Here is a 71,596-nt window from a genome sequence, read left to right on the forward strand (position 1 = left end):
TGCCCTCGCTAGCACGTGGCACAGGTAGCAATCCCGAGATTACTACCCTGGAGGTCCTGCTTCTCAGCTTCCTTCCTAACTCCAGAAATCTCTCTTCAGGACCTCCTCTCTTGCCCTATCTACGTCATTGGTACCAACATGTACCAAGACAACTGGCTGCTCACCCTCCCTCTTCAGAATATTCTGGACCCGATCCGAGACATCCCATACCCTGGACCTGGGAGGCAACACACCATGCGGGTATCTCTATCAGGCTCACAGAATCTCCTGTCCATTCCCCTGACAATGGAATCCCCTACGACTACCGCATTCCTCTCTCCCTCCTTCTCTCCTGCACAACAGCGCCAGGCTCAGTGCCAGAGACCCGGTCACCGTGGGTGTCCCCTGTCAGGTCATCCCCCTCAACAGCATCTAGAACAAGATATTTGTTGCTGGTGAGGACAGCCACAGGTGTGCTCTCCACTATCCGGGCATTTCCCCTCCCTCTCTTGACAGTGACCCAGTTTTCTGACCCCTGTAGCCTAGGGCTGACTACCTCCCTGTAGCTCCTGACTATCACCCCTTCACTTTACCTGATAAGCAGTAGGACATTATACATCAATAAAAATATTTTAAAAATGAAAAAAAAACATGAGATTAATTCTCTTGAGGGCACACACAGTAAATCTAAGAAACACAATTGAATCAATGAAACATCGCATCCAATGCACACAGATAGGGTCCAGCAACAACCCCTATGGGTCGAAACTGGCCATAGGCTTCCAAACACAAAAGCAACAGCCCACTATCACTCTCAGCCTCCTATTACCAAGCTCACTTTGTAATTAATGTACCAACTTGCCTTGGATCCCAGCAGTTTAAACTTTTGGACATGCCTTCCACATCCTACTGAGGTGTAGAGAGCTCGAATGGTCATGTGGGTGTATGAGGTCACTGGACCAGATCCTGCACAACATGGTCGCCTCCCATCTATGCTGTATTCCTGTATCGTTAATATTAAATCCCTGTTTCTGGTTCTCCTCAAATTCTAACAACTTCCTCTCCCTTAAACCCGAGACACATCCATATACTGGGAATCTTGGGCAACACACACTCCATGCTGGAGGAACTCAGCAGTTCAGGCGGCAGGCAGCCAAATCGTTGACTATTATTCTCCTGCAGAGATGCTATCTGACATGCTGAGTTCTTCCAGCACTTTGTGTGTGCTGTTGCTCCCTTAAACCTTTCCATTTTCTCTTTCCCTTAAATCCCTGTTCTCCACTGAGTCCCACCTCAAAGCCGTTCCTCATAAAACCAATGCCACCTTGAAATCTTCTTCTGCCTTTCCGGATTTCTGGCAGAATGACAGCAGAGCCCCTCAGATTCCCTGTTGTTAATTTCACACCCTCAGTGTGAGCCAGTGTTTCTGAGTTGATCATTCCAGATGGAGAGTGGTGAGTATTTGGACACTGGGCACAGGGTCACATGAAGTTCACAAGGATGATTCCAGGAATGGAAGTGTTATTATACGAGGAACGTTTGATGGGTATGGGTCTGTACTCGCTGGAATTCAAGAAGGATGAGGGGGGATCTCGTTGAAACCTTTCGAATGTTGAAAGGCCTAGACAGAGTAGATGTGGAAAGAAAGCTTCCCATGGTGGGAGAGTCTAGGACAAGGGGGCACAGCCTCAGGATAGAGGGGTGCTCTTACAAAACAGAGATTTGGAGAAATTTCTTAGCCAAAGGGTGGTGAATTTGTGGAATTTGTTGCCACATGCAGCTGTGGAGGCCAGATCGTTGGATATATTTAAGGCAGAGATTGATACGTTCTTGATTGGACATGTCATCAAAGATTACGGGGAGAAGTCTGGGAACTGGGGTTGAGAAGGAGAGAAAAAACAACCACCATCATTGAATGGTGGAGCAGGCTTGATGGGCCAGGTGGCCTAATTCTGCTCCTATGTCTTATGGTCTTACAGTCTTATTCATTTGTAAGGGGTTTCTTCTTTTCTGTTATTACTAAGGCTAATAAAATGGCTTCTTTGTTATGTTAAAAATAAAATGGCTTCTCTGTGATGTTAACTGCTGAGACAGTGGTTCTCTCTCTAGCAGCTTGTTTGGGTTATAATTACTGATAACAAGAATTGTATTCATTTGCTAACCAATTGGGATAGATGTTATTCTTTCTTGTGTGTCTGTAAGCTATCGTTTTCGCGGGCTTTGGGCAGAAGGTGGATGGGGACAGAGAGAGGAGACGTGGTGATTTAAGCTGGGCCACAGAATGGACCCTGAGTGGGAGTCCGAGGCCCAGGGACTTCGGCGAGGAAAGGAGACACGGACAGACTCCAGTAGAGCGTTTGGTCGATCACCGAGGGTGGTCCTGTTCATGGGTCAGCAGAGTTCGCAGGACATCAACTGGAGGAAGGGGGACTTGGTTCTCTAAGAGCTCCACCAATGTGTGCACAAACTGGTTAATAATAATGCAAAGATGAGGAAATCTACAGATGCTGGAAATTCAAGCAACACACACAAGAAATGCTGCCTGGCCTGCTCCGTTCACCAGCATTTTTTGTGCGTGTTGGTTAATAATAATAGCGCCTTTTTCTTTTTCTTTTTTTAAAACTATTAAACAGTTGTTATTTTGTTCTTTTACTATCTACATAGTCAAAGTAAGAGTTACGAAGTGTGATCATTTAATCACAGATTGTGTACTGCCTGTTATTTGGCGTGGTGGGGTACATCACAAAGCATCCACAAAAACTTCATTCAACCAACACACATCAAAGTTGCTGGTCAGTGCAGCAGGCCAGGCAGCATCTCTAGGAAGAGGTACAGTCGATGTTTTGGGCCCGTTTTGAGGCGTACCAGGGGGCTACACATTTATTTATGAACTGCTGTATGAGTCGAGGGTAAATAGATCAATAATCTACAGGGGACATGTTCCCACAAAATCTGTTCCCCTGCAGAAAGCTAGTGACAACTGTTAAACCAATATTCAATACCTACAAAGCACAGCAGGAAAGAGGGGCCAAGTTTTTGTCCTGTAGACCTCAGCCCAACGGTGGGACACGGAGGACCCCAGTATCACCCACCAGTCCATATTCAATCCCCCCTGAGAGTCTGTGCCGTTCAGCAAGAAGAAGGATCAGCGTAGACTGTAGGACACTGTCCAGGAGCTCTGTCCTCAGCCCATCCACGATGGGGTCTGGCACGGTACATTACTGCTTCACAGTCAGTGGGGTGAGTCTGCAAACTACTTCCGGACCAACAAACTACAACAGAAATCCAAGTTGTCAGTCCACAATGGGTGAGTTAAGGGAAACAGAGACAGGACACATTGTGTCAGGGAGTCAGAGATTGGGACACCCAGAGACAGGACCCAGGAAAAGGGAGATACAGACCAGGACCCAGGGACAGGGGAATACAGACCAGGACCCAGGGACAGGAAATACAGACCAGGACACAGACAGGGTAATACAGACCAGGACACAGGGACAGGGGAATACAGACCAGGACCCGGGGACAAGAAATAGAGACCAGGACACAGAGACAGGGTAATACAGACCAGGACCCAGGGACAGGGAAATACAGACCAGGACACAGAGACAGGGTAATACAGACCAGGACACAGGGACAGAGAGATACAGATCAGGACCCAGAGACAGGACCCATAGACAAGGAATACAGACCAGGACACAGACAGGGAGTTACAGAGCAGGGAACAGAGACAGGACACAGGCAGGGAAATACAGACCAGGACATAGAGACAAGGAAAAACAGACCAGGCCACAGACAGGGAAATACAGACCAGGGTCCAGTTAGGGAGCTACAGACCAGGATGGAGTTAGGACATGGAAGCAGGGAGATACGGAGACAAGGACTCTGGAGAGGGGAGACATTGAGAATGGGCACATCGACACATGACACATGCACACAAAAGACCTGGAGATGCAAATGACCAAGTTATCAGAAGATTCAGGCCAATAAGAAAGACAATGAGGGAACATTCAGAAATGTTAATGGGAGACGAGAGAGTTTAACGAAAGGAGGCACAGTTCCGAATATTGTCAGAGACCGGTTGCTTTGAACCTGAACTGTTTGAAGTTTGATGGACAGGCGATACCCCAGCAGGGGGATAAAAGGAACAGGTTCGCTAAGGCAACACACACACACGACACCACGAGACAACGAGACCCTGGAAGTGCGGTGTGCCCCCACAAGTTGGTGAGAGTTTTGGAGGTCTGGTCGCGGGACCAAACATAGACGCACAGGGTGAGACGGTACGATCAGCGGGAACCTGGTGTGTGTGTCCGCCCTTGCCTGGGTGCCGGGTTCACTGCAGAAGAACAATTGTATCCGGAACGGAGGGGTCACAGTCGGTGACCTCAGAAGACATTAAAAAGGGCTCGCGCCGAAAGCTAACTGCAAGGAATATCAAAGGTCTGTTGAATCCGATTTGAATATCAGCATTCACTCTCTCTCTCTCTCTCCCCAATGGCACGACGGCGATTACTGCAAACTGAAACTGAACTGAACTCTGTGTCACTTGTGACTGATCATCTTACCCCTAGACTGCGATAGAGCTTCATTGATCCTATTATCCTAGTTCTGTGTACATGTGTGTTTTATCATTGCTAACCTGTTGCATTTATATCCTTACTATTAGAGTACTGTGTTGCTTATTTCTTTAATAAAACTTTCTTAGTTCCAGTAATCCAGACTCCAACTAAGTGGTCCATTTCTGCTGGTTTGGCAACCCAGTTACAGGGTACGTAACATAAGTGGGGTTCTCGTCCGCGATTTTGAACGCTAAATTTGGGATGGAGTAAATTAATTGGGTTAAAATTCCCGAAAGAAAGAAAAGACAAACAGCAGAAATGGAGATTGAGGAATTTCTAAAGGCGCCGACCTTGGAGGCATTAGAGGATGCCAGGAAAGTAGAATTGGCAGCTGTGGCCAAACGGTTGAATCTTTTTAAGGGGTAGTCGACAATGAGGAGAGAGGAGATGCACAGAGCTATCATTGAGCATTGTGTCTAAAGGTGTGTTTCCCCAAGGGGAGCTGGAGGTGATGTCTATTGAAAAACCAGCTGGAGACGCAGTACAGGTGCAGCTTGAAAAATTGAGACTCGAGCACGAGTTCTGGGTAAGACAGCTAGAACACGAAGAGAAAGAGAAACAGTTAGAATGACAATGAGAAGAGAGAGAGAGGCAGTTGGAGCGAGAAGAAAGGCAGAGGGAAAGGGAATTCGAGCCGGAGAGGTTAAAGATAAGGGCAGAGCAGGGGCCCATGCCGAACCAAGATGGAGGGTTCAGGGCAACCCAGGAGATTAGGCTGGTTCCCCCATTTGACGAGACCGATGTTGATCGGTACTTTCTCCATTTTGAAAAAGTTGCTGTAAGTCAGGAGTGGCCGAGGGATAAGTGGGCTGTTTTGCTTCAGAATGTACTTAAAGGAAAAGCCCAACAAGCTTACTCGGCTTTGTCCGCAGAAGATGCCCAGAGGTATGAGGTGGTGAAAGAGGCCATACTCAGGATTTATGAGTTGGTCCCGGAGGCATACCAGCAGAGATTCTAGAATGCGAGGAAGCCATGGGACCGCACGTATTTAGAGTTTGCCCGTGAGATGCAGACATATTGTGAGCATTGGTGCGCCTCGAAGGGGGTAAATGGGGATTATGACAGACTGCTACAGCTGATCCTGATTGAGCAGTTTAAAGGTTGTGTCCCTGAAGGTATGAGACCCTACCTAGATGAGAAAGAGGCAGCCACTTTAGCCACAACTGCTAAGTTAGCGGATGAGTACGTGTTGACACATAAAACGAAGTTTGCCCCGAGTAAAGGCTACCAGAAGGGTAGTCAGGACGGCGGGGAGAGTCCGCCAGAATAGTCAGAAAGTAAGCCAGGGACTAGTGAGAAGGATAAGGTAGGCCGGGAGCAGTCTGGTAGGAAGTCTCCTGGGGTCGTATGTTATAATTGTGGGAAAGTCGGACACTTTGCGTCCAGGTGCTTTGCCCCAAAGAAGAAGACGGGAAAGGGAAAGGCGGCAGTTCCGACTGGCTGTATTGAGCTGGTAAGCAAACCGCTAGGAGAGAAGAGGTCTGCCAAAGTTCAGGAAGGGCGCGAGAGGTTTATCTCAGCCGGATTGGTGTCGGTGAAGGAGGGGTTAAACCCAGTTCCAGTACAGATCTGGAGAGACACGGGAGCGTGTCAGTCGTTGATATTAAAGAGTGTGTTAGACTTTAGTTCAGAGACCCAGACTGGGGAGGTCAGGGTCATAAAAGGCATTGGGAAAGGGACTGAAGCAATATACGCCTAAAAAGCGACTTGGTCTCTGGACCAGTCACGATCGGGGTGAGGCCCGAACTACCGATGAAAGACGTGGAAGTCTTACTTGGTAATGACCTCGCCGGCGAGGAGGTGTACCCAGCAGTGAGATTGACAAGTCAGCCTGCCAGCATTGAGGCCTCGCCCATGGACTCACAGGTTCATCCCGTTTGCGCAGTGACTCGGTGTGTGTCCAGAAAGGCTGCCGAAGCTAATATAGATTTAGCGGAAACGTTTTTACCAGCCTTGTATCAGGGGGAGGTAGAAAGTGAAAAGAAGGAGCGTAGTGGAACAGGAGGAAGTGAGGGAGGTGAGGCAGACTTAGCAGTAGCCAGGCAGGAACTTGTACAGGGACAGGAGCGAGACGAGGAGCTGATGGTTTCGGCGGAGACAGCTCTCTCTGAAGCAGAATTAAAAAGGGAGCCAGTGGGCTATTGTGTGGAGGAGGGAGTACTAAGGAAGAAATGGAGACCAAGTACCGTGCCCGGGAATGAGGATTGGGGGGTAGTGCCAAAAATTTATGGGGATGAGATTCTTAATCTGGCCCACAAGATACCCCTCGGTGGACATTTTGGGGGGAGGAAAACAGTCGGCGGAATCATGGAAGAGTTTTACAGGCCACACAGGAGGAAGGATGTTATTGACTATTGTTGACGTGAGTTAACACAGTTAGAGGCTATTAACATGTTAAAAGCTCACCACAATCAGAAAACAGATCTAGCTGGTGATATCATGGAAATTAATGAGGCTAGGGTGCCACCTGATAAGGGGAAAACCCATTTTGAAAAGATAAGTGTGGTGCTGACCAGATGGGAAAACTCTATTGTGTTGACCAACTTTGCTGATGAGTTCTCTCACTTAATCCCCAAACAAAGCGACCCGCTAAGAGAGCTAATTAACCGGCACTCACACGTATGTCTGAATGTCCCGAGGCGATGCAAAGAGCAGGGACATGGGATTGTTGTTACATCAGGTCAGCCTAGTGAGCAACACCCCTATAGGATGATTAATTCAGTGACAAAAGGGCTAAAGAACACAGAAGTGTATATTGGCGATGTAGTGGTCTGGAGTGACACGTGGGAGGAGCACATTGTGGCACTGTTTAAATGGCTGTCTAAAGCCAGCCTGACAGTGAACCTTGCAAAAAGTGAATTCGGCCATGGAAAAATCACTTATCTGGGATTTGTGGTAAGACAGGGGCAGCTGGCTCCGATGCAAGCTAAGGTGAGGGCTATCTCTGAAGTCCCCACCCCAACAGACAAGAGAGCCCTGAGAAGGTTCTTGGAGATGGTGGGGTACTATCGGAAGTTTTGCAAAAAAAAACTTTGCGGATATTACCTACCCTCTTACTAAGCTCTTGCCAAAGAATGCTAAGTTGGTATGGGACGACCCTTGTTATCTTGGTCCGGGACAAAAACCACTGAGAAGTTACACTGATCACAACTCATTAGTGTTTTTGGCCACTATGAAGCTTGCTAAGTTGGAGCCTGGTTTTAGAGGATTATTAAAATAACACATATAAAAGGAACGGAAAATGTGATTGCTGACTGTCTGTCAAGGTGTTGACAACTTAAAGTTCTTTGTATTAGCCAAAGAGCTGATGAGCGTGTATACTTGTGTGTATCTAATAGTGTATTCATGCCAATCCTTTGAAGGGTAGGGGTGTGACCAAGTTATCAGAAGATTGAGGCCAATGGGGGAACATTCAGAAATGTTAATGGGAGACGAGAGAGTTTAACGAAAGGAGACACAGTTCCGAGTATTGTCAGAGACCGGTTGCTTTGAACCTGAACTGTTTGAAGTTTGATGGACAGGCGATACCCCAGCAGAGGGGTAAAAGGAACAGGTTCGCTAAGGCAACACACACACACAACACCACGAGACAACGAGACCCTGGAAGTGCGGTGTGCCCCCACAAGTTGGTGAGAGTTTTGGAGGTCTGTCACGGGACCAACCATAGACGCACAGGGTGAGGCAGTATGATCGGCGGGAACCTGGTGTGTGTGTGTCCGCCCTTGCCTGGGTGCCAGGTTCACCGCAGAAGAATGATTGTATCCGGAACGGAGGGGTCACAGTCGGTGACCTCAGAAGACATTAAAAAGGGCTCGCGCTGAAAGCTAACTGTGAGGAATATCAAAGGTCTGTTGAATCTGATTTGAATATCTCTCTCTCTCTCTCTCCCCAATGGCACGACGGCGATTATTGCGAACTGAAACTGAACTGAACTCTGTGTCACTTGTGACTGATCATTTTACCTCTAGACTGCGATAGAGCTTGATTGATCCTATTATCCTAGTTCTGGGTACATGTGTGTTTTATCATTGCTAACCTGTTGTATTTATATCCTTACTATTAGAGTACTGTGTTACTTATCTCTTTAATAAAACTTTCTTAGTTCCAGTAATCCAGACTCCAACTAAGTGGTCCATTTCTGCTGGTTTGGCAACCCAGTTACGGGGTACGTAACACAGACCAGGGCCCAGTTAGGGAGCTACAGAGCAGGACGGAGTTAGGATATGGAAGCAGGGAGATACAGAGACAAGGACTCTGGAGAGGGGAGACATTGAGACTGGGCACATCGACACATGACACAGGGACACAAAAGACCTGGACATGCAAAGCGACACACAATGATGGAAACTCGGATCACCCAGTCAGCACCAATCAACTGTCAAACAATGATACTAACCTAACATCAGCATGGCCTCATTCTCAGTGCATTCTGAATGAACTCACACACTGCCCATCGACACGAATATTAAATCCATGACTGATCATCAGAAATGCACATACTACTGGGCATAACTGCATGTATAGGGACAGGGTAACCCAGTGACTGGGAGTGTGGGGACAGGGTACCCCAGTGACTGGGAGTGTGGGGACAGGGTATCCCAGTGACTGGGAGTGTGGGGGTGAATGTACCTCAATGACTCGGTGTGTTGGGGATCGTGATTCGCAGTGACAGGGTGTGGAGCTGGTGTCAGTGTACCCCAGTGACTGGGACTGTGTGGGACAGTGAACCCCAGTGACTGGGTATGTGGGGACAATGCACTCAGTGACTGTGTGTGCGTGTGTGTGTGTATATGCGGAGTGGACAATTGCTGTTAGATCTGCCTGACCAGGCCTGGAGATCACTGAGGCAAAGTTTCAGTTGACTCCTCAGTGGTATGTGGGATCTTGCTGTGCCTCCGTGTGTGCGCTGCTGAGTTCCGCAGTGGTGGTTGGAACGATCTCCGGTGACGGGGACCTGTGGTTGATCCTGGGATTCTGCAGATTACATGTAGGCCTTATGTTCAGTCTGCCCCGAGGAGGGTGAGTGACCCGGAGTGGCCTCTTTCCAGGGGTAACGTGTCTGTCATTACCCTGTCATTCCCCTTGGGGGGCTGCCAGACACTGCGATTCTTCTTCATCCACTGAAGATCTGTGTAAATGATGCCCGTCTCCAGTCGGTCTGTGGGACAGAAAGCAGAGGTGACAGGATCTGTACTGAAACCATTTCCACTTTACCCCATCTAACCCCTCTCTCCCACCCCTGTTGTCACCCCCCTGCCCATCCCCTCTCTGTTCCTCCCCCAAATACCAGACTCAACGACAGGGTGTCAGATCCACTCGCCTTCAGTCCCTGAAGTTACTTCCCTTCCCTCAGGTCCTCTCCTCCGTGTGACCGTGAGGAACACAGTGAGAGCAGAGATCAGGAGGGTCCTCACCACGAACAATCTGATCACCAGGGTCACTGAATATGGCACTGCTGTAACAGAGAGGAAAAGAGGTTTCCTGATGAATCCAGTCCTCATGCTCCCAGTGACACAGGATTGATGAATTCACTCCCTCTCTCCTCAGTCGGAGAAAACTCCCTGTCACCTCAACATGGTCCCTCAGTACCCTACAATCACCATCACGAAACTACCCTCCAAACCCCACCTCTCCACTCCGCTCCTCTCCCTTCCAACATCCCTCAGTCCCTCCACCCCATTCCCTCCAATCTCCATCACATCACTGTCCTGCACCCCTCTTCTCCCCTCCAATACCCCTCAGTCCCCTCATCCCCTAGTCACTATCACATCACTGCCCTCCACCACCCTTCTACACTGTGGTGCCCCCACTGGTACACAGAAGAAGAATACAGTTGACAGACATATTTGGAAATGTTTGTGACAGGAATTAAGGAAATGGCAGAGGAATCAAAACTGAAGTTCCCATCTTCTCAAACAAAGGTACAAAAAATCTCCCAGAAATACAAAGACCCTGTGGCCTTAACCAGCGAGGAGAGAAAATCTGTTCTCTAAAGCTGTTATCCTCTGCCTCATCCAGTCCTCAGTCACCCCTCACACATCCTCAGTTCCCTGCAACACAGACTCTGTCCACTGCTGTTAATCATTTCCCTCATCCATTCCCTCGATAACCCCTCTTTCTCAGTGCCTGTGCCAGTGACTGCAACTCCGCTCATGTCCATCCAGTTCTTTCTCACTGACTTCAGGACTGAAGGACGTCCTTTTAGAACTGAGTTGTGGAGAAATTACTTTAGTCAGAGGGTGGTAAATCTGTGGAATTTGTTGCCACGAGCGGCTGTGAAGGCCAAGGGTGTATTTAAGGGAGAGATAGGGAGGTTCTTGATTTACCAGGGCATCAAAGGTGTGCGGTGAAAGCAGGGGAGTGGGGATGACTGGAAGAATTGGATCAGCCCATGATTGAATGGCGGAGCAGGATCGACGGGCTGAATGGCCTACTTCTGCTCCTATATCTTATGGTCTTGTGATTGTTTTGTGTCTGATATTACCCCCGCTTGTCACAACCACAGATTCGGCAGTACAGTAGATACGGCAATCGCACTTGTGAATTTGCACGTGTTGGGTAATTATTATTTAATTGTGATAGTATTTAACTACATTCTTGTCGTCGTAGAGCTTGTCGAGACTTGGACAGAGCATAGCAAAGCTTCGCTGCCGTTTTGCATTCGGCCTTCCCTGAGCCATTGGACTTTCAAAATCACTGACTCTGAAGACTAACGGTATTCGTTTAACGTTTAGATATTCTTTTCAGCCGCAGTGTCGGCTTCGTTTCCCTTTCGAGAGTTTTAGTTAACGACCCTCTTTGGCCTAGCACTTATTGTTTTATTTCCCCTTGTTTGGATGAAAGTCTGAACTATCGACCTGCTTCAGTGTCTCTCACTCCGCACTTGGGCCATATCGGAACCGTGGTGACACTGCTTCCTGACACTGTCACCAGGAACCCCTCTTCCCCATCACCGTGTATCACTGAATGTACCCACTGATACTGACTGAGTTCCTCACGTTTTCCCTTCATCCCTCCTCTCCACAAACTCCCGGAGTCACTAAATGTATGTCCAGTGATGTCATTCAATCTCCCTTACCTAGTTCCTCAGAAACCCCTCTTCCTCAGTCTCCAGTGCCACTGACTGTTTCTCCACTGATGTTAATCCTGTTCCCTCACACTATCCCTCTGCAGCCCCTCTTCCCTCGTGTCTTTGTCCCTGTCTGTATCTCTGATGATGTTGATCCGGCTCCCTGACACTGTCCATTACTGCTCTGTGAGATTTGCCCCGTTCCCCGCAGAACTGAGGCTGAGTCAGTGTCCTGATCCGGCTGCTCCGGGCTTCGTGTCTGCAAACGTCGCAACGATTTTCCCCATTGTGTGATGAACTGAGGCTGAGTTAATGTCCTGATTCAGCTGCTCCAGGCTTCGTGTCTATGGACTCACTGGTTAATCTAACTCTCACATTCTCCCTCTGAAATCACTCACAGCAAGGGTCCTGTATCATAGACCAGATCTCCACAAATATTAGTCCAATTCTGTCAAAAAGAAAACTCTCAGTAAACCTCCTTCCCCAGCACATGTGCCACGGATTGTATTTCCTCTGATTTTAATCCAGCTCCCTCACAATGGCCCTCAGTAACCCCTCTCCTCAAACTCAGCCTCCACCTCCCTGACCACTCAGTGCCTCAGCTATCCGAAATAATCCTTCCCTCCAATCGAATCACTCCCTCCCTCCAGCAACAGTGCACAGTTGATTCAGTGTGGACCTTCTGCAAAATGTACTGCAGTTCCTCACCCAGTCTGTGCTGACAAATATGAGCAGAGGCCTGAGTATAAAATACAAAAAATGAAGGTTGCCGATAAAGTAAATGGTTCTCAACAGTACCCTCTCAAACAGTGTCAGAGTGCTGAATAGATACAAACTGAAGCTCCTCTGTGCTGCCCCATCTCACACTCCTGGGACGGGGAGATAACTAAATCCCAACTTCATCCTCCGACACTCACGATGTGTGTCCAGATTACAGACGTCCCCCAGCCGGACCTGTGCGGTGTCCTCACTGATGGGGTTGCTGGCCTCACACCTGTACACAACATCCTCCATCTCTGCTGTGCAATCACCCTGCATCGTCTTTCCGTCTTTCCAGAAGTGATGACTGCTGATGCCTCCTGTAACTTCTCCTCTCCACCAACTGAATCTGGTGGGGTTGCCAGAGGTCACGGAGCAGGTCATGGTGAGGTTACAAGTCCTGGTGATGTTCTGAACTGTGATGTTTGCTCCTGACACGGGCTCTGAGGGTGTGAGGGAGTGATGAAAGATGAATAAAGGAGATCCTTGTGGACACCTCGATCCCCAACTCCCCCATCCCATCCCCAACACTCCAGAGTGAACTTCAAGCCAATCCCACCTCAATTTTACCCAACGGTTTAACCCTTCCCTCACCAGTCACTTGCTGCTGGAGGAAGTTCCCATGTGCTGTGCCCTGCTTCCCAAACACAACCCACACTAATCTACAAATTCTCCATCATGTCCTGTTTATTGCACTCTATTCCAGGAATTCTCTCCATTTCCATGTTGTTAGTTACTCCTCTGTGTGGTCCCAGCATTCCTTCAAAACCTTAGTGAGCCCCAGCCCTGACCTGCCCTAATCTGATCCAAACAAGACACAGCCCACTCTATTCTGTCAGTCTCTCAATCTCCACTCTGCCTGCCCAGATTACGATGATGTCTTGAGATTCTGAAACCTGAGCCACTTCTTACGTCTCTGTTCTCACACCCTCTCCCACCGAAAGCAAGAATAAGATTCCTCTGGCCCTTTCCTTCTACCCCACTGGTCTCCACCTTCAGTGCATCAACATCTATGCTTCCTGGCCCTTTCAATGAGACTCCATTGAATCATAGAGCATTGCAGTGCCAAAACAAACTCTTCAGTCCATCTAGTCCATTCCTAGTCCCATTGATACACAACTGGTCATCACCTTCCACATCCCTCCCAATACTTATCCAAATTTCTGTTGGACATTGAAATCAAACCTAGTTCCAACACTTCCACCTGCACCTTGTTCCACCATCTGAGTGAAGAAATTCCCCCATCTTCCCCTGTAACTCTGGTCCTCAAGTCCTGATACTCTGCACTCTTTCAATCTTATTGATAACTTTCCTGTACGTAGGTGACCAGAATTGCACAAATACTTCAAATTAGGCCTCTCCAAGGTCTTGTACAATTTCAACATAACATCCCAACTCCTATACTCAATACGTTGATTTATGAAGCTTTTTTATGATGACCCTATCTACCTGTGACACCACTTTCAAGATATTATGGTTTTCCATTCCCAGATCTCTCTATTCTACTACACTCTTCAGTGCCTGACTGCTCATCATTTAAGTCCCACCCTGGTTTAGTTCCCAAAGGTCAAGAGCTTGTACTCGTCTGCATTAAATTTCATTTGTCAATTGTGACTCAGAAGTTCTAGTTGCTGTCACTTTGATTCTCCATCCTGCTCCCACTCTGACACACTGATTCTGATTTCTGACATTGCTCCAGTGGAGGTCATTGAATGGACGAGGGCCCGTCTCCAGCTTCATCTGATGCAGTACGTGAGGCTCTCTCTCCTTTTATAGAGCTGATGTTCAGAACAGTTTCATTGGCTGAAGGGTTTCTTTGACTACTGTCTGATTCTGTTAGTACCTCCAGTTGAACTGTCTTTTTGTGTCTTTCCCACTAGCCGTCAGTCTGTGGTTTTGTATTGCCATGTGCTCTTGTTTGTTTTCATGCCCCATGTGTTCCTGTCCCCGCTCCTGCTCTACTCCAGCCCCTGTATTACTGAGTACTCCGTCTCTCACCTGTTTCTCATTATTACCTGTATTGCTGCCCCCTGTGTCTCATTGTGCTCCACCTATCATCTGCCTCTCTGTTTATTGCTCAGTGTATTTCAATCCTGTGTTTTCACCTGTTCGTTGCTGGATTGTGCCAATGATGGCATCATATTGAGACAATCTTGGAAGAAACAGCCTCCCAATTCAATATTACACCATACTTTGACATGCTAAAGGTCAAAGGTAAATGCAGGATAATTGTACCGTTACAATGTACCAACAATGCTTCCTTGGCCGTACATAGATTTTTCACCTACCTTGTCGTTCACACCCACACTCCAGACACACAGAATGAATGTTCATCAGAATTGTCAGGTTTGCAATCAACTCCAGTCCACAGCTACAGGAAAACTACTGTTCAGAGCTGCATTTTAAATTCAATCTACAATCCACCTTCATGTCTGAAGATGGGTTGTGGTGAGATTAATATTTTTATATTACTTAACTGCACAATGTGCCCTAACAGAGGAGTAATTCAGTGTATTGAACACACAGGATCTCACTCAGCACAGCACAGCATGAAGGCTGAGGAATAAACACCTTGCTGAGCTCAGACCTCAGATTGGGAAATTAACACTCAGTGTCCCGGGAAACAGACTGGATAACTGGGATCCCTGAGCATGACAGACCAGACATTTGACTGGAGATACAGTGTGTAACTGTGACCCACAAATACAGACTGTTCAGGCCAATCACACCAGGTCCATTCTCCCTGTGTGCTGAGCTCCCTCCATCTCAGATACATGAAATTCCCCAATGTTGGTTCGATCCCTTCCGGCTCCTGTCTCAGTCTCTGTGGATGTGGCGTGTGTCACTGACTCAGTCTCACTACACTGGGACCGTGAGCCCAGCTCTGGACACAGGTAGTCAGTGGGGTTCAGTAAACAGGAAAACACACAGAATCTGCCCTCACCCATCCATTAGGGGTGTTTCGGGAACTGGTGAAACCTGGGCCCCTCCGCAGTGTCTCACTCACCGTACACCTCCAGTCGCACTGTTGTTTTACTTTCAGCTCCTGAACTTGCAGCTGTAAACATCACCTGATAATCACCAGAGTCCTCTCTCCGTAGATCATGGATTTCCAGACTGACGTTCCCAGGATGAAAGGTTACCCTGTTCTTGTACTGCTCATTACTGTAGTAGCTGATGTTCCCATTCGAGTACTTCACAATCCTGATTCTGGGCGATACCCAAATCCAATGAACCTCATCGTCCGGTCTGACTGGGATCCCAGAAGGTAAGGAGACTGAGTGTCCCTGAGCTCCGGTCACCGTGGTAGGGGGAGCCTCAATCCCAGCTGAGGAGACAAGACAAGACAGTCCGTAGGTGAGGTCAGTGATAGGAAGAGGAATCAGACCTGAGAAAATCAAAGACACAGGAGGAAGCCAAGCGGCCCATCATGTTGTTCCCAGCCCCATGAGACAGACAGCACAAAGTCAGTGTTGTTTCATGCCAAGACACTTCATCAGGACTCCAGACTCTCTGTACCCGGCACTCAGAAATGAAGTTGCAACCTGCAGCCAGATATCAATGGTCAGGTGGGGGGGTGGGGTGGTCACAGATATTTTCTAGTGTCACGAACTCCGTGACAGGAATAAAGAACTAGCAGAGATGGAAAACACTTTGGCGTCCAGTATTGCTATAAACTAATAATATTTATTAGTAACTACACAATACAGTAATATAAATGTAAATAGATCAAACAGGTTAGCAATGATTATATATATATATAAAAATAAGTATCAGTAAGTGTGGAAATATATGTATGAAAAACCAAGCTTCTTTAAGTCTAGGGGTAAAAAGATACAGTCTTACGATGATGAGTAAAGTTCAGTTCAGTTCAGTTCGTGGTATTCAGTTGAGTAGTGATGGAGAGAGAGAGAGGGAGAGATTTGAATCTTCAGATGAGCTGATGCCGTCGATCTTCTCGTTGTCCTTCGAAATCCTTTCAAAGTCACCGACTGTGACCTTAACAAAGGGGACTGGTTTTCTGTGGTGGAGCTATGCCCCAGGCCAGGGTGGACACATGGACAACTCCCCACCAGTCAACCCCTTTCCTCTTTTCACATGCAGAGCGATGGATCGATCCGCCTGATCGATCCTCCAACACCCACTTTTTCTGCAGGCACAAAAATGCTCATTCAGTGTCCAAACATGTGTCTGAGGTCTGTATCATCTGACCTCCTATTTATCTTCTCGTGCTGAGCATCAATTGTCACTCAAATAATCCCTCCTTCCTCTCTCTGTGAAGAAATGCAAGCAGGCAAAAAGTCCCAGAAGAAGTATCAACAACCTGCCAAAAATCATAACGTCGTGTGTCCATTAAATAACACTGCCTTCGGTCACCATAGCAAATTACGTGCTGCTTGGTGCTGTCTCCAACTCCAGCAGAAATCCAACAGTTAACCAGTTCTTTCTCGTTCCTTAAAGTGACAGTCCCACAGAGAGTCTTTGTCTCTCTCTCTCTTTTACAAACAAGCTATCGGTAGTAAATAACTCTCTCTCTCTCTTTTCAAAAGCACAGTTCATAGGGGTACTTCAGGGTCCCCTCACACTCCCCTTCCTCAGAGGAAAAACAATTGATGAAGATTTTTTTTTGTCTATGTGTAAATTACAGAGTTTGAAACAATACAGGTAAAATCATCAGATAACTGAGCAAAAATGTGTTCGACTTCCAACTTAATATCTGAATAACTAATCAGCTATAATATTGTCAATACCTTTCACATGTTTGATTTTTAAGTCACATTCCTGCAATATCAGATTCCAATTTAACAATCTTCTATTCTTAGCCTTCATCCTAATTAGAAACATCAACAGATGTGTGGTAAACCATATATACATGTTGTAACTGGGTTACCTGTCTGGACACGCTCCTCTGCTGACTGCCCCTGTGGCTCCTCCCACAGACCCCTGAATAAAGGCGATTTCACCATTGCTGCTCCTCCTCAGTCCAGGGGCAGACACTCAGCATGAAGGTCACGTCTTACTGCGAATAAAAGCCTTTCAGCATTTACCCTACTTCCAGTCTTTTGGAATTATTGAAGGTGCATCACCATGTAAACCACAAGTGGTCTCTGGGCAACAGAAAGAGATGGAGGTCTCTGAACATAGACCTCAAAATGTTGTAAAGCCAGAATAAGTGCTAGTAATTCCTTTTCAACAGATGAATATTTTCTCTGGTGTACATTAAAGTTCTTTGAGAAATAAGCTACTGGACGTTCAATGTCATTAACTCCTTCCTGTAACAGTACTGCCCCAGCAGCTTCGTCACTAACGCCTGTTGCTATAGAAAATGGCTTTGAAAAAATCAGGTGCTTTGAGCACAGGATTATAACACAGGATGGTTTCCAGACATTTAAACGCCTACTGGCAAAGGTCATTCCATACAAATCTTTCACATTTCCCCAGGAGTTTTGTTAGGGAGAGAGCAATGTCAGCAAAGTTCTTACAACACTTACAGTAATACCCAACCATTCCTAAAATCCTTCTCAAAGTTTTCCTGTCAGTCAGAACAGGAACCTCAGCAATAGCTTGAACATTGGACTGCACAGAAGCCAGCTGGCCTTGGCCCACCACGTAACCCAGATATGTAACTGTGGCGTGGCCAAACTCACTTTTAGCGAGGTTCACAGTAAGATTGGCCTTGGAAAGTCTGTCAAACAGTTTTTCTACCACTGCAATATGCTCTTCCCAGGTGTCATTCAAGACCACTAAATCATTGATATAAACCCCTGTGCTCTCTTACCCTCCAATCACAGAATTGATCATTCTTTGAAATGTCCCGGCTGCATTTTTCATCTCGAAGTGTAAGACATTGTACTCATACAGTCTAGACGGTGTCACAAATGCTGATATCTCTTTAGCCCTCTCTGTTTAAGGAACACCCCATCATTCTTTTAACAAGTCAATCTTAATAGGTATTCAGCCGTCCCCACTCTGTCAATACAATCATCCATTCTCTTTCCTTGTTCTTTCTTGTTTCTAATTCCTTTTTCAACCAAGTCAGACACTTCAGACTTTAACTGAGCTTTAACACAAGGTTCAGAATCCTGTGAACTCACAGGTACTTCCACAACCTGAACACAGTCAATCGGAACAGCTGCCTCTTCTGGGCTGTCATCACTTGTCCCAGTTTCAAATTCAAGGTCACCCCGAGCCTCACAGCTATTCTCTGGCAAACTCTTTTCTGGAGTAAACTCAACCTCGTGGGTTAAACCAACTTCGTCTGCTTTCTTATCAAACCCCTGCAAGGTAGTGGCATCCTCTGCATCTGGGTATCCTTACCTCATCAGCAACACAACTTTTCAATTCATCACACAAAACAAGCCCTTCCAAGCTGTAAAAATCATCAGCGTCTGACACTAAACCTCTTTGCTGCCACCTCTCCTTTTTAAACTGTCTATGTCTTCCTGCCACGTGATCTTCACATTTGCATTTCTCCCTTTTGAGCTGTCTCTGTCTTCCTGCCTCTTCTCTCTGTCTTGCTGTCTCTCTAGCTTCTTTCTTGAATTGTTTTAATTTCAATTCATGCTCCATTCTTAACTTTTCCAACTGAAGCTGAAGCTCATCCTCAGCAGATTCACCTTCCATGAACAACTCTAACGCCTCCTCATCAAACATTCCCTTATCTACATAATGCTGGGCTATTATCGTCTGCATCTGAGCTTTCCTCATTATAGTGGTCACCTTTAGTTTTAACTTTTGAGCAATTCCCAACAGCACAACCCTTGTAGCATCATCCAACGCTTCTGGGGTTGGTTCCAACATAAACTCCACAACACTAACGTCCATTTCTGTTGTATTTCCACACAACCAAATCAAAAGGGATTTTCCCTCAATCAGTTCATACCAGCCTCCTGAACAATTTGTTCATATCGCGGATGAAGGCCCCAATTCATGTCACGAACCCCGTGATGGGAATAAAGAACCAAACAGAGATGGAAAACACTTTGGAGTCAAGTATTGTTATAAACTAATAATATTTATTAGTAACTACGCCATACAGTAATATAAATGTAAATAGATCAAACAGGTTAGCAATGATTATATATATAAGTAAGTATCAGTATGTGTGGAAATATATTTATGAAAAACCAAGCTTCTTTAAGTCTAGGGGTAAAAAGATACAGTCTTACGATGATGAGTAGAGTTCGGTTCAGTTCAGTTCGTGGTATTGAGTTGAGTAGTGATGGAGAGAGAGAGAGGGAGAGATTTGAATCTTCAGGTGAACTGACGCCGTCAATCTTCTCGTTGTCCTTCGAAATCCTTTCAAAGTCACTGACTGTGACTTTAACAAAGGGGACCAGTTTTCTGTGGCGGAGCTATCTCCCAGGCCAGGGTGGACACATGGACAACTCCCCACCAGTCAACCCCTTTCCTCTTTTCACCGCAAGAGCGATGGATCGATCCGCCTGGTCGATCCTCCAACACCCACTTTTTCTGCAGGCACAACAATGCTCATTCAGTGTCCAAACATGTGTCTGAGGTCTGTATCATCTGACCTCCTATTTTATCTTCCCGTGCTGAGCATCAACTGTCACTCAAATAACTCCTCCTTCCTCTCTCTGTGAAGAAATGCAAGCAGGCAAAAAGTCCTTGAAGAAGTATCAACAACCTGCCAAAAATTATACCATCGTGTGTCCATTAAGTAACGCCCCTCGGTCACCATAGCAACTTATGAGCAACTTCAAAAGCACAGTTCATAGGAGTACTTCAGGGTCCCCTCACACTAGAAAAGTTTGGGGTGAGATACTGGGATACCCTCACTGTGTGTGTGCAGGGGTCAGGAGGTCAACTGATCGGACTCAGGGTGACGAACACTCAGCTGGAATTGTCCCTGGATCTGGCTCTCCTAAAGAGGTGGTTCAGCACAACTTGAGCCGTCTCTGGGAAATGTCTCACAGGCTGCACCTCCCGTCCCCAGGGGGTTCCTTGCACCAGCTGCTCCTGTACACTCTGCACTGTCTGACCTTCACCTGTTGCCTGGACATCCAGTGTCAGGTGGTGAGGGTGGAGTCCCAGTTAGAGTCTGTCTGTGAGGACTCTGCCACTCCTCATCAGACCTTGGAGCAAAGAGGGTGAACAGTCCAATGCTACAATTTCTGTTGTCCGAGAGGGTCAGAATTCCCTGTTTAGATGGATAGAGGTGTCTAGTGAGCTGCTGTCAGCAGCCTGTGCCCCACCAGGGGTGATTGGCTTAAGAAGGGTGTAAGAGAATCTAGCTGGATGTGGTAGTGGAGATGGTGTCTTGCCTGACCTACCGGACCAGGCTTCCTGTTGAATAGTTCACATCTATACATTGTCGTCAATCTCCTTTTGTCCATGTTCTCCCTGTTCCAACTGCTCCCAGTCACCCATTGACCAGATAATCCTGTAGCCAGCTTATCCCCATGGCACTCTGTCAGAGACACCCCAACACCCGCTTTCCCTATAGTTTTTTCTTCCTCTCCACAAACGTCTTAATCTTTGTATTATTACCCAACCCACAAACACATCATAACATGGTTAACGGGATCAGGGAGGAGTGACTCAGAGTCTGGTGTGGCTTTCAGTTCCTGTGGCACTGGCATTAGTACTGGAGAAGGAGAGCACCGTTCCACTGGGACAGACTGTGATCAGACTTCCACTGAATCCAATCACGAGGGAGGTAGACTGAATTTAAATTCGATAAAACTGTGTTGGGAGGAGGACCCCAATGCTGGGAAATCTGGAAGGTTGAAGAGGAGCAACAAGGAAGGGGAAAGAGGTCTCGATAACCAGGAGGAGAACAAACTGAATTTGTCTAAATCTAAACAAACTACTGAAGATCATATGTGTGAGTTCACTCTGCAGGAAAGTGATCATGATGCTTTTGTCATGGTGTCAGTGAAGCACCTTCAATTACTCCAAAAGACTGAGGTTTGGTAAAATACTGAAGGGCTTTTATTCGCTGTACAATACGACCTCCACAGTGAGTGTCTGCCCCCGGACTGAGAGGGAGGGGCAAGGCGAACACCTTTATACAGGACTCTGTGGGAGGAGCCACAGGTGCAGTCAGCAGAGGGGTGTGTCCAGACAGGTAACCGAGTTACAACATATATACATGGTTTACCACATTCACCCCTCCTTTTTTTTAAAAAGAGTCCCGCGAGGTGAAGTGACTGACAATATTTACAAGAAGTATATTTACAGTTCAAGTCTATCAGGTGGTCGAGTCCGTTGCTGTGATCTACGTAGCACCGGCGATGGCAGTTGTGCTGGCTCTGGCCTGACTTCAGGTGCCAGCACATTAGGCGTCGGTAATCCCTCGTGCGTGTGCGTCGCGTCCAGTATGGGAGTGCCGTGTGGTGTCTGTATAGGGCTTGGGGTGCACGGTGTCTCGTAGGTACATACATTGGTGGGTACGGGGTCAATAGTTACCACAGAGTGTTCAGGGTAGGGGCCCGGAGCTCCTGCGGGCGCCAGGTCGCGGATGGAGACCGTGTCCTCCCGCCCATCAGGTAAAACCACGTAGGCATACTGGGGGTTCGCATGAAGTAAGTGAACCCTCTCGACTATCGGGGAGTACTTATTGCTCCTCGCATGTTTCCGGAGCAGCACTGGCCCCGGGGACGTCAGCCAAGATGGTAGGGTGGTTCCAGTGATCAATTTTCACTGGCGTGGTGAGGTGCCCCGTGAGCACCTGTTGGTTGTAGGCGGTGAGAGGTGGCGCCGACCAAGATGGCCGCCCCCATGTCTCGCACGTGGTGGTGGCGTGCAGGGAAGATGGCGGCAGGCAAGATGGCGACCCCCACGTCTCGCATACGGCGCTGCTCGATCCCGCTCGCGGTTTTGACTTACAGACCTTGGCGAAGTAGCCCTTCTTTCCGCAGCTGGAGCAGGTAGCTTGTCGGGCCGGGCAGCGTTTCCGGGGGTGCTTCTCCAGTCCGCAGAAGTAGCACTTCGCGGGCTCACGACTGGCGGCAGCCGAGGTCGATTTGCCGGCAGTTTGTGGGGTCTGCGGCGCCCACGAGGCCATCGGGGGATTGCGTGCCTGGAGAGCCTTGGAGTTATGCAGAGCGGCCTCCAATGTATCAACCAGCTCGATCGCCGAACTTAGGGTAAGATCGGCTTTTTCCAGCAGCTGCTGGCGCACGTACACTGACCTGGTCCCCGTGACGAAGGCGTCTCTCACTAGGAGTTCTGCATGCTGCGCCGCCATCAGCTCCTGGCAATTGCAGGCCCACACGAGTGTCTGTAGGGCCCGGACAAACTCAGCACTCGATTCCCCGGGGTGTTGTTGCCGTGTCGCTAAGCGATGCCGAGCATAGACGCTGTTTATCGGCCGTAGGTATTGTCTTTTGAGTGCGTTTATCGCGCCGTCGTAGTTCAGCTGGTCTCTGATCAGCGAATAGACCCGTGGACTGACCCTGGAGAGTAGAACTCTGCGCTTCGCTACGGGGTCGGTCGCTTTAATCTCCTCTAGATACGCTTCGAAGCAGGCCAGCCAGAGTTTGAAAGCGTTTCCAGCTTCAGGTGTTTGCGGATTGAGGTCTAATTTTTCTGGTCTCAGGGCCTGCTCCATGTTTTAAAACGTACAGCGAATAAAATTGAAGCACCTTCAATTACTCCAAAAGACTGAGGTTTGGTAAAATACTGAAAGGCTTTTATTCGCTGTACAATACGACCTCCACAGTGAGTGCCTGCCCCCGGACTGAGGGGGAGGGGCAAGGCGAACACCTTTATACAGGATTCTGTGGGAGGAGCCACAGGCGCAGTCAGCAGAGGGGTGTGTCCAGACAGGTAACCGAGTTACAACATATATACATGGTTTACCACAGTCAGAACAACAAAGACCTCAACATAATCAAGACAGAAGAACTCGTTGTTGACCCAAGGAAGTGTGTGTGTGTAGACAACCCTGTCCTGATCAAAACAGCTACTGTAGAGATGGTTGACAGATTTGAAGCAGACATCCTTATCAACAGCATAGTCTCCTGGTCTCTCCAACTCACACAGTGACCAAGAAAGCACGTCAACCCAAATTGAATAAAAGTGATCAATACAAAGAGAGTTTAACAATCCCCGTGACCCCAAATGAGACACTGAACACAAAGTGAAAACCCACTTTGTTCAAAGACAAACAATTAGACATGAAAAGTTCACAATCGAAGGAACACTACATACCCGTGAGGTGACACTGAGAAAATACAATCCACATACAAACTGATAAAATCCCTTTCTTCTTTAAAAACAACCCATAGCTCTGACACATACGTCTTACTCAAATTTCCCATTGTGTGGTACATGTTCTTTCTCTCTCTCGCACACACACACACTCAGAGACAGAAACACCACAAACTGACACACAGAAACACACACACACACACACACACACACACACACACACACAGACAATTGCGCATGCTTACACACATGTGCGGACTCACACACGCACAGACGCACACACAAATGCGCACACGTGCACAGACACAGACACAGAGGCACAGACACACTCACATGCAAACACTCACACTCTCTATCACCTATCACCTGTCCAGCTCCTGGCTCCATCCCTCCCCCTCCTGTCTACTCCTATCATTTTGGATCTCCCCCTCCCCCTCCAACTTTCAAATCCCTTACTCACTCTTCCTTCAGTTAGTCCTGACGAAGGGTCTCAGCCTGAAACGTCGACTGCACCTCTTCCTAGAGATGGTGCCTGGCCTGCTGCGTTCACCAGCAACTTTTATGTGTGTTGCTTGAATTTCCAGCATCTGCAGAATTCCTGTTGTTTGTGTTTTTAAACTCACACTCTCTGCTCTGTTGTTCCATTGTGTGATCTGGGTTCACAAACACTTTGCCGAGCTCGTGTCAACATGACGAGCAGGAGCAGGAAGCAGACGTGCTACCATTGAACCAGACAACATGTTCAAATGATCTTGCTGAAACATTTTCTTGCTATTTTCCTTGATCTCCTTAATATCTAGAAATCTATCAATGAAAGAAGAATTTCCAGATCACCGGAGAATCCCAGTGATTTACCACAGTATGCCGGCTGGCTTCGTAATGGCCTGGTATGGGAACACTATGTATTTGAATGGAAAATCCTACAAAATGTACTGAATATGGTCCAGTACATCATGGATAAAACCTTCCCAGCCACTGAAAGCAGCTACATGAAACATTGCCATAATCAAAGATCCTCACCACCCAGGCCATGCTCTTTTCTCACTGCTGTCATCAGGTAGAAGGTACAAGTGCCTCAGGACCTACACGACCAGGTTCAAGAACAGGTTATTTTTTGATATTTATTTATATTTGCATTTTCACAGTTTGCTGTCTATTGACCCTGTTTACAGTTACTGTTCTATAGATTTGCTAAGTATGCCCGCAGAGAAAGAATCTCAGGGTTGTATGAGGTGACATATCTCTACTCTGATAATAAAACTTATTTTGAACTTTTTGAATAGAGGCCTAGTCTATTACCCACACTAGTGACATGTCAGACCCACCACATCAGAAACCAGTCTGGTGAATCTTTGTGATAATTCCCCTTCAGCATCCATTTCTCACCCATTATCACAGATTCCAACATTGTCCCCGCTCCCAGTGTCAGCTGGGGAGATGTGTGGTTCCCAGTTTTCTCTCTCTCCCTCCTTTTTGAAACAGTCTGTAGGATCCATTCCTGAAACTGTAGAGTTTGCCAGGTGATAACCAGAAAGTTGAGTAACTCTACTGACACCTTGTCACAGACTCCGGGATGGAGATCATCAGGCCTGTGTCAATTATCCATTTTCGTGATGTTATTTCATCATTGACGCTGATTAATTTTATTTCTACACTTGCATTCAACACTTGTCTATCCTGTATTTCTGGCAGGTTTTTGTGTGTTCCACAAAGACACACAAAAAGCCATGGTTATTTCCTCTACTGTTCCTTCATTCCCCATTACAAAGACCCACGTCTGTCTGTAAGGGAACTACAGTTTTACCTGCTGCTGTGTTTGTTTCATGTCCTGATTCCGGCTCTCACAGTCTGTTTTTAATATCCTTCAACTTTCCATTTTCGCTTTCTTCAACGATATACCTGTTACCCTTTGCTGTGTTCGTAATCAGTCTCAATCCTCAGACTTATGACTCATTCCACAGGTTAACAACCATTTCTGGCAATGATGTCAGGATTTTCTTTATCATTCTGTCTCACTGCTTGTGTGTCCATTATTGTGATTTGGGCTATTGACAGATCGACAGTCTGTCTGCCGAGAGAGAGTGAAAACCAGCACTTGGGACCAAAAACGAGGATGACTGTTAACAATTTCCACTCTCTTTCTGCATTCCAGTGCCCCTCCACCACTTCCTGCCCCCACCATCCACCATTCCTACAGCGATTCCCCATCAGGATCTTTTCCCATGAAATATCTCCAGACCAGATCCCAGTTCCTGGGTTCTGAGGGGTCTTGGGTCACATGTACTGAATTCCACATCTCTGCCAAACCTTCCTAATCCTGTGAACAACTGATACCTTTTTCTCAAGCTCCGTTTCCAGAATTAGAAGCAGGATGGTTCTATGGCTACAGAAAGAGTCAATCCTCTGTCCCAATACCCACCAGTAACCAAACTTTTCTTGCTCTCCATGTCAAACTCGTGTTTTATGAGAGTGTGACAGGAGAAGCAGCTTCACTGCGTCCAACCTACACTCTCCTTGCGCTGGTAGTGTGGGACCCAGAAATGCCCAAGTCCAGAAAGTAACAGCGAACCTGGAGAGAAGGATGTTAAAGACAAAGACTTGCTCTGAATCAAACTTACAGAGTGAGGCGCAGAGAGTTAGCCAGCAGGAGGTCAGCAGATGCCTGGTGTTCATTGTTCTCACAGAACAGTGTAGACGTTGGTGGGCGGGCTGCACAAAGCTTCCTCTCCTAGTCGGTACGTTGTGAAGAGCAGTTGACAAGAAAGTAGGTGTTGTGCAAAAGGTGAAATACAGAGGTGTGATCACAAGCAGAAAGCCACAGCGCTCGATGTCACGAGCGGACTGACTGATATCAGTATTTCACCCCACACCAAATAAGAACAATAAAATCAGGAGGATTTTTGGTCCCTTGTTCCTGCTCCACAATCAATGAGACTCTGACTGATCTTTTATCTCATCACCACAGTCCTGACCAGAAGAATAGAAAAGCCAACATAAAGTGGTGGATATGGCCCAGTCCATCACAAGAAAAACCCTCCCCACCACTGAGCAGATCTACAAGGAGCACTGCGACAAGAAAGCAACGTGCATTATCAAGGACCCCGACCATCCAGTCCATAATCTCCTTTCATTGCTGCTGTCAGAAAGGAGGTACGGACCTCAGGTTCCACACCACCAGGTTCAGGAACAGTTACACATCAGACTCCTGAACCAGCGTGGATAACATCACACACCGCCACTCTGAATTGATTCCACAACCTATGGACTCACTTTCAAGGATTTCATGTTGTAGAGCATATGAGGAGTATTTGATGGCTCTGGGTCTGTACTCGCTGAAATTTGGAAGAATGAGTGGAAATTTCATTGAAACCTATCGAATGTTGAAAGACCTCGGCAGAGGACGTAAGAGGACACTTCTTATGGTGGAGGGGTGTAGGACCAGAGGACACAGCCTCCAAACAGAGGAACGCCCATTTACCCTGATCCAACACAAACTCTAGTTTATTCTCCGTTTGCCTCTTCCTCTGCCCACCTGACCAAACAATCTTATCTCCCCGAAGCCCGAAGCTTTCCTACAACAACCCAAGGGATTGAATCCAGGCCCTGTGGATTGTCAGTCAGGAGGGGATTAAAAAACTGTAGAACACTGAATGAGCCAGGGACAGGGGAAACAGTAAAAACAAATATATTCTCTGTAGTGGAAGGAATGGAGGCAGCCATTTTATGTGTGTTCTCTGCGGCCACCATTTTGTGAGCTGGCTCCTCCCCGGGGACGGTTTGATCAGAGCAGCAAAAAGTAGATGCAGTGGGGTCGACAATCTGATAAATAAGAGATCATTTCCAAATAAAAAGCTCATTTTGATTTCGTCAGACTGACAGGCTTATCAAAGAAACAGCCTGTGTGACCTGACAAAGACTGAGCTGCATATCTGGATGAACTGAATTGAACAAAGGAAGTGACATGGGGCAAGAGCAATAAATTAATACTGTTTGTGGCCTTGTGCCAGATCCAGGGAGAGGCTGGCACAGGTCAGTCAGATGAAACAGAGCCACTGAAATCGAAACACAACAGTTTAGAAACATAGAAAATAGGTGCAGGAGTAGGCCATTTGGCCCTTCGAGCCTGCACCGCCATTTATTATGATCATGGCTGATCAACCAACTCAGAACCCCGCCCCAGCCTTCCCTCCATACCCCCTGACCCCCGTAGCCACAAGGGCCATATCTAACTCCCTCTTAAATATAGCCAATGAACTGGCCTCAACTGTTTCCTGTGGCAGAGAATTCCACAGATTCACCACTCTCTGTGTGAAGAAGTTTTTCCTAATCTCGGTCCTAAAAGGCTTCCCCTCTATCCTCAAACTGTGACCCCTTGTTCTGGACTTTCCCAACATCGGGAACAATCTTCCTGCATCTAGCCTGTCCAATCCCTTTAGGATCTTATACGTTTCAATCAGATCCCCCCTCAATCTTCTAAATTCCAACGAGTACAAGTCCAGTTCATCCAGTCTTTCTTCATATGAAAGTCTTGCCATCCCAGGAATCAATCTGGTGAACCTTCTCTGTACTCCCTCTATGGCAAGGATGTCTTTCCTCAGATTAGGGGACCAAAACTGCACACAATACTCCAGGTGTGGTCTCACCAAGGCCTTGTACAACTGCAGTAGTACCTCCCTGCTCCTGTACTCAAATCCCCTCGCTATAAATGCCAGCATACCATTCGCCTTTTTCACCGCCTGCTGTACCTGCATGCCCACTTTCAATGACCGGTGTATAATGACACCCAGGTCTCGTTGCACCTCCCCTTTTCCTAATCGGCCACCATTCAGATAATAATCTGTTTTCCTATTTTTGCCACCAAAGTGGATAACTCCACATTAAATTGCATCTGCCATGAATTTGCCCACTCACCCAACCTATCCAAGTCACCCTGCATCCTCTTAGCATCCTCCTCACAGCTAACACTGCCACCCAGCTTCGTGTCATCTGCAAACTTGGAGATGCTGCATTTAATTCCCTCATCCAAGTCATTAATATATATTGTAAACAACTGGGGTCCCAGCACTGAGCCTTGCGGTACCCCACTAGTCACCGCCTGCCATTCTGAAAAGGTCCTGTTTATTCCCACTCTTTGCTTCCTGTCTGCTAACCATCTCTCCACCCACACCAATACCTTAGCCCCAATACCGTGTGCTTTAAGTTTGCACACTAATCTCCTGAGTGGGACCTTGTCAAAAGCCTTCTGAAAATCCAAATATACCACATCCACTGGTTCTCCCCTATCCACTCTACTAGTTACATCCTCAAAAAACTCTATGAGATTCGTCAGACATGATTTTCCTTTCACAAATCCATGCTGACTTTGTCTGATCATTTCACCGCTTTCCAAATGTGCTGTTATCACATCCTTGAAACTGACTCCAGCAGTTTCCCTACCACCAACGTTAGGCCAACCGGTCTATAATTCCCCGGTTTCTCTCTCCCTCCTTTTTTAAAAAGTGGAGTTACATTAGCCACCCTCCAATCCTCAGGAACTAGTCCAGAATCTAACGAGTTTTGAAAAATTATCACTAATGCATCCACTATTTCTTGGGCTACTTCCTTAAGCACCCTGGGATGCAGACCATCTGGCCCTGGGGATTTATCTGCCTTCAATCCCTTCAACTTACCTAACACCACTTCCCTACTAACATGTATTTCGCTCAGTTCCTCCATCTCACTGGACCCTCTGTCCCCTACTATTTCTGGAAGATTATTTATGTCCTCCTTAGTGAAGACAGAACCAAAGTAATTATTCAATTGGTCTGCCATGTCCTCGCTCCCCATAATCAATTCACCTGTTTCTGTCTGCAGGGGACCTACATTTGTCTTTACCAGTCTTTTCCTTTTTACATATCTATAAAAGCATTTACAGTCCGTTTTTATGTTGCCTGCCAGTTTTCTCTCATAATCTTTTTTCCCCTTCCTAATTAAGCCCTTTGTCCTCCTCTGCTGAACTCTGAATTTCTCCCAGTCCTCAGGTGAGCCACTTTCTCTGGCTAATTTGTATGCTTCTTCTTTGGAATTGATACTATCCCTAATTTCTCTTGTCAGCCACGGGTGCACTACCTTCCTTGATTTATTCTTTTGCCAAACTGGGATGAACATTTGTTGCAGTTCATCCATGCAACCTTTAAATGCTTGCCATTGCATATCCACCATCAATCCTTTAAGTGTCATTTGCCAGTCTATCTTAGCTAATTCACATCTCATACCTTCAAAGTTACCCCTCTTTAAGTTCAGAACCTTTGTTTCTGAATTAACTATGTCACTCTCCATCTTAATGAAGAATTCCACCATATTATGGTCACTCTTACCCAAGGGGCCTCTCACGACAAGATTGCTAATTAACCCTTCCTCATTGCTCAAAACCCAGTCCAGAATAGCCTGCTCTCTAGTCGGTTCCTCGACATGTTGGTTCAAAAAACCATCCCGCATACATTCCAAGAAATCCTCTTCCTCAGCACCTTTACCAATTTGGTTCACCCAATCTACATGTAGATTGAAGTCACCCATTATAACTGCTGTTCCTTTATTGCACACATTTCTAATTTCCTGTTTAATACCATCTCCGACCTCACTACTACTGTTAGGTGGCCTGTACACAACTCCCACCAGCGTCTTCTGCCCCTTAGTGTCCACATAGACTCCATCTGTGTGGAGTTTGCATGTTCTCCCAGTGAAGGCTCAGTTTACCCCGGGTGCTCCTATTTCCTCCCAGATTCCAAAGACAGAAGGGTGGTGGGTTAATTGACCACTATAAATTGCCCCCACTGAGAGGGTGAGGGGTAGAATGTGGGGGAGGTGATGGGATGAATGAAATGGAATCTAAAACCGGGTTTAAACTGGGTTTGCTGGAGTTGTGAGACAGCAGAACTTCCTGCTGCCCACCTGTATGTGTTTTCTCTCTCACTCCAGAGACAGCTGGACTCCAGCACCATTTTCTGTTTCACAGCCTCAACCACTTCCTGCCACCATGTTACAACTTTGCAAGACTTTCACCAAGGTCACACACTTCTTGTGTCGCTGAAACCCTTCATTCGTATTCTCTGCCTTGTCGATTAAACTGTTGTGTTTCGATTTCAGTGGCTCTGTTTCATCTGACTCACCTGTGCCAGCCTCTCACTGGATCCGGCACAAGGCCACAAACAGTATTAATTTATTGCTCTTGCCCCATGTCACTTCCTTTGTTCAACCCAGTTCATCCAAATACGCAGCTCAGTCTTCCTCAGGTCACACAGGCTGTTTCTTTGATAAGCCTGTCAGTCTGACAAAATCAAAAACAGCTTTTTATTTGGAAATGATCTCTTATTTATCAGATTGTTGACCCCACTGCATCTACTTTTTGCTGCTCTGATGAAACCGTCCCCGGGGGGGAGCCAGCTCACAAAATGGTGGCCACAGAGACACACATAAGATGGCTGCCTCCATTCCTTCCATTACAAGAATATATTTGTTTTTACTGTTTCCCCTGTCCCTGGCTCATTCAGTGTTCTACAGTTTTTTAATCCCCTCCTGACTGACAATCCACAGGGCCAGCATTCAATTCCTTGCTTTGTTGTACGAAATCTTCAGACTTCGGGGAGATGAGATTGTTTGATCAGGTGGGCAGAGGAAGAGGCAAATGGAGAATAAAATAGAGTTTGTGTCAGATCAGGTAAATTGACGTTCTTCTTCGGAGGAACTATTCCTCTATTCCTCTGTTGGTTTTTGGTCGGGCGCTGGACGCTCGGAGAGATTAGGCTGGGGGCAGGCGCCTGGCACTTGTACTCATGACACGGGTCTATCACTGTATAACAACGAGGTATAGCTCTGCTGGGGACCTGTTTGTCACTATAACAGGGTAGAGGACTTGGCCGGCTCCCCCACCAGACTTCGTCTGGTGAGGAGGGTGTGAGGACACCCAGCAGGACTAAAAAAAAACAAGACCTGACAAAGGGCGGATGAGCTCCTTGTGAGCCAACGGCCATCTTCCGTGGAAGAGATTAAAGCCTCACCACGTATCTACGAATCGTTTGCTACGCACCTAGTTAGAAGAGACATGATGAGCTTGGGCGCTGCACCGTGTGCCTGGACCTGCCCAAGGCCACCGCCTGAGGAAGGGCCGAGCTCGAAGAAGCAGCCGTGGCTGGAGGCCGACACAGCCTCGGGCACAAGTTCGGCAGGGGGGGCGGCGGGCAGTGCCAAGGCGGCCAGCGAGAACAAACTGGAGGAGAGGCTGTACTCGGTGCTGTCGCAAGATGGAAAAAGATGGAGGTGCATAGCTGCCAACCCCAGATTCGAATGGCACCCGCTGACTGACTGACAGATTCGGAGGCTGTGTCCTCTGGTCCTACACCCCTACACCATAAGAAGCGTTCTCTTATGTCCTCCTCTGTCGAGGTCTTTCAACATTGGATAGGTTTCATTGAAATTTACACTCATTCTTCTAAATTTCAGTGAGTACAGACCCAGAGCCATCAAATGCTCCTCATATGCTCTACAACATGAAATCCTTGAAAGTGAGTCCATCGATTGTGGAATCAATTCAGAGTGGCGGTGTGTGAAGTTATCCACGCTGGTTCAGGAGTCTGATGTGTAACTGTTCCTGAACCTGGTGGTGTGGAACCTGAGGTCCGTACCTCCTTTCTGACAGCAGCAATGAAAGGAGATTATGGACTGGATGGTCGGGGTCCTTGATGATGCACGTTGCTTTCTTGTCGCAGTGCTCCTTGTAGATCTGCTCAGTGGTGGGGAGGGTTTTTCTTGTGATGGACTGGGCCATATCCACCACTTTATGTTGGCTTTTCTATTCTTTTGGTCAGGACTGTGGTGATGAGATAAAAGATCAGTCATAGTCTCATTGATTGTGGAGCAGGAACAAGGGGCCAAAAAATCCTCCTGATTTTATTGTTCTTATTTGGTGTGAGGTGAAATACTGACATCAGTCAGTCCGCTCGTGACGTCGAGCGCTGTGGCTTTCTGCTTGTGATCACACCTCTGTATTTCACCTTCTGCACAACACCTACTTTCTTGTCGACTGCTCATCACAACGTACCGACTAGGAGAGGAAGCTTTGTGCAGCCCGCCCACCAACGTCTACACTGCTCTGTGAGAACAATGAACACCAGGCATCTGCTGACCTCCTGCTGGCTAACTCTCTGCGCCTCACTCTGTAAGTTTGATTCAGAGCAAGTCTTTGTCTTTAACATCCTTCTCTCCAGGTTCGCTGTTACTTTCTGGACTTGGGCATTTCTGGGTCCCACACTACAAGGGCAAGGAGCGTGTAGGTTGGACACAGTGAAGCTGCCTCTCCTGTCACACTCTCAAAAAACGCGAGTTTGACATGGAGAGCAAGAAAAGTTTGGTTACGGGTGGGTATTGAGAGAGAGGATTGGCTTTTTCTGTAGCCATAGAACCATCCTGCTTCTAATTCTGGAAATGGAGCTTGAGAAACAGTTATGAGTTGTTCACAGGATTGGGAAGGATTGGCAGAGATGTGGAATTCAGTACATGTGACCCAAGACGCCTCAAAACCCAGAAACTGGGATCTGGTCTGGAGATGTTTCATGGGAAAAGATCCTGATGGGGAATCGCTGTAGGAATGGTGAATGGTGTGGGCAGGAAGTGGGGGAGGGGCACTGGAAAGGAGAAAGAGAGTGGAAATTGTTAAGTCATCTTTGTTTTTGGTTCCAAGTCATGGTTTCCTCTCTCTCGGCAGACGGACTGTCGATCTGTCAATAGCCCAAATCACAATAATGGACATACAAGCAGTGAGACAGAATGATAAAGAAAATCCTGATATCATTGCCCGAAATGGTTGTTAACCAGCAGAATGAGTCATAAACCTGAGGATTGAGATTGATTACGAACACAGCAAAGGGTCACAGATAAATCGTTGAATAAAGCGAAAATGGAAAGTTGGAGGATATTAAGAGCCAACTATGAGAGCCGGAATCAGGACATGAAACAAACACAGCAGCAGGTACAACTGTAGTTCCCTTACAGACAGACGTGGGTCTTTGTAATGGGGAATGAAGGAACAGTAGAGGAAATAACCATGGCTTTTTGTGTGTCTTTGTGGAACACACAAAATCCTGCCAGAAATACAGGATAGACAAGTGTTGAATGCTAGTGTAGAAATAAAATCAATCAGCGTCAATGATGAAATAACATCATGAAAATGGATAATTGACACAGGCCTGATGATCTCCATCCCGGAGTCTGTGACAAGGTGTCAGTAGAGTTACTCAACTTCCTGGTTATCATCTGGCAAACTCTACAGTTTCAGGAATGGTTCCAACAGACTGTTTCAAAAAGGAGGGAGAGAGAGAAAACTGGGAACCACACAACTCTCCAGCTGACACTGGGAGCGGGGACAATGTTGGAATCTGTGATAATGGGTGAGAAATGGAAGCTGAAGGGGAATTATCACAAAGATTCACCAGACTGGTTTCTGATGTGGTGGGTCTGACATGTCACTAGTGTGGGTAATAGACTGGGCCTCTATTCAAAAAGTTCAAAATAAGTTTTATCAGAGTAGAAATATGTCACCTCATACAACCCTGAGATTCTTTTTCTGCAGGCACATTTAGCAAATCTATAGAACAGTAACTGTAAACAGGGTCAATAGACAACAAACTGCGCAAATGCAAATATAAATAAATATCAATAAATAACCTGTTCTTGAACCTGGTGGTGTACATCCTGATCACTTTTATTCAATTTGGGTTGACGTGCTTTCTTGGTCACTGTGTGAGTTGGAGAGACGAGGAGACTATGCTGTTGATAAAGATGTCTGCTTCGAATCTGTCAACCATCTCCACAGTAGCTGTTTTGATCAGGACCGGGTTGTCTACACACATGCACTTCCTTGGGTCAACAACTAGATCTTCTGTCTTGATTATGTTGAGGTCTATGTTGTTCTGACACCATGACAAAAGCATCATGATCACTTTCCTGCAGAGTGAACTCTCACATATGATCTTCAGTAGTTTGTTCAGATTTAGACAAATTCAGTTTGTTCTCCTCCTGGTTATCGAGACCCCTCTCCCCTTCCTTGTTGCTCCTCTTCAACCTTCCAGATTTCCCAGCATTGGGGTCCTCCTCCCAACACAGTTTTATCGAACTTAAACTCAGTCTACCTCCCTCGTGATTGGATTCAGTGGAATTCTGATCACAGTCTGTCCCAGTGGAACAGTGCTCTCCTTCTCCAGTACTAATGCCAGTGTCACAGGAGCTGAAAGCCACACCAGACTCTGAGTCAGTCCTCCCTGATCCCATTAACCGCGTTAGGATCTGTTTGTGGGTTGGGTAACAATACAAAGATCAAGACGTTTGTGGTCATGTTTGCAAATGTAACCCCGGTTGCTCAGTGTCTGGGGAGATTTTACACTCTGCGGCCATTTATTGATAACATCCTGCACCTAATAAAGTGGCCACTCAGGGTATGTTCATGGTCTTCTGCTGCTGTCGCCCATCCACTTCAAGGTTCAAGGTGTTGTGCATCAGAGATGTTCTTCTCCACAGCACTGTTGTAACGTGTGGTTATTTGAGTTACTGTCACCCTCCTGTCAGCTTGAACCACTCTAGCTATTCCCCTCCATCCTCTCTTATAAACAAGGCACGTCTGCACAAAGAAATGCAGCTCATGGATTTTTTTAGTTTTGCTGAACCACCTCTGGAGGAGAGTCAGATCCTGGGGGACCCAGATCCAGGGACAATTCCGGCTGAGTGGTGGTCATTGTGAGTCCGATCAGTCGACCTCCTGACCCCTGCACACTCACAGTGAGGGTATCCCAGTATCTCACCCCAAACTTCCTAGAAAATACCTGTGACCCCCCCCCCCCCCCCACCTGACCATTGATATCCGGCTGCAGGCTGTAACTTCATTTCTGAGGGCCGGGTACAGAGAGTCTGGAGTCCTGATGAAGGGTCTCGGCATGAAACAACACTGACTTTGTGCTGTCTGTCTCATGGGGCTGGGAACAACATGATGGGCCGCTTGGCTTCCTCCTGTGTCTTTGATTTTCCCAGGTCTGATTCCTCTTCCTATCACTGACCTCACCTACGGACTGTCTTGTCTTGTCTCCTCAGCTGGGACTGGGGCTCCCCCTACCACGGTGACCGGAACTCAGGGACACTCAGTCTCCTTACCTTTTGGGAGACCAGTCAGTTCGGACGATGAGGTTTATTGGATTCGGGTATCACCCAGAAATATGATTGTGAAGTACTTGAATGGGAACATCAGCTACTTCAGTAATGAGCAGTACAAGAACAGGATAACCTATCATCCTGGGAATGCCGGTCTGGAAATCCATAATCTACGGAGGGAGGACTCTGGTGATTATGAGGTGATTTGTACAGCAGCAAGTTCAGGAAATGAATATAAAACAACAGTGCGACTGGAGGTGTACGGTGAGTGAGACCGGTCCCTGAAATACCCCTAATGGATGGGTGAGGTCAGATCCTGTATGTTTTTCTGTTTACTGAACCCCACTGACTACCCGTGTCCAGAGCTGGGATCACGGTCCCAGTGTAGTGAGGCTGAGTCAGTGTGAGTTTGGAGGACACACCCGTCACATCCACCGGGACTGAGACAGGAGCCAGAAGGGATCGAACCAACATTGGGGAATCTCATGTATCTGAGACAGAGGGAGCTCAGCACACAGGGAGAATGGACCTGGTGTGAATGGCCTGAACAGTCTGTATCTGTGGGTCGCAGTTACACACTGTATCTCCAGTCAAAGGCCTGGTCTGTCATGCTCAGGGATCCCAGTTATCCAGTCTGTTTCCCGGGACACTGCTTGTTAATTGTCCAGACTGAGGTCTGAGCTCAGCGAGGTGTTTATTCCTCAGCCTTCATGCTGTGCTGTGCTGAGTGAGACCCTGTGTGTTCATTACACTGAATTACTCCTCTGTTAGGGCACATTGTGCAGTTAAGTAATATACAAATATTAATCTCACCACAACCCATCTTCAGACATGAAAGTGGATTGTAGATTGAATTTAAAGTGCAGCTCTGAACAGTAGTTTTCCTGTAGCTGCAGACTGAGTTGATTGCAAACCAGACAATTCTGATTAACATTCATTTTGTGTGTCTGGAGTGTGGGTGTGAATGACAAGATATGTGAAAAATATATGTAAGCCAAGGAAGCATTGTTGGTACATTGTAACTGTACAATTATCCTGCATTTACCTTTGACCTTTAGCATGTCACAGTATTATGTAACATTGGGTCCAGAGGCCGTTTCTTCCAAGATTGTCTCAATATGATGCCTGTTTTTGGTGAATCAGACATTTCTATATCCAGCAGCTTTGGTGTCTCTCCGGTGACTTCACGTTACAACATCCTCCATCCCAGTGTTAATGTTCACCATTTGAAGGAGGAGAACATCAGAACATGGGAAATAGAAAACAGAAGATAAAAAATCATGAACATGGGTTGAAGACAGAGACCTCCTCTGGGATCGAGTAGGGGAAGAAAGGGACTGAGGTTTACAAAATTATGGAGGGGATAGATAGTGTAATTGCAAGCAAGATTTTTCCACTGAAATTGGGTCAGAGTGGAATTAGAGGTCATGGGTTAAGGGTGAAAGGTAAAATGTTTAAGAGGACATCCTTCATGACACGTGCTGAGCATGTTGTATGATCTGCCAGCAGAAGTGATGGATGTGAGTTGGATTTCAAAATTTAAAAGAAATTTGGATAGGTACATGAATGGAATGGTTCTGGTGGCTATGGTTTGGGTGCGGGTTGATGTGACAAGGCAGATTAAGAAATCGGCATGGACTAGATGGGCTGAAGGGCCTGTTCCTGTTCTGTAGTATTCTGGGACTCTATGACTCTCTGAATCAGACAGTAGTCAACAAAACCTTTCAGACAATGAACCTGTTCTGAACATCAGCTCTATAAAGGAGGGAGAGCCACAAGTTCTGCATCAGATCCAGCTGGAGATGGGTCCTTGTCTATACATTGGTCTCACTGGAATAGTGTCAGAAGTCAGAATCAGTGTGTCAGAGTGGGAGCAGGATGGAGAATCAAAGTGACAGCAACTAGAACTTCTGAGTCACAATTGTGCCTGAACTGAGATGTCCCTCAAGGTGGTCAGTGACACTGTGCCTGGTTTCTCAGTGGAGAGGAGGCCACCGTGTGGACACTGAGTGCAGTTCACTGCATTGGGAGTGCTCGTCAATCTCTGTTTCAGCTTTTGGTTTCCTTCATGGAGGGAAGGGAAACTGTGAAAGTTCATATGAAGCCCCCCTCCTCTGGATGTCCAAAAAGTGGAGTGGGATGTGGAGTGGTGGGAGTTGTGGGTTTGGCAGAAGAGCAGAGCGAGGTGTTACTCAGGGAGAAACTGGTCAAAATATGTAAGAAAGAGGGAAGGGAGTGGAATGTAAGTGGATCTTCAAATTTGCTGATGACAGTAGTTGTGGGTATAGTGGACAGTGAAGAAGACTATCAAAGCCTGTAGAAGGATCGGGACCAGCAGGAATAATGAGCCGAAAATTTGCAGGTTGAATTTAATGCAGACAAGTACGAAGCCTTGACTCTTGGGAATTAAACCAGGGTGGGACATAAATGATGAGTGGTTGGGCACTCAGGAGTGTAGTAGAATAGAGATATCTGGGAATACAATTCCATAATTTCTTGAAAGTGGTATCACAGGTAGATAGGATCATAAAAAAAGCTTTTAGCACATTGGCCTTCATAAATCAAAGAACTGAGTCCAGGGGTTGGGATGTTATGCTGAAATTGTATAAGACCTTGGAGAGGCCTAATTTGGAGTATTTGTGCAATTCTGGTCACCTACGTACAGGAAAGGTATCAATTAGGTTGAAAGAGTGCAGAGTATCAGGACTCGAGGACCTGAGTTATAGGGGAAGGTGGGAGAAACTACTTCACTCAGAGGGTCGAACACGATGCAGGTGGAAGTGTTGGAACCAGGTTCGATTTCACTGTCTAACAGAAATTGGGATAAATATTGAAAGGGATGTGGAAGGCGATGTCCAGATGAGTATCAATGGGACTAGGAATGGACTAGATGGACTGAAGGGTTTGTTTTGGCACTGCAATGCTCTATGATTCAATGGAGTCTCATTGAAAGGACCAGGAAGCATAGATGTTGATGCACTGAATAGGGAGACGAGTGGGGTAGAAGGAGACGGCCAGATGAACCTTACTGTTACTTTTGGTTGGAGAGGGTATGAGAACAGAGATGAAAGAAATGACACAGACTTAAGACATCATCATAATCTGGGCAGGCAGCGTGGAGATGGAGAGACTGACAGAATAGACTGGGCTGTGTCTTAGGTTGGACCAGGTTCAGGGCAGGTCAAGGGTGGGGCTCAGTCAGGTTTCAAAGGGAAGCTGGGACCACACACAGGAGTAACTAACGACATGGAAATGGAGAGAATTCCTGGAATAGAGCGCTATAAAGAGGAAATGGAGGAGAGTTTGTAGGTGAGTGTGGGTAGTGCACGTGGGAACTTCCTCCAGCAGCAAGTGACTGGTGAGGGAAGGGTTAAACTGTTGGGTAAAATTGAGGTGGGATTGGCTTGAAGTTCACTCTGGAGTGTTGGGGATGGGATGGAGGAGTTGGGGATCGAGGTGTCCACAAGAATCTCCTTTATTCATCTTTCATCTCTCCCTCACACCCTCAGAGCCCGTGTCAGGAGCAAACATCACAGTTCAGAACATCACTGGGACTTGTAACCTCACCCTGACCTGCTCCGTGACCTCTGGCAACCCCTCCAGATTCAGTTGGAAGAGAGAAGTTACAGGAGACAACAGCAGCCATCACATCTGGAAAGACGGAAAGACGATGCAGGTTGATTGCACAGCAGAGATGGAGGATGTTGTGTACAGGTGTGAGGCCAGAAACTCCATCAGTGAGGACACCGCACAGGTCCGGCTGGGGGACGTCTGTAATCTGGACACATGTCGTGAGTGTCAGAAGATGAAGTTGGGATTTAGTTATCTCCCCGTCCCAGAAGTGTGAGATGGGACAGCACAGAGGAGCTTCAGTTTGTATCTATTCTGCACTCTGACACTGTTTGAGAGGGTACTGTAGAGAACCATTTACTTTATCAGCAACCTTCATTTTTTGTATTTTATACTCAGGCCTCTGCTCATATTTGTCAGCACAGACTGGGTGAGGAACTGCAGTACATTTTGCAGAAGGTCCACACTGAATCAACTGTGCACTGTTGCTGGAGGGAGGGAGTGATTCGATTGGAGGGAAGGATTATTTCGGATAGCTGAGGCACTGAGTCATCAGGGAGGTGGAGGCTGAGTTTGAGGAGAGGGGTTACTGAGGGCCATTGTGAGGGAGCTGGATTAAAATCAGAGGAAATACAATCCGTGGCACATGTGCTGGGGAAGGAGGTATACTGAGAGTTTTCTTTTTGACAGAATTGGACTAATATTTGTGGAGATCTGGTCTATGATACAGGACCCTTGCTGTGAGTGATTTCAGAGGGAGAATGTGAGAGTTAGATTAACCAGTGAGTCCATAGACACGAAGCCTGGAGCAGCTGAATCAGGACATTAACTCAGCCTCAGTTCATCACACAATGGGGAAAATCGTTGCGACGTTTGCAGACACGAAGCCCGGAGCAGCCGGATCAGGACACTGACTCAGCCTCAGTTCTGCGGGGAACGGGGCAAATCTCACAGAGCAGTAATGGACAGTGTCAGGGAGCCGGATCAACATCATCAGAGATACAGACAGGGACAAAGACACGAGGGAAGAGGGGCTGCAGAGGGATAGTGTGAGGGAACAGGATTAACATCAGTGGAGAAACAGTCAGTGGCACTGGAGACTGAGGAAGAGGGGTTTCTGAGGAACTAGGTAAGGGAGATTGAATGACATCACTGGACATACATTTAGTGACTCCGGGAGTTTGTGGAGAGGAGGGATGAAGGGAAAACGTGAGGAACTCAGTCAGTATCAGTGGGTACATTCAGTGATACACGGTGATGGGGAAGAGGGGTTCCTGGTGACAGTGTCAGGAAGCAGTGTCACCACGGTTCCGATATGGCCCAAGTGCGGAGTGAGAGACACTGAAGCAGGTCGATAGTTCAGACTTTCATTCAAACAAGGGGAAATAAAACAATAAGTGCTAGGCCAAAGAGGGTCGTTAACTAAAACTCTCGAAAGGGAAACGAAGCCTACACTGCGGCTGAAAAGAATATCTAAACATTAAACGAATACCGTTAGTCTTCAGAGTCAGTGATTTTGAAAGTCCAATGGCTCAGGGAAGGCCGAATGCAAAACGGCAGCGAAGCTTTGCTATGCTCTGTCCAAGTCTCGACAAGCTCTACGACGACAAGAATGTAGTTAAATACCATCACAATTAAATAATAATTACCCAACACGTGCAAATTCACAAGTGCGATTGCCGTATCTACTGTACTGCCGAATCTGTGGTTGTGACAAGCGGGGGTAATATCAGACACAAAACAATCATAAGACCATAAGATATAGGAGCAGAAGTAGGCCATTCGACCCTTCGATCCCGCTCCACCATTCAATCATGGGCTGATCCAATTCTTCCAGTCATCCCCACTCCCCTGCTTTCACCGCACACCCTTTGGTGCCCTGGTAAATCAAGAACCTCCCTATCTCTCCCTTAAATACACCCTTGGCCTTCACAGCCGCTCGTGGCAACAAATTCCACAGATTTACCACCCTCTGACTAAAGTAATTTCTCCACAACTCAGTTCTAAAATGACGTCCTTCAATCCTGAAGTCAGTGAGAAAGAACTGGATGGACCTGAGCGGAGTTGCAGTCACTGGCACAGGCACTGAGAAAGAGGGGTTATCGAGGGAATGGATGAGGGAAATGATTAACAGCAGTGGACAGAGTCTGTGTTACAGGGAACTGAGGATGTGTGAGGGGTGACTGAGGACTGGATGAGGCAGAGGATAACAGCTTTAGAGAACAGCTTTTCTTTCCTCGCTGGTTAAGGCCACAGGGTCTTTGTATTTCTGGGAGATTTTTTGTACCTTTGTTTGAGAAGATGGGAACTTCAGTTTTGATTCCTCTGCCATTTCCTTAATTCCTGTCACAAACATTTCCAAATATGTCTGTCAACTGTATTCTTCTTCTGTGTACCAGTGGGGGCACCACAGTGTAGAAGGGTGGTGGAGAGCAGTGATGTGATAGTGACTAGGGGATGAGGGGATTGAGGGGTATTGGAGGGGAGGGGAAGGGAGGGGAGAGATGTGATGGTGATTGGAGGGAATGGGGATGGAGAGAGGACTGAGGGGTATTGGAGGGGAGAAGAGGGGTGCAGGACAGTGATGCAATGGTGATTAGAGGGAATGGGGAGCAAGGAGATTGAGAGGTATTAGGGGGAGAGGTGCAGGACAGCGATGTGATGGAGATTGGAGGGAATGGGGACTGAGGGGTCTAGGGGTATTGGAGGGGAGGAGAAGGGAGAGGAGTGATTTGATAGTGATTGGAGGGAATGGGGAATGGAGAGAGGACCGAGGGGTATTGGAGGGGAGCAGTGCAGGACAGTGATGTGATGGAGATTGGAGGGAATGGGGTGGAGGGACTGAGGGATGTTGGAAGGGAGAGGAGCAGGGTGGAGAGGTGGTGTTTGGAGGGGAGTTATGTGATAGTGATTGTAGGGTACTGAGGGACCATGTTGAGATGACAGGGAGTTTTCTCCAACTGAGGAGGGATGGGGTGAATTCGTCAATCCTGTGTCACTGGGAGCATGAGGACTGGATTCATCAGGAAATCTTTTCTCCTCTGTGTTACAGCCCCTAAAACAACAGCAGCGTTAGACTCAGTGATGCTGATGACTGTACTGTCAGCGGTGGGGACCCTCCTGATCTTTGTTGTCACTGTGATCCTCACGGTCACACGGAGGAGAAGACCTGAGGGAAGGGAAGTAACTTCAGGGACTGAAGGTAAGTGGATCTGACACCCTGTCGTTGAGTCTAGCATTTGGGGGAGGGAGAGAGAGGAGGTGGGCAGGGGGGTGACAACAGGGATGGGAGAGAGGGGTTAGATGGGGTAAAGTGGGGAATAGTTTTAGTACAGACCCTGTCACCTCTCCTTTCTGTCCCACAGACCAAGCGGAGACGGGCATCATTTACACAAATCTTCAGAGGATGCAGAAGAATCGCAGTGTCTGGCAGCCCCCCAAGGGGAATGACAGGGTAATGACAGACACATTACCCCTGGAAAGAGGCCACTGTGGGTCACTCACCCTCCTTGGTGCAGACTGAACATAAGGCCTACATGTAATCTGCACAATCCCAGGATCAACCACAGGTCCCCGTCACCGGAGATCGTTCCAACCACCACTGCGGAACTCAGCAGCGCACACACGGAGGCACAGCAAGATCCCACGTACCACTGAGGAGTCAATTGAAACTTTGCCTCAGTGATCTCCAGGTCTGGTCTGGCAGATCTAACAGTAATTGTACACTCCACATACACACACACAGTTACTGAGCACATTGTCCCCACACTCCCAGTCACTGGGCTACACTGACACCAACCCCACACACTGTCACTGCGATACACGGTCACCAACACACCGAGTCATTGAGGTACATTCTCCCCCCCACACCCAGTCACTGGGGTACCCTGTCCCCACACTCCCAGTCACTGGGTTACCCTGTCCCTATACATGCAGTTATGCCCAGTAGTATGTGCATTTCTGATGATCAGTTATGGATTTAATATTCGTGTCGATGGGCAGTGTGTGAGTTCATTCAGAATGCACTGAGAATGAGGCCATGCTGATGCTAGGTTAGTATCATTGTTTGACAGTCGATTGGGTGATCCGAGTTTCCATCATTGTGTGTCGTTTTGCATGTCCAGGTCTTTTGTGTCCATGTGTCACGTTTTGATGTGCCCAATCTCCATGTCTCCCCTCTCCAGAGTCCTTGTCTCTGTATCTCCCTGCTTCCATATCCTAACTCCGCCCTGGTCTGTAGCTCCCTAACTGGGCCCTGGTCTGTATCTCATTGTCTTGATGTTCTGGTCTGTATCTCCCTGCCTCTGTGTCCTGGTCTGTATTTCCCTGTCTCTGTGTCCTGGTCTGTATTTCCATCTCTCTGGGTCCTGCTCTGTACCATCTGTCTATGGTTTCTGTTTCTGTGTCCTGGTCTGTATCTCTCTGTCCCTGTGCCCTGGTCTGTATTACCCTGTCTCTGTGTCCTGGTCTGTATTTCCCTGTCCCTGAGTCCTGGTCTGTATTACCCTGTCTCTGTGTCCTGGTCTCTATTTCCTGTCCCTGGGTCCTGGTCTCTATTTCCTGTCCCTGGGTCCTGGTCTGTATTACCCTGTCTGTGTCCTGGTCTCTATTTCCTGTCCCTCGGTCCTGGTCTGTATTCCCCTGTCCCTGGGTCCTGGTCTGTATTACTCTGTCTGTGTCCTGGTCTGTATTTCCTGTCCCTGGGTCCTGTCTCTGGGTGTCCCAATCTCTGACTCCCTGGCACAGTGTGTCCTGTCTCTGTTTCCCTTAACTCACCCATTGTGGACTGACAACTTGTGTTTCTGTTGTAGTTTGTTGGTCCGGAAGTAGTTTGCAGACTCACCCCACTGACTGCGAGGCAGTAATGTACCGTGCCAGACCCCATCGTGGATGGGCTGAGGACAGAGCCCCTGGACAGTGTCCTACAGTCTACAATGATCCTTCTTCTTGCTGAACAGCACAGACTCTCAGGGGGGACCGAATATGGACTGGTGGGTGGGTGATACTGGGGTCCTCTGAGTCTCACCGTTGGGCTGAGGTCTACAGGACAAAAGCTTGGCCCCTCTTTCCTGCTGTGCTTTGTAGGTATTGAATATTAGTTTAACAGTTGTCACTAGCTTTCTGCAGCGGAACAGATTTTGTGGGAACATGTCCCCTGTAAATCATTGATCTATTTACCCCAACTTCTACTGCATTTCATAAATAAATGAATAAGGCCGTAAGACCATAAGACATAGGAGCAGAATTAGGCCGTCTGGCCCATCGAGCCTGCTCCACCATTCAATCATGGTGGATTTTTTTCTCTCCTTCTCAACCCCAGTTCCCAGACTTCTCCCCGTAATCTTTGATGACATGTCCAATCAAGAACATATCAATCTCTGCCTTAAATATATCCAACGATCTGGCCTCCACAGCTGCCTGTGGCAACAAATTCCACAAATTCACCACCCTTTGGCTAAAGAAATTTCACCAAATCTCTGTTTTGTAAGAGCGCACCTCTATCCTGAGGCTGTGCCCTCTTGTCCTGGACTCTCCCACCATGGGAAACTTTCCTTCCACAAGTACTCTGTCTAGGCCTTTCAACATTCGAAAGGTTTCATATGAGATCCCCCCTCATCCTTCTGAATTCCAGCGAGTACAGACCCATACCCATCAAACATTTCTCATATGATCATCATCATCTTCAGTTGCTGTGCCCAGTTTGAGCTTTGACTGCCATGGCCCACACACTCCTGTTTCGCGTCAAGTGGATCAATTCATTGGTATTCATTTCCAGTTCTCTGGCTGCTGTCTCCATCATCATTTGTCTTTGCCTTCCTCTTGCTTTCTTCCCTTCAATCTTTCCCATAATTACCGTGCATTCTAACTCCTCTTTCCTAATCACATGTCCAATGAAGTTACATTGCCTTTTCATGATCTCATACATTATTTCTCTTTTTGTGTTTGCTCTGTTCATGACATTCTCATTAGATATTCGTTTCGTCCATGATATTCTTTGCATCCTCCTCAAGAACCACATCTCTGCTGCTACAATTCGTTTCCTCATGTTACTAGATATTGTCCAACATTCTGAGCCATATAACATAACTGGATAAACGTAACATTTCAGTACTCTGAGCTGGGTTGTCATGCCTAGTTTAGTGTTGGTCAGTTTACTCTTCATTCTCGTAAAGGTATCTTTTGCCATCCCTATTTTTCTTTTGATGTCCATGTCACACCTGCCATCTGATGTCACCCAGTTTCCTAAGTAGCAAAAGTTCTGTACTTGTTTTATGTCTTCCCCGTTTATTCTCAGTCTGCAGATAGGATTCTCCTTCTTTTTGGATATCACCATACATTCTGTCTTTTTCCAATTGAGAGATAGACCCATTTTTGCACTTTCTTCAACAATTATTTCAATTAAGTTTTGTAGTTCTTCCTTCGTACTTGCAATTAACACAGTGTTATCTGCATATCTGAAATTACTGATGTTTTTACTGCCAACTTTGATTCCCAAGACATTAACAGGAGGAATTCTGCAGATGCTGGAAATTCAAGCCACACACATCAAAGTTGCTGGTGAACGCAGCAGGCCAGGCAGCATCTCTAGGAAGAGGTACAATCGACGTTTCGGGCCGAGACCTTTCGTCAGGACTAACTGAAGGAAGAGCTAGTAAGAGATTTGAAAGTGGGAGGAGGAGGGGGAGATGCAAAATGATAGGAGATGACAGGAGGGGGAGGGATGGAGCCAAGAGCTGGACAGGTGATTGGCAAAAGGGATATGAGAGGATCATGGGACAGGAGGCCCAGGGAGAAGGAAAAGGGGCAGGGGGGGGAAAAATCCAGAGGATGGGCAAGGGATATAGTCAGAGGGACAGAGGGAGAACAAGGAGAGAGAGAGAAAGAATGTGTGTATATAAATAAATAACGGCTGGGGTACGAGTGGGAGGTGGGGCATTAGCAGAAGTTAGAGAAGTCAATGTTCATGCCATCAGGTTGGAGGCTACCCAGACGGAATATAAGGTGTTGTTCCTCCAACCTGAGTGTGGCTTCATCTTTACAGTAGAGGAGGCCGTGGATAGACATATCAGAATGAAAATGGGATGTGGAATTAAAATGTGTGGCCACTGGGAGATCCTGCTTTCTCTGGTGGACAGAGCGTAGGTGTTCAGCAAAACGATCTCCCAGTCTGCGTCGGGTCTCGCCAATATATAGAAGGCCACATCGGGAGCACCGGACGCAGTATATCACCCCAGCTGACTCACAGGTGAAGTGTCGCCTCACCTGGAAGGACTGTTTGGAGCCCTGAATGGTGGTAAGGGAGGAAGTGTAAGGGCATGTGTAGCACTTGTTCCGCTTACAAGGATAAGTGCCGGGAGGGAGATCGGTGGGAAGGGATGGGGGGGACGAATGGACAAGGGAGTCGCGTAGGGAGCGATCCCTGCAGAAAGCAGAGGGGGGGAGGGAAAGATGTGCTTAGTGGTGGGATCCCGTTGGAGGTGGCGGAAGTTACAGAGAATAATATGTTGGACTCAAAGGCTGGTGGGGTGGTAGGTGAGGACCAGGGGAACCCTAATCCTAGTGGGGTGATGGGAGGATGGAGTGAGAGCAGATGAGCCTGAAATGGGGGAGATGCGTTTGAGAGCAGAGTTGATGGTGGAGGAAGGGAAGCCCCTTTCTTTAAAAAAAGAGGGCATCTCCCTCGTCCTGGGATGAAAAGCCTCATCCTGAGAGCAGATGTGGCGGAGACGGAGGAATTGCAAGAAGGGGATGGCATTTTTGCAAGAGACAGGGTGAGAAGAGGAATAGTCCAGATAGCTGTGAGAGTCAGCAGGCTTATAGTAGACATCAGTAGATGAGCTGTCTCCAGAGATAGAGACAGAAAGATCTAGAAAAGGGAGGGAGGTGTTGGAAATGGACCAGGTAAACGAGGGCAGGGTGAAAGTTGGAGGCAAAGTTAATGAAGTTAACGAGCTCAGCATGCGTGCAGGAAGCAGCGCCAATGCAGTCATCGATGTAGCGAAGAAAAAGTGGGGGACAGATACCAGAATAGGTTTGTAACATAGATTGTTCCACAGAGCCAACAAAAAGGCAGGCATAGCTTGGACCCATACGGGTGCCCATAGCTACACCTTTAGTTTGGAGGAAGTGGGAGGAGCCAAAGGAGAAACTATTAAGAGTAAGGACTAATTCCGCTAGACGGAGCAGAGTGGTGGTAGAGGGGAACTGATTAGGTCTGGAATCCAAAAAGTAGCAGAGAGCTTTGAGACCTTCCTGATGGGGGATGGAAGTATATAGGGACTGGACATCCATGGTGAAAATAAAGCGAACTTAAAATCATCGAAAAGTTTAAGAGCGTGAAAAGTGTCACGAACATAGGTAGGAAGGGATTGAACAAGGGGGTATAAAACCGTGTCGAGGTATGCAGAAACGAGTTCGGTGGGGCAGGAGCAAGCTGAGACAATAGGTCTGCCAGGACAGGCAGGTTTGTGGATCTTGGGTAGGAGGTAGAAACGGGAAATGCGAGGTGTGGGAGCTATAAGGTTGGTAGCAGTGGATGGGAGATCCCCTGAGCGGATAAAGTCAGTGATGGTGTGGGAGACAATGGCCTGGTGCTCCTTAGTGGAGTCACAATCGAGGGGTAAATAAGAGGAGGTATCCGTGAGTTGTCACTGTGCCTCGGCAAGGTAGAGGTCGGTACGCCAGACTACAACAGCACCCCACTTATCGGCGGGTTTATTTATTTATATACACACATTCTTTCTCTCTCTCCTTTTTCTCCCTCTGTCCCTCTGACTATACCCCTTGCCCATCCTCTGGGTTTGTTTGTTTTTTCCCCCTCCCCCTTGTCTTTCTCCCTGGGCCTCCTGTCCCCTGATCCTCTCATATCCCTTTTGCCAATCACCTGTCCAGCTCTTGGCTCCATCCCTCCCCCTCCTGTCTTCTCCTATCATTTTGGATCTCCCCCTCCCCCTCCCACTTTCAAATCTCTTACTAACTCTTCCTTCAGTTAGTCCTGATGAAGGGTCTCAGCCCGAAACGTCGACTGTACCTCTTCCTAGAGATGCTGCCTGGCCTGCTGCGTTCACCAGCAACTTTGATGTGTGTGGATTGATTCCCAAGATGTCTCTTATTTTTTGTAATATTGTTTCACTGTACACAAATAAATCAGGGGAGAAAACACACCCTTGTCTAATGCCTCTCTTGATTTTCGTAAACTGACTTACTTCTCCATCTATTCTTACAGCGGCAGTTTGTTCCCAGTACAGATTTATGATTAGGCCGAGGTCTTTCGAATCTAGATCTAGGGCTTTCTGTAATATTTCAAATAACTTATTGTGCTTCACTTTATCAAATGCTTTTATGTAGTCGATAAAACAAACAAATCTGTTTGCACTTGAATAGCTCGTTCTGATAGTATCCTTAACATCAATATTGTCTTTCTTGTACCTTTGTCTTTCACGAAACCACATTGTTCTTTACCTACTTCAGCTTGTATCTTACTTTTAGCTCTTGTCATCAAAATTCTCAGAAGTATCTTGGTGATATGACTCATTGAACTTATAATCCTATGTAGTTCACATTCTATCGCTCCAGGTTTCTTAGGAGGAGTGATAAATACTGATTTTTCCACCTCTTCTGGTATTATTCCAGTCTCATAAATGTCATTGATTAAATCAGTAAGTTTTTCAATTCTATAATCTTCAAGGACAATAATTTGTTCTATTACTAATTCATCAGGACCTGCTGCCTTTCCTTTCTTCATCTTATTTATTGCATTATGAACTTTAGATTTTAAAATACTTGGACCTTCGGTGTTTTTCTTAATTTCTGTTTTTTTGCCTCGATCGTCTTCAAACAATTCCTGAATATATTCAGTCCATCTGTTCATAATCTCATCTTTTTTAGTGAGTGAGTGGGCCAGTGAAGGAGTGGAGCTTTGAGGCTTTGACTCGAGAGATTCTGGCAGTTTTGGCAGTTGGTCTGTGCAATCAAGTCAATCAAGATTTGAATAGATCAGCAGAAAGCCGCTGATTAGACAATCAAGATTTGAATAGCTCAGACTCAGCAGAAAGCAGCTGATTGGGCAGTCGAGGTCAGGTGACCAAACATTTTGAAAAGCTCAAACAGATAAATAGAGGGGTAGCTCAAGTGAAGTGGCTTGTGGAAAGCGGCCAGTGAGTGAGTGGGCCAGTGAAGGAGTGGAGCTTTGAGGCTTTGACTCGAGAGGCTTCGACGAGAAGAGGCCGAGGACAAGCTAGCTCGCAGTTAGTCTTTACAATGCCCCCTGAGATGGTGATGTGCCTCTCATGTGAGAGAGAATAAAATATAAAAGGAAAATAAAAGGCGCCACACTTATCAAAGTTCAATCTCTTCGTGCACAAACAGTTGGAGCTCAGGACCCTCCTTTTTCACCCTGTGACCCCTTGGACCACCTTGACCGGCCGCCTGGGACCAACATCGGTGGTTGACCAGACGCTCCACACGAGTCCGTCTCCGTCTCCTCTCCTCGCCGAACGCCCTCCTCGGGGTCCGACCCCGTTAGCGGACTCACAGCACCTGGTCCATCCTCTGTCTGTCTCTCTCGCCTTTTCCCCCCAAAACCCCGCGCATACAATCTCTTACAGACACCCCACAGGCATAACAATTAACCCAATTGGTTCATTTGTCCTCCTATCAGTAGATAATCCAAAACAAACTGCCAGCGCAAGAACTTTCTCAGCGTTTAACATAACAAAGAAGCATTCCCAAGTATAACATAACAAAGAAGCATTCCCAAGTATAACATAACAAAGAAGCCATTTTAATTAAGCTACACAGTAACAAAAAAGACGAAACCCCCTTACACTCTGCACCCACCAAATAAAGTCATGTCCTCATGATTTCTATATAACTCGCCAACCAGTCCTGCAGACACACAACACACACATACACAGATACACACAGTGACAGAGCTCCCCAAACAGTGGACATTACGCCTGCCCCATGGGCGCTACATAGGCCAACCTATCTGGGAGCTTCTTAACCCTCCGAGACTTCCATACCCCCTCACCTAAACCCTAAAGGCTCAGACACTACTAGGATACCTCGGGCCTGCTTGCCAACTCCTCTCTCACTCAGGCCACCACTACAGCTCGGAGCCCCCTGTCCCGTGTCCGGGGCCCCGCCTCTCTTCCTTCCTGGTCCTGCCGTAACTCAGACTGCCCACAGCTAGCCCTCCCCACTACACCTGACTCAGTGGGAGAAGGGCCAAAGGTCTCTTCCTCAATCACGGGGAAGTTAGCGAAAGGCAGCATGTACCACATGTCCGGCACATCATCCTTCGAATCCGTATTCTTCCTCATTCCCTCGATCGGTAGCTGCTGTTTAAGTTTCTCCAAACTGAAACATTTAGCCGGGGCTACCCCTTCAGCCTCCTGCAGTCGAGACGTCAGCTTCTTTGGGGACTCCTTCAACTCTCGCCACAGCCTCAGCAGTTCTGACTCACGGTTCTTGGCCATCTCAATCTGGGACGCAGTTACCCCACCAGCTTCTTCCACACTGACCTGAAAAGCAGCAGTTAAAGGATGTTCAGCCTCCAGTTTTTTCTTCCTGATGACTTCTTCCAGGTCAACTTTCAGTTTTTCCACTTCACTTAAACTGCCGATAGTCATCTTCAGGTTCCCTTCAAGTGTCCGCCTCCCTTTTCCGAGATCTGTCCTCCATTTCTTCACCTCCTCGGGAGTGTAGTCAAACTTCTGAGGTGTATATATTTCAATGCTAGGAGTATTGCGGGGAAGGCGGATGAGTTGAGGGCGTGGATTGACACGTGGAATTATGATGTTGTAGCAATTAGTGAAACTTGGTTACAGGAGGGGCAGGACTGGCAGCTTAATATTCCAGGGTTCCGATGTTTCAGATGTGATCGAGGCAGAGGAATGAAAGGTGGGGGAGTAGTATTGCTTGTTAGGGAAAATATTACAGCAGTGCTCAGGCAGGACAGATTAGAGGGCTTGTCTACTGAGTCCTTATGGGTGGAGCTGAGAAACAGGAAAGGTATGGCCACATTAGTGGGATTGTATTACAGACCACCCAATAGTCAACGAGACTTGGAAGAGCAAATCTGCAGAGAGATAGCAGGGAACTGCAGGAAACATAAAGTTGTGGTGGTAGGGGATTTTAATTTTCCATATATTGATTGGGACTCCCATACTGTTAGGGGCCTAGATGGTTTAGAGTTTGTAAAATGTGTTCAGGAAAGTTTTCTAAATCAATATATAGAGGGACCAACTAGAGGGGATGCAATATTGGATCTACTGTTAGGAAACGAATCAGGGCAAGTGACAGAAGTCTGTGTAGGGGAGCACTTTGGTTCCAGTGATCATAACACCATTAGTTTCAATTTGATCATGGACAAGGATAGATCTGGTCCTAGGGTTGAGGTTCTGAACTGGAAGAAGGCCAAATTTGAAGAAATGAGAAAGGATCTAAAAAGCGTGGATTGGAACAGGTTGTTCTCTGGCAAAGATGTGATTGGTAGGTGGGAAGCCTTCAAAGGGGAAATTTTGAGAGTGCAGAGTTTGTATGTTCCTGTCAGGATTAAAGGCAAATTAAATAGGAATAAGGAACCTTGGTTCTCAAGGGATATTGCAACTCTGATAAAGAAGAAGAGGGAGTTGTATGAAATGTATAGGAAACAGGGTAAATCAGGTGCCTGAGGAGTATAAGAAGTGCAAGAAAACACTAAAGAAAGAAATCAGGAGGGCTAAAAGAAGACATGAGGTTGCCTTGGCAATCAAAGTGAAGGATAATCCAAAGAGCTTTTACAAGTATATTAAGAGCAAAAGGATTGTAAGGGATAAAATTGGTCCTCTTGAAGATCAGAGTGGTCGGCTTTGTGCGGAACCAAAGGAAATGGGGGAGATCTTAAATAGTTTTTTTGCATCTGTATTTACTAAGGAAGCTGGCATGAAATCTATGGAATTGAGGGAATCAAGTAGTGAGACCATGGAAACTGTACAGATTGAAAAGGAGGAGGTGCTTGCTGTCTTGAGGAAAATTAAAGTGGATAAATCCCTGGGACCTGACAGAGTGTTCCCTCGGACCTTGAAGGAGACTAATGTTGAAATTGCGGGGGCCCTGGCAGAAATATTTAAAATGTCGCTGTCTACGGGTGAAGTGCCGGAGGATTGGAGAGTGGCTCATGTTGTTCCGTTGTTTAAAAAAGGATCGAAAAGTAATCCGGGAAATTATAGGCCGGTGAGTTTAACGTCAGTAGTAGGTAAATTATTGGAAGGAGTACTAAGAGACAGAATCTACAAGCATTTGGATAGACAGGGGCTTATTAGGGAAAGTCAACATGGCTTTGTGCATGGTAGGTCATGTTTGACCAATCTGTTGGAGTTTTTCGAGGAGGTTACCAGGAAAGTGGATGAAGGGAAGGCAGTGGATATTGTCTACATGGACTTCAGTAAGACCTTTGACAAGGTCCCGCATGGGAGGTTAGTTAGGAAAATTCAGTCGCTAGGTATACATGGAGAGGCGGTAAATTGGATTAGACATTGGCTCGATGGAAGAAGCCAGAGAGTGGTGGTAGAGAATTGCTTCTCTGAGTGGAGGCCTGTGACTAGTGGTGTGCCACAGGGATCAGTGCTGGGTCCATTGTTATTTGTCATCTATATAAATGATCTGGATGACAATGTGGTAAATTGGATCAGCAAGTTTGCTGATGATACAAAGATTGGAGGTGTAGTAGACAGTGAGGAAGGTTTTCAGAGCCTGCAGAGGGACTTGGACCAGCTGGAAAAATGGGCTGAAAAATGGCAGATGGAGTTTAATACTGACAAGTGTGAGGTATTGCACGTTGGAAGGACAAACCAACGTAGAACATATAGGGTTAATGGTAAGGCACTGAGGAGTGCAGTGGAACAGAGGGATCTCGGAATACAGATACAAAATTCCCTAAAAGTGTCTTCACAGGCAGATAGGGTCGTAAAGAGAACTTTTGGTACATTGGCCTTTATTAATCGAAGTATTGTGTGTAAGAGCTGGAATGTTATGATGAGGTTGTATAAGGCATTGGTGAGGCCGAATCTGGAGTATTGTGTTCAGTTTTGTTCACCAAATTACAGGAAGGATATAAATAAGGTTGAAAGAGTGCAGAGAAGGTTTACAAGGATGTTGCCAGGACTTGAGAAACTCAGTTACAGAGAAAGGTTGAATAGGTTAGGACTTTATTCCCTGGAGCGTAGAAGAATGAGGGGAGATTTGATAGAGGTATATAAAATTATGATGGGTATAGATAGAGTGAATGCAAGCAGGCTTTTTCCACTGAGACAAGGGGAGAAAAAAACCAGAGGACATGGGCTAAGGGTGAGGGGGGAAAAGTTTAAAGGGAACGTTAGGGGGGGCTTCTTCACACAGAGAGTGGTGGGAGTATGGAATGAGCTGTCAGACGAGGTGGTAAATGCGGGTTCTTTTTTAACATTTAAGAATAAATTGGACAGATACATGGATGGGAGGTGTATGGAGGGATATGGTCTGTGTGCAGGTCAGTGGGACTAGGCAGAAAATGGTTCGGCACAGCCAAGAAGGGCCAAAGGGCCTGTTTCTGTGCTGTAGTTTCTATGGTTTCTATGGTTTCTAAACTCCCTTCCCTGGACTCTCAGTTTTCTGTTGGCCTTAGTCAGAACACTTCCCTGATCTTCCCCAACTTGTAAGTCTTCCAATCTTTTCTGAATCGACGTCTTGGGTTTCCGCTGATCCCTTCGAAGGTGGGTCATTGTTTCTTCTCGCTGGATTAATTCATCAGTACATGACCGCAGTGTCGGCTCGGAATTCCGCTGCTCCTTCTCCACGTTGACGAGCGTGAATTCCAAGTCTGCAATGGTCGCCCCACAAGTGCGGCACTCAGTCTCCGGCCAGCATTTCTGAGCACTCAGTTCAGTGGTGCAAATCCCCTCTCTCCCTTGTGTCTCATTCAGATTGACGACCTGGGTTTCCATCCCCAGGTCCTCCACCGTCTGCTCCAACACCAGGAAGTTCAACTGGTATGTCGGGTCAATTTTCTCACATTGCACCAAACTCCTCTGGCCAAAAACTCCTCCACATTTGACACTTCGCTTCGGTCACCCGGGCTCAGCCACTCGCCTCGCCTCATAGTCCCCCAAGGCGAATCCAAGCTCTAGGCGGTCATCCACATACACCAAAACTCCACACACCTTCACTTCCCCCATGGTCTTCCTCATGCCCCGCGGGAAGGATGCAGGGGCTCGGGATAAGCCCTTGGGCATCTTTTCGGATCAGAATAATCCTAAAGAACTAACAATGGCCATCTTCGGCTCGACAGACGCACTCCTCGGGATCTGGCAACATCCACTCCTCAGATCCAGCACATTAAACCACGTCGCATAATCCACACACATGCTGCCTACGTCTTCCACTGCGCTAGGGTCCAGTTGCCGCAACCCCTCTCTCACTGAGGTGTCTTCAGCGGTCAACTCCCCTCCCTCGTGGTGGTTCGGAGCATCTACTAAGAGGGTCTCATCCTCAGCTACTTTCCCCAAGCCGTACCACCGCCGGGTCTCGTTTAAATTCGATACCGGCTCAAGGCTGCTACGCACGTCCTCAGAAGCAACTCGACACGCTGGGTGCCCAGACAATGCCCCCATGACTTCCAGGGTCATTAACCAATCATCGTCTTCTGGATAACTACTGCCACTGGTACCCAAAGTCTCCGGTGCCCTTGCGGTTGTCCAGGATAAATGTTTCACACACTGGTTGTAAAACGAACTGTACAACAACTTGACCTGCGCCCTGGGGTCGAGGATGGCTTTAGCATCGCTTCCCTCTATCCGTAATGACACCCTGGGGCTTGGCCCCTCTAAGCCTTCAGGAATATAGTCTTTTCCTTTCGGAAGTTCATTGGTACATTGCTGGGAACGTGCTTCCCCAGAGACCCCAAGCCGTTCCCCCACTGGGCCTCCACTAAGTTTCCCGACACCTCTCTGATCAGCTGAACAACTGAAGGAGGGGCTGATCCCCTGAAATGATCCCCCTGGCACTGCAAGCAATTTAGCCACCCTCCTAGTTAGAGAAGACACACTGAAAACATTCCCCCCTCTTTCAAGTAACTGACAGCTGTCACTATGGTGTAAGTGAACCTGACAGCTCTAACACCGTCACCAGCCCGCCTACTCAAACTTTCAACCAATCCCTGTCGCTCTCCCTCAACCGAGCACGGTCACTCATCTAACAACTGAGAGATCCACTCCTCCCTCGTCTCGCACGTCTCTGCCCCTCTTGGGGTGGACACTATTCCAAACGCCAGGCGGAGTCTGCCATAGCTAGATCATTTATTCGCAGACCCTACCTCCAAATCAGACCACTCTTTCCTCTCTCTCCCAACAGCATGGACAGCCCCGAGTTCCACCTCCAACTTGTCAATGCTAGTCTGAACTCGAACAAAGACCTCACTCACCATGCATACAGCAATAACCAGCAAATAATCCACAGAGACACACATTACTAATTTAAAAAGGGCAACCACACAGCACACCAGTAGATCCAATCCCAGACGAACCCCTACTATGTAGCCTCCCCGGCCACCCTCAGGGTTGCTCAGCTTGCCATGGCCTAGGGAAACATCCCTCGGCCCCACAAACTTAGTTTGTGTGGATGCTGTGTGATGTACCCCACCCCACCCAAATAACAGACAATACACCAGATACGATTAAATGATTTACAGTTTATAGATATTACTGGAACTACATAATTAATAGAGAATAAAATATAAAAGGAAAATAAAAGGTGCCACACTTATCAAAGTTCAATCTCTTCGTGCACAAACAGTTGGAGCTCAGGACCCTTCTTCTTCACCCTGAGACCCGTCGGACCACCTCGACCGGCCGCCTGGGACCAACAATAGTGGTCGAACAGACGCTCCACATGAGTCCATCTCCGTCTCCTTTCCTCGCGGAACGCCCTCCTCGGGGTACGACCCCGTTAGCGGACTCACAGCACCTGGTCCATCCTCTGTCTCTCTCTCTCCTGCCTTCTCCCCCCAAAACCCTGTGCATACAATCTCTTACAGACACCCCACAGGCATAACAATTAACCCAATTGGTTCATTTGTCCTCCTATCAGTAGATAATCCAAAACAAACTGCCAGCACAAGAACTTTCTCAGCGTTTAACATAACAAAGAAGCATTCCCAAGTATAACATAACAAAGAAGCCATTTTAATAAGCCCCTACAGTAACAAAAAAGACGAAACCCCCTTACATGTATGTGTTTTCTCTCTCACTCCAGAGACAGCTGGACTCCAGCACCATTTTCTGTTTCACAGCCTCAACCACTTCCTGCCACCATGTTACAACTTTGCAAGACTTTCACCAAGGTCACACACTTCTTGTGTCGCTGAAACCCTTCATTCGTATTCTCTGCCTTGTCGATTAAACTGTTGTGTTTCGATTTCAGTGGCTCTGTTTCATCTGACTGACCTGTGCCAGCCTCTCACTGGATCTGGCACAAGGCCACAAACAGTATTAATTTATTGCTCTTGCCCCATGTCACTTCCTTTGTTCAACCCAGTTCATCCAAATACGCAGCTCAGTCTTCGTCAGGTCGCACAGGCTGCTTCTTTGATAAGCCTGTCAGTCTGACGAAATCAAAATGAGTTTTTTATTTGGAAATGTTCTCTTATTTATCAGATTGTCGAACCCACTGCATCTACTTTTTGCTGCTCTGATCAAACTGTCCCCGGGGAGGAGCCAGCTCACAAAATGGTGGCCGCAGAGAACACACATAAAATGGCAGCCTCCATTCCTTCCACTACAAAGAATATATTTGTTTTTACTGTTTCCCCTGTCCCTGGCTCATTCAGTGTTCTACAGTTTTTTAATACCTTCATGACTGACAATCCACAGGGTGAGGATTTAATCCCTTGGGTTGTTGTATGAAAGCTTCAGACTTCAGGGAGATGAGATTGTTTGGTCAGGTGTGCAGAGAAAGAGTCAAATGGAGAATAAAATGCAGTTTGTGTTGGATCAGGGTAAATGGACGTTCCTCTATTCGGAGGCTGTGTCCTCTGGTCCTACACCCCTTCACCATAAGAAGCATTTTCTTATGTCCTCTGTCGCGGTCTTTCAACATTCGATAGGTTTCAATGAAATTTCCACTCATTCTTCCAAATTTCAGTGAGTACAGGCCCAGAGCCATCAAATGCTCCTCATATGCTCCACAACATGAAATCCTTGAAAGTGAGTCCATAGGTTGTGGAATCAATTCAGAGTGGCGGTGTGTGAAGTTATCCACGCTGGTTCAGGAGTCTGATGTGTAACTGTTCCTGAACCTGGTGGTGTGGAACCTGAGGTCCGTACCTCCTTTCTGACAGCAGCAATGAAAGGAGATTATGGACTGGATGGTCGGGGTCCTTGATGATGCACGTTGCTTTCTTGTCGCAGTGCTCCTTGTAGATCTGCTCAGTGGTGGGGAGGGTTTTTCTTGTGATGGACTGGGCCATATCCACCACTTTATGTTGGCTTTTCTATTCTTTTGGTCAGGACTGCGGTGATGAGATAAAAGATCAGTCATAGTCTCATTGATTGTGGAGCAGGAACAAGGGGCCAAAAATCCTCCTGATTTTATTGTTCTTATTTGGTGTGAGGTGAAATACTGACATCAGTCAGTCTGCTTGTGACGTCGAGCGCTGTGGCTTTCTGCTTGTGATCACACCTCTGTATTTCACCTTTTGCACAACACCTACTTTCTTGTCAACTGCTCTTCACAACGTACTGACTAGGGGATGAAGCTTTGTGCAGCCCACCAACATCTATACTGCTCTGTGAGAACAATGAACACCAGGCATCTGCTGATCTCCTGCTGGCTAACTCTCTGTGCCTCACTCTGTAAGTTTGATTCAGAGCAAGCCTTTGTCTTTAACATCCTTCTCTCCAGGTTCGCTGTTACTTTCTCGACTCAGGCATTTCTGGGTCCCACACTACCAGGGCACGGAGAGTGTAGGTTGGGCACAGTGAAGCTGCCTCTCCTGTCACACCCTCATAAAACACCAGTTTGACATGGAGAGCAAGAAATGTTTGGTTACTGGTGGGTATTGGGACAGAGGATTGGCTTTTTCTGTAGCCATAGAACCATCCTGCTTCTAATTCTGGAAACGGAGCTTGAGAAACAGGTATCAGTTGTTCACAGGATTGGGAAGGATTGGCAGGGATGTGGAATTGAGTACATGTGACCCAGGACCCCTCAGAACCCAGGAACTGGGATCTGGTCTGGAGATGTTTCATGGGAAAAGATCCTGATGGGAAATCGCTGTAGAAATGGTGGATGGTGGGGGCAGGAAGTGGTGGAGGGGCACTGGAATGGAGAAAAAGAATGGAAATTGTTAACAGTCATCTTCGTTTTTGGTCCCAAGTGCTGGTTTTCACTCTCTCTCGGCAGACAGACTGTCGATCTGTCAATAACTCAAATCACAAAATTGGACATACAAGCAGTGAGAGAGAATGATAAAGAAAATCCTGATATCATTGCCAGAAACGGTTGTTAACCTGCAGAATGAGTCGTAAGCCTGAGGATTGCGATTGATAATGAACACAGCAAAGGGTCACAGATATATCGTTGAAGAAAGTGAAAATGGAAAGTTGAAGGATATTAAGGACAGACTGTGAGAGCCGGAATCAGGACATGAAACAAACACAGCAGCAGGTACAACTGTAGTTCCCTTACAGACAGACGTGGGTCTCTGTTATGGGGAATGAAGGAACAGTAGAGGAAATAACCATGGCTTTTTGTGTGTCTTTGTGGAACACACAAAAACCTGCCAGAAATACAGGATAGACAAGTGTTGAATGCTAGTGTAGAAATAAAATCAATCAGCGTCAATGATGAAATAACATCATGAAAATGGATAATTGACACAGGCCTGATGATCTCCATCCCGGAGTCTGTGACAAAGTGTCAGTAGAGTTACTCAACTTCCTGGTTATCATCTGGCAAACTCTACAGTTTCAGGAATGGTTCCTACAGACTGTTTCAAAAAGGAGGGAGAGAGAGAAAACTGGGAACCACACATCTCCCCAGCTGACACTGGGAGCGGGGACAATGTTGGAATCTGTGATAATGGGTGAGAAATGGAAGCTGAAGGGGAATTATCACAAAGATTCACCAGACTGGTTTCTGATGTGGTGGGTCTGTCATGTCACTAGTGTGGGTAATAGACTGGGTCTCTATTCAAGAAGTTCAAAATAAGTTTTATTATTAGAGTACGTATATGTCATCACATACAACCCTGAGATTCTTTCTCTGCGGGCATACTGAGCAAATCTATAGAACATGAACTGTAAACAGGATCAATAGACAACGAACTGTGAAAATGCAAATATAAATAAATATCAATAAATAACCTATTCTTGAAGCTGGTGGTGTAGGTCCTGAGGCTCTTGTACCTTCTTTTTTTTACAATATATCAATAATAATAAAAAAACAAAATGTTAAAGCTTCTTTTTATGGAAAAAAGAAAAAAAGAAAGAAAGAACCCCTACTCACTGGAACAGAAAAAGACCCCTAATAACAAAAAAAAGGGGAGAAAAAAAACCATTTGGAGCACAAATATGGAATTATACGTCACACAAGTTTTCATAAAATAAAGACATCAATCCGCCAAACAATTCCATATACCCACGCATCAGAAAAGGACCATCTTTATTAACTCAAATCAAATGATAATAACAGGCAAAAGAACCCCACCTTTTATCAAAGTCAAATTTAGGATCAAAAGTTCGACTTCTAATTTTTTCCAAACTAAGACATAACATCACCTGAGAGATCCATTGTATCAAAGTGGGAGCAGAGGCATCTTTCCATTTTAATAAAATAGCCCTTCTGGCCAATAATGTGACAAATGCAATTAGGTGTTGGTCTGATATAGAAATACCGTGCATATGTTGAGGAATTATACCAAACAAAACTGTCAATTTATTAGGTTGTAAATTGATTTTTAAAGCTTTAGAAATTGTAGAAAAAATAGATTTCCAGAATTGTTTCAATACAGAACACGACCAGAACTTATGTGTTAATGTAGCTATCTCAGTTTTGCATCTATCATACTGACTATTTACATTAGGAAATATTTTAGACAATCTCTCCTTTGTCAAATAATAACGATGTACAATTTTAAATTGAATTAGAAAATGACTGGCACAAATCGAAGAAGAGTTAACTAGGTTCAAAATTCACAACCAATCCTCTGTTATCAAGGTCATGTTAAACTCTCTTTCCCAATCTTGCTTAATCTCAAGTAAAGGATAGTTATCCTGTTGTAATAGTAAATTATAAATTTTCCCAATAAAACCTTTCACGAAAGGGTTCCTTTTTAAAATAATGTCTAACAGGTCAGAGTCTTGTATATATGGAGAATTACTTAAATATTCTTGTAAGAAATGTCTGACCTGAAGATATTGCAAAAAATGTGAATATGAGAGAGAGTATTTAGTCACTAATTTCTCAAAGGGCATCAATCGGCCTTCTTGAAACAGGTCCATAAAGGAAAAAATTCCTTTATTCCTCCAAAGAGAAAAGGTAGGACCACGAAGTGAAGGTTTAAATAAATAGTTCTGAAAAATTAAACTAAAAAGGTTAAATTTTTTAAGATTAAAAAACTTACAAAACTGGTACCAGATTCGTAATGATTGATTAATCATAGGATTTATATTTAGAATAGAAACTTTCACTAATTGTACAGGTAAAGGAGCTCCTAATAACGAAGTTAAATGAAATTGTTTCATAGTTTTCAATTCCAGATCAACCCAAGATGGTCGTTCCTTTTTATCGGTCCAATATAACCAAGAACATGCATAACATATATTAACCGTCCAATAATACATTCTTAAATTAGGCGAAGTAAGACCTCCATCCTTTTTTAATTTTTGTAAATAACATTTTCCAATTCTTGGTCTTTTATTATTCCAAACAAAAGACGAAATAATAGATTCAACCTGATCAAAACACTTAGTTAGAAAAATTGGAATATTTTGAAATACATACAAAAATTTTGGTAAAATCATCATTTTAACTGCATGAATTCGACCTGCTAACGAAAGTGTAAGTGGATTCAATCTAGAAAAAAATTGCTTCATAAAATCCACTAAGGGAACTAAATTAGCTCTATAAAGGTCTCCATAATTTTTAGTGATGATAATACCTAAATATTTAAAAGAATCCATAACTTTTAGAGGAATGTCATCATATATAGAAGAGGAATCATTTATAGGAAATGATTCACTTTTATGCAGGTTTAATTTATATCCTGAAAACAATCCAAGTTCATTGAATATTTTCAATAAACTAGGAATAGATTCTTCGGGATTCGAAACATAAACCAAAAGATCATCCGCATAAAGAGAGATCTTATGAATAGTGTCATTTATAGAAATTTCTTGAATATTTTTAGGTTCACGATGTGCAATAGCCAAAGGTTCCAACATCAAATTAAATAACACAGGGCTTAACGGACATCCTTGTCTCGTACCCTGGGAAGGTTGGAAAAAGGGGGATCTACAATTATTAGTGATAACAGTGGCAATAGGGCTTTTATATATCAATCTAATCCATTTATTAAAATTAGTACCAAAGCTAAATTTCTCTAAAACTTTAAATAGATATTTCCATTCAACTCTATCAAATGCCCTTTCAGCATCTAGAGAAACAACACACTGGGGAGTCTTAGAGAGGGATGATTATATAATATTTAAAAATCTCCGAGTGTTAGAAAAAGAATAACGGCCTTTTATAAAACCTGTTTGATCCTGAGAAATAATTTTAGCTAGTATATTCTCCATCTGATTAGCCATTATTTTTGAAAGAATTTTGGCATCCACATTTAATAATGAAATAGGTCTGTATGAAGCACAATCAGTGGGGTCTTTATCTTTCTTACGAATTAAAGAAATAGAAGCCTCATAAAATGTGCAAGGTAACTCTCCAAGCAGAAAAGAATCTTTAAACATTTCCAACATATAAGGAGTAAGCAAATCTTCAAATTTTTTATAAAATCCTACAGTAAAACCATCCAATCCAGGAGCTTTACTAGATTGCACTGAAAGAATAGCTTTCTGAATTTCTCTTTCAGTTTTAGGAGCATCAAGAATTTCCTGATCTTCAACAGATATTCTAGGAAAATCAGTCTTTTATAAAAAGGCATACATATTACAAGGGTCAGCTGGAAACCGAGATTTATAGAGCTCACTGTAATGAAAAATTTTATTAATATTTATTAATTTATTAATTTAATTATTTATAAATTAATTTAATTTTTATTTGTACCTTCTACCTGATGATAGCAGTGAGAAAAGAACATGGCCTGGGTGGTGAGGATCTTTGATTATGGCAATGTTTCATGTAGAAGCTTTCAGTGGCTGGGAAGGTTTTATCCATGACGTACTGGAACGAATTCACTACATTTTGTAGAAGTTTCCGTTCAAATACATGGTGTTCCCATACCAGGCCACTATGAAGCCAGCCGGCATACTGTGGTAAATCACTGGGATTCTCCGGTGATCCGGAAATTCTTCTTTCATTGATAGATTTCTAGATATTAAGGAGATCAAGGAAAATGGCAAGAAAATGTTTTAGTCAGGAACAGTTGAATATGTTGTGTGGTTCAATAGTGGCACGTCCGCTTCCTGCTCCTGCTCGTCATGTTGACACGAGCTCAGCAAAGTGTTTGTGAACCCGGATCACACAATGGAACAACAGAGAAGAGAGTGTGAGTGTTTGCATGTGAGTGTGTCTGCATCTCTGTGTCTGTGTGTGTGCACGTGTGCACATTTGTGTGTGCGTCTGTACGTGTGTGAGTGTGTACATGTGTGTAAGCATGCGCAATTGTCTGTGTGTGTCTGTTTCTGCGTATCAGTTTGTGTGTCTGGGTGTGTGCGAGAGAGAGAAAGAACATGTACCATACAATGGGAAATTTGAGTAAGGTGTCTGTGTCAGAACTATGGGTTGTTTTTAAAGAAGAAAGGGATTTTATCAGTTTGTATGTGGATTGTATTTTCTCAGTGTCACCTCATGGGAATGTAGTGTTCCTTCGATTGTGAATTTTTCGTGTCTAATGGTTTGTCTTTGAACAAAGTGGGTTTTCAATTTGTGTTCAGTGTCTCATTTGGGGTCACGGGGATTGTTAATCTCTCTTTGCATTGATCACTTTTATTCAATTTGGGTTGACGTGCTTTCTTGGTCACTGTGTGAGTTGGAGAGACCAGGAGACTATGCTGTTGATAAGGATGTCTGCTTTGAATCTGCCAACCATCTCTACAGTAGCTGTTTTGATCAGGACAGGGTTGTCTACACACACGCACTTCCTTGGGTCAACAACTAGATCTTCTGTCTTGATTATGTTGAGGTCTATGTTGTTGTGACACCATGACAAAAGCATCATGATCACTTTCCTGCAGAGTGAACTCACACATATGATCTTCAGTAGTTTGTTTAGATTTAGACAAATTCAGTTTGTACTCTTCCTGGTTATCGAGACCCCTCTCCCCTTCCTTGTTGCTCCTCTTCAACCTTCCAGATTTCCCAGCATTGGGGTCCTCCTCCCAACACAGTTTTATTGAATTTAAACTCAGTCTACCTCCCTCGTGATTGGATTCAGTGGAATTCTGATCACAGTCTGTCCCAGTGGACCTGTGCTCTCCTTCTCCAGTACTAATGACAGTGTCAAAGGAACTGAAAGCCACACCAGGCTCTGAGTCACTCCTCCCTGATCCCATTAATCGCGTTATGATGTGTTTGTGGGTGGGTAATAATACAAAGATTAAGACGTTTGTGGAGAAGAAGAAAAAACTATAGGGAAAGCGGGTGTTGGGGTGTCTCTGACAGAGTGCCATGGGGATAAGCTGGCTACAAGATTATCTGGTCAATGGGTGACTGGGAGCAGTTGGAACAGGGAGAACATGGACAAAAGGAGATTGACGACAATGTATAGATGTGAACTATTCAACAGGAAGCCTGGTCTGGTAGGTCAGGCTAGACACCATCTCCACTACCACATCCAGCTAGATTCTCTTACACCCTTCTTAAGCCAATCACCCCTGGTGGGGCACAGGCTGCTGACAGCAGCTCACTAGACACCTCTATCCATCTAAACAGGGAATTCTGACCCTCTCGCACAACAGAAACTGTAGCATTGGACTGTTCACCCTCTTTGCTCCAAGGTCATATGAGGAGTGGCAGAGTCCTCACAGACAGACTCTAACTGGGACTCCACCCTCACCACCTGACACTGGAGGTCCAGGCAACAGGTGAGAGTCGGACAGTGCAGAGTGTACAGGAGCAGCCGGTGCAAGGAACCCCCTGGGGACGGGAGGTGCATCCTGTGGGACATTTCCCAGAGACGGCTCAAGTTGTGCTGAACCAGCTCTGGAGGAGAGGTTGGGGGACCCAGATCCAGGGACAATTCCGGCTGAGTGGTGGTCACCTTGAGTTCGATCAGTCGACCTCCTGACACCTGCACACACACAGTGAGGGTATCGCAGTATCTCACCCCAAACTTCCTAGTGTGAGGAGACCCTGAAGTACCCCTATGAACTGTGCTTTTGAAAAGAGAGAGAGAGAGAGTTATTTACCATCGATAGCTTGTTTGTAAAAGAGAGAGAGACAAAGACTAACTGTGGGACTGTCACTTTAAGGAACGAGAAAGAACTGGTTAACTGTTGGATTTTTGCTGGAGTTAGACTCAGCACCAAGCAGCTCGTAAGTTGCTATGGTGACCGAAGGCGGTGTTATTTAATGGACACACGATGTTATGATTTTTGGCAGGTTGTTGATACTTCTTCTAGGACTTTTTGCCTGCTTGCATTTCTTCACAGAGAGAGGAAGGAGGAGTTATTTGAGTGACAATTGATGCTCAGCACGAGAAGATAAATAGGAGGTCAGATGACACAGACCTCTGACGCATGTTTGGACACTGAATGAGCATTGTTGTGCCTGCAGAAAAAGTGGGTGTTGGAGGATCGATCAGGCGGATCGATCCATCGCTGTTGCAGTGAAAAAAGGAAAGGGGTTGACTGGTGGGGAGTTGTCCATGTGTCCACCCTGGCCTGGGGGATAGCTCCACCACAGAAAATCGGTCCCCTTTGTTAAAGTCACAGTCAGTGACTTTGAAAGAATTTCGAAGGACAACGAAAAGATCGATGGCGTCAGCTCACCTGAAGATTCAAATCTCTCCCTCTCTCTCTCTCTCTCTCTCCATCACTATTCAAATCAATACCACGAACTGAACTGAACTGACTTTACTCATCATCATAAGACTGTATTTTTACCGCTAGACTTAAAGAAGCTTGGTTTTTCATACATATATTTCCACACTTACTGATTCCGTACATATATATATAATCATTGCTAACCTGTTTGATCTATTTACATTTATATTACTGTATTGCATAGTTACTAATAAATATTATTGGTTCATAGCAATACTTGACTCTAAAGTGTTTTCCATCTCTGTTTGGTTCTTTATTCCCATCACGGGGTTCGTGACATGAATTGGGGCCTTCATCCGCGATATGAACAAATTGTTCAGGAGGCTGGTATGAACTGATTGAGGGAAAATCCCTTTTGATTTGGTTGTGTGGAAATACAGCAGAAATGGATGTTAGTGTTGAGGAGTTTATGTTGGAACCAACCCCAGAAGCGTTGGATGATGCTACGAGGGTTGTGCTGTTGGGAATTGCTCAAAAGTTAAAACTAAAGGTGACCACTATAATGAGGAAAGCTCAGATGCAGATGATAATAGCCCAGCATTATATAGATAAGGGAACGTTTGATGAGGAGGCGTTAGAGTTGTTCATGGAAGGTGAATCTGCTGAGGATGAGCTTCAGCTTCAGTTGGAAAAGTTAAGAATGGAGCATGAATTGAAATTAAAACAGTTCAAGAAAGAAGCTAAAGAGGCAGCAAGACACAGAGAAGAGGCAGGAAGACAGAGACAGCTCAAAAGGGAGAAATGCCAATGTGAAGATCACGTGGCAGGAAGACAGAGACAGTTTAAAAAGGAGAGGTGGCAGCAAAGAGGTTTAGTGTCGGACACTGATGATTTTTACAGCTTGGAAGGGCTTGTTTTGTGTGATGAATTGAAAAGTTGTGTTGCTGATGAGGTAAGGATACCCAGATGCAGAGGATGCCGCTACCTTGCGGGGGTTTGATAAGAAAACAGACAAAGTTGTTTTAACCCACGAGGTTGAGTTTATTCCAGAAAAGAGTTTGCCAGAGAATAGCTGTGAGGCTCGGGGTGACCTTGAATTTGAAACTGGGACAAGTGATGACAGCCCAGAAGAGGCAGCTGTTCCGATTGACTGTGTTCAGGTTGTGGAAGTACCTGTGAGTTCACAGGATTCTGAACCTTGTGTTAAAGCTCAGTTAAAGTCTGAAGTGTTGAACAAGGAATTAGAAACAAGAAAGAACAAGGAAAGATAATGGATTATTGTATTGATAGAGTGGGGAAGGCTAAATACCTTATTAAGATTGACCTGTTAAAAGGATGCTGGGGTGTTCCTTTAACAGAGAGGGCTAAAGAGATATCAGCATTTGTGACACCGTCTAGACTGTATGAGTACAATGTCTTACACTTCGAGATGAAAAATGCAGCCGGGACATTTCAAAGAATGATCAATTCTGTGATTGGAGAGTTAGAGAGCACAGGGGTTTATATCAAAGATTTGGTGGTCTGGAATGTCACATGGGAAGAGCATATTGCAGTGGTAGAAAAACTGTTTGACAGACTTTCCAAGGCCAATCTTACTGTGAACCTCGCTAAAAGTGAGTTTGGCTATGACACAGTTACATATCTGGGTTATGTGATGGGCCAAGGCCAACTGGCTTCTGTACAGGCCAATGTTCAAGCTATTGCTGAAGTTCCTGTTCTGACTGGCAAGAAAACTTTGAGAAGGATTTTAGGAATGGTTGGGTATTACTGTAAGTGTTGTAAGAACTTTGCTGACATCGATCTCCCCCTAACAAAACTCCTGGGGAAATGTGAAAGATTTGTATGGAATGACCTTTGCCAGGAAGCATTTGAACATCTGGAAACCATTCTGTGTTATAATCCTGTGCTCAAAGCACCTGATTTTTTCAAAGCCATTTTCTATAGCAACAGGCGTTCGTGACAAAGCTGCTGGGGCAGTACTGTTACAGGAAGGAGTTAATGACATTGAACATCCAGTAGCTTATTTCTCAAAGAAATTTAATGTATACCAGAAAAAATATTCAACTGTTGAAAAGGAATTACTAGCACTTATTCTGGCTTTACAACATTTTGAGGCCTATGATCAGAGACCTCAAAATCTTTCTGTTGCCCAGAGACCACTTGTGGTTTACATGGGTTATAACCCTTTGATGTTTCTAACTGAGATGAAGGATAAGAATAGAAGATTGTTAAATTGGAGTCTGATATTGCAGTAATGTGACTTAAAAATCAAACATGTGAAAGGTATTGACAATATTATAGCTGATTAGTTATCCAGATATTAAGTTGGAAATTGAACACATTTTTGCTCAGTTATCTGATGATTTTACCTGTATTGTTTCAAACTCTGTAATTTACGTCTGGACAAAAAAAAATAGTCTTCATCAATTGGTTTTCCTCTGAGGAAGGGGAGTGTGAGGGGACCCTGAAGTAACCCTATGAACTGTGCTTTTGAAAAGAGAGAGAGAGAGAGAGTTATTTACCACCGATAGCTTGTTTGTAAAAGAGAGAGAGAGACAAAGACTCTCTGTGGGACTGTCACTTTAAGGAACGAGAAAGAACTGGTTAACTGTTGGATTTCTGCTGGAGTTGGAGACAGCACCAAGCAGCTCATAAATTGCTATAGTGACCGAAGGCAGTGTTATTTAATGAACCCTCGACGTTATGATTTTTGGCAGGTTGTTGATACTTCTTCAAGGACTTTTTGCCTGCTTGCATTTCTTCACAGAGAGAGGAAGGAGGAGTTATTTGAGTGACAATTGATGCTCAGCACAATAACATAAATAGGAGGTCAGATGATACAGACCTCAGACACATGTTTGGACACTGAATGAGCATTGTTGTGCCTGCAGAAAAAGTGGGTGTTGGAGGATCGATCAGGCGGATCGATCCATCGCTCTTGCAGTGAAAAGAGGAAAGGGGTTGACTGGTGGGGAGTTGTCCATGTGTCCACCCTGGCCTGGGGCATAGCTCCACCACAGAAAACCGGTCCCCTTTGTTAAAGTCACAGTCGGTGACCTTTAAAGGATTTCAAAGGACAACAAGAAGATCGACGGCGTCAGCTCACCTGAAGATTCAAGTCTTTCCCTCTCTCTCTCTTCTCCATCACTACTCAAATCAATACCACGAACTGAACTGAACTGAATTTTACTCATCATCGTAAGACTGTATCTTCTTGCCCCTAGACCTAAAGAAGCTTGGTTTTTCATACATATATTTCCACACATACTGATACTTACATATATATATATATAGAAAATCATTGCTAACCTGTTTGATTTATTTACATTTATATTACTGTATTGCATAGTTACTAATAAATATTATTAGTTTATAGTAATACTTGACTCCAAAGTTCTTTCCATCTCTGCTGGCTCTTTATTCCCGTCACAGGGTTCGTGACACTAGAAAAATATCTGTGACCACCCCACCCAACCACCTGACCATTGATATCTGGCTGCAGGCTACAACTTCATTTCTGAGGGCCGGGTACAGAGAGTCTTGAGTCCTGATGAAGGGTCTCTGCATGAAACAACACTGACTTTGTGCTACCTGTCTCACAGGGCTAGGAACAACATGATGGGCCGCTTGGCTTCCTCTTTGGCTTTCCCAGGTCTGATTCCTCTTCCTATCACTGACCTCACCTACGGACTGTCTTGTCTTGTCTCCTCAGCTGGGACTGGGGCTCCCCCTACCACTGTGACCGGAGCTCAGGGACACTCAGTCTCCTTACCTTCTGGGATCCCAGTCAGACCGGATGGTGAGGTTCATTGGATTCGGGTATCGCCCAGAAACATGATTGTGAGGTACTCAAATGGGAACATCAGCTACTTCAGTAAAGAGCACTACAAGAACAGGATAACCTTTCATCCTGGGAATGCCGGTCTGGAAATCCATGATCTACGGAGAGAGGACTCTGGTGATTATGAGGTGATTTGTACAGCAGCAAGTTCAGGAAATGAATATAAAACAACAGTGCGACTGGAGGTGTATGGTGAGTGAGACCGGTCCCTGAAACACCCCTAATGGATGGGTGAGGGCAGATCCTGTGTGTTTCCCTGTTTACTGAACCCTACTGACTACCCGTGTCCAGAGCTGGGCTCATGGTCCCAGTGTAGTGAGACTGAGTCAGTGACACACGCCACATCCACCGAGACTGAGACAGGAGCCGGAAGGGATTGAACCAACATTGGGGAATCTCATGTATCTGAGACGGAGGGAGCTCAGCACACAGGGAGAATGGACCTGGTGTGAATGGCCTGAACAGTCTGTATTTGTGGGTCACAGTTACACACTGTATCTCCAGTCAGAGGCCTGGTCTGTCATGCTCGGGGATCCCAGTTATCCAGTCTGTTTCCCAGGACACTGCTTGTTAATTGTCCAGACTGAGGTCTGAGCTCAGCAAGGTGTTTATTCCTCAGTCTTCGTGCTGTGCTGTGCTGAGTGAGACCCTGTGTATTCATTACACTGAATATAGTGTCCCAGTGAGTGACACAGTACACGGACACAACAGCACACTCACACACAGCAATATGGTTCCTGACTCACTCAAACAGTAATATCACATTCACAATAATCTCACTCAGCAGCGTCTGTCTGAGAAACCTTCTCTGCTTTGTTAGGGTGCATTGTGTAGTTAAGGAATATACAAATATTAATCTCACCACAACCCATCTTCAGACATGAAGGTGGATTGTAGATTGAATTTAAAATGCAGCTCTGAACAGTAGTGGACTGGAGTTGATTGCAATCCAGACAATCCTGATAAACATTCATTTTGTGCGTCTGGAGTGTGGGTGTGAACGACAAGGTAGGTAAAAAATCTATGGAGGACCAAGGAAGCATTGTTGGTACATTGTAACAGTACAATTATCCTGCATTTACTTTTGACCTTTAGCATCTCAAAGTATTATGTAATATTGAATCGGGAGGCCGTTTCTTCCAAGATTGTCTCAATATGATGCCTGTTTTTGGTGAATCACACATTTCTATATCCAACAGCTTTGGTGTCTCTCCGGTGACTTCACGTTACAACATCTACATCCCAGTGTTAATGTTCACCATTTGAAGGAGGAGAACATCAGAAGATGAGAAATAGCAGACAGAATACAGAAAATCATGAACATGGGTTGGAGACAGAGACCTCCTCTGGGATTGAGTAGAGGAAGAAAGGGATTGACGTTTACAAAATTGAGGGATATTGATAATATAATTGCAAGTAGGCTTTTTCCTCTGAGGTTGGGTCAGAGTAGAATTAGAGGTCATGGGTTAAGGGTGAAAGGACACACAAAAAGACAGTTCAATTGGCGGTACTGGGAGTACCCTCACCTCTACGGACACCTCCTGGCATCACGACAGGTAGAGCTGGGTGCTGACGTCAAAAGTCCCTGAGGAGAGAGAGGTCCAGGATGTTACGGGTGGGGACCCAGCACCTCTCCTCAGGACTGTAGCCCTCCCAGTCCACAAGTACTGGAGGCCTGCGACGAACATCCAGCTTTCGACGCACCGTGAAGGCCTCTGACCCATCGATGAGCTGCTGGGGAGGGGTGTTTTAGGGTCAGGACACAGGGGGTGGCTCATGAAAGGCTGGATGCAGGACACACCGAAGGTGGGATGAATGCAGTGGAGAGTGGAGGGGACTTTGAGACGGACGGCGGCAGGGCTGATGACTTCAGCAATGGGAAAGGGGCCATTGAAGTGAGGGGTGAGCTTGCAGGAATTTACCTTGAGGGGCAGGTCTCGGGTTGAAAGCCACACACACAGCCCATCCTGGTAACGTGGGGCCTTGCAGCGATGGCGGTCAGCTTGACGCTTGATCCTAGCAGAGGCACGGAGAAGGGCAGAGTGAGTGTGCCTCCATGTTCACTGATAACAGCGGATGAATGCCTCGGCAGATGGAACGCCAACCTCCTCCTCCTGGGCAGGAAACAGTGGAGGTTGGTAGCCAAGGCAGCACTCGAAGGGGAACAGACCAGTGGAAGAGGACGGATGAGAGTTTATAGCGTACTCATCCCAGGGTAGCTGCTGACTCCACGTGG

The 71,596-nt window shown here is 46.1% G+C and overlaps 3 protein-coding genes and 1 long non-coding RNA gene across 5 annotated transcripts in view; 2 read left to right on the forward strand and 2 right to left on the reverse strand.

Annotated features, from left to right (window-relative positions):
- Nucleotides 1-9,904: 9,904 nt before the first annotated feature.
- On the reverse strand, nucleotides 9,905-19,134 carry LOC140209418 (CD48 antigen-like). The gene is made up of 4 exons (XM_072277665.1): nucleotides 19,044-19,134; nucleotides 15,434-15,754; nucleotides 12,581-12,869; nucleotides 9,905-10,079 (listed from the first exon to the last, which is right to left on the reverse strand). Exons 1-4 carry the CDS (start codon nucleotides 19,132-19,134, stop codon nucleotides 9,905-9,907), a joined length of 876 nt encoding a protein of 291 aa, XP_072133766.1.
- A 325-nt stretch (nucleotides 19,135-19,459) lies between these two features.
- LOC140210138 (uncharacterized) lies at nucleotides 19,460-56,793 on the reverse strand. The gene is made up of 4 exons (XR_011889165.1): nucleotides 56,587-56,793; nucleotides 40,838-40,943; nucleotides 36,821-36,974; nucleotides 19,460-20,024 (listed from the first exon to the last, which is right to left on the reverse strand). It is a non-coding gene; the product is annotated as an uncharacterized lncRNA (long non-coding RNA).
- LOC140210137 (CD48 antigen-like) lies at nucleotides 32,693-45,900 on the forward strand. 2 transcript variants are annotated; one of them, XM_072279017.1, is made up of 6 exons: nucleotides 32,693-32,797; nucleotides 35,719-36,039; nucleotides 39,285-39,566; nucleotides 42,398-42,547; nucleotides 42,711-42,799; nucleotides 44,157-45,900. In XM_072279017.1, exons 1-6 carry the CDS (start codon nucleotides 32,743-32,745, stop codon nucleotides 44,208-44,210), a joined length of 951 nt encoding a protein of 316 aa, XP_072135118.1. In that variant the 5' UTR covers nucleotides 32,693-32,742; the 3' UTR covers nucleotides 44,211-45,900. The 2 variants fall into 2 exon arrangements, with proteins under 2 accessions (XP_072135118.1, XP_072135117.1); XM_072279016.1 differs by having other exon boundaries at nucleotides 42,711-45,900.
- Nucleotides 56,794-65,964: 9,171 nt separating the features above from the next.
- LOC140209419 (CD48 antigen-like) overlaps nucleotides 65,965-71,596 on the forward strand; it is a 10,787-nt gene continuing 5,155 nt past the window's right edge. Inside the window, exons 1-2 of the mRNA XM_072277666.1 lie at nucleotides 65,965-66,172; nucleotides 69,232-69,552. Of these exons, the coding sequence (XP_072133767.1) occupies nucleotides 65,965-66,172; nucleotides 69,232-69,552 (529 nt within the window). The remainder of the gene's footprint in view (nucleotides 66,173-69,231; nucleotides 69,553-71,596) is intronic.

The sequence above is a fragment of the Mobula birostris genome, chromosome 14, assembly GCF_030028105.1.
Source record: "Mobula birostris isolate sMobBir1 chromosome 14, sMobBir1.hap1, whole genome shotgun sequence".
NCBI classification, from domain to species: Eukaryota; Metazoa; Chordata; class Chondrichthyes; order Myliobatiformes; family Myliobatidae; genus Mobula; species Mobula birostris.

Coding starts and splice junctions, on each gene's coding strand:
- LOC140210137 (XM_072279016.1), top strand. CDS start 32,743: ATGAACACCAGGCATCTGCTGACCTCCTGCTGGCTAACTCTCTGCGCC. Junction 36,040..39,284: donor AGTGCGACTGGAGGTGTACG/GTGAGTGAGACC, acceptor TCACACCCTCAG/AGCCCGTGTCAGGAGCAAAC. Junction 42,548..42,710: donor AGTAACTTCAGGGACTGAAG/GTAAGTGGATCT, acceptor TCTGTCCCACAG/ACCAAGCGGAGACGGGCATC.
- LOC140209418 (XM_072277665.1), bottom strand. CDS start 19,134: ATGAGGAAAGCTCAGATGCAGACGATAATAGCCCAGCATTATGTAGAT. Junction 15,755..19,043: donor GTTAGAGTTGTTCATGGAAG/GTGAATCTGCTG, acceptor TTGTCTCCTCAG/CTGGGATTGAGGCTCCCCCT. Junction 12,870..15,433: donor AGTGCGACTGGAGGTGTACG/GTGAGTGAGACA, acceptor TCACACCCTCAG/AGCCCGTGTCAGGAGCAAAC.